Here is a 57,003-nt window from a genome sequence, read left to right on the forward strand (position 1 = left end):
TATAGTATCTCTTTATAGTTTCTACAGATACTCGCATATCTAGACATGAGTACATCCAGAGAGGCTACTTCCGGTCATATAATGTGTTTAGTAATACAGTCACAGTATGACTACAGCTTTGGCTTTCAGCATAACGGTTTTGGTACCGAAATACACATTGTGTAGTTCGCTTACATTGGAGCTACTTTTTTAGATCAAAGAGTAGATCAGCAAACGCTTCAGGCTTCTCCGAAAGTTTTGGGAACTTCCAAATATTCACCAATTCAATGGAATACCATTTACTACATCGTATTCCTTTCAGTAACCCAAGTGCAGTCAGTTCGTTCACAGACCTGCAAAAGCCTGTAGGCCAGGCAAATATCTGCATACGCCAGTTCCTAATGCTGGAGCAAGTGCCCTAATGTCCAAATACCTATTACGGTGATTTATTCAGTGCCTTTAGTACAAAAAGACAGTAATTTCACCAAAATATGCATGTCATATAGTGAAGCATAATGGTAAAACATCTATTCTCTTATAAGTGATGATAACCACTTTTTTGTAGTTGTCTGTGGCTGCATGAAGAACGTATAACCTACACGTCTGTCTGTCTCGCACTTTACAACCAAAACGTTTGTACGCCATTTACTTTGTGCCATTTCTTTTTATATGTTATGTGCATCATAGTTCCAGACCTAGCGTGACCACGCTCGACTTGCAATATGAGAGTGGCAGATTCCCATCCAACCAAACATGCTCGCCTCTTCAGCTATGGGGTGTTATAATGCGATAGTGACTTCCACTATTCATTGGTAAAAAGAATAGTAGTCCAAGTATTGTCGGTGGATCGTGATGGCTAGCTGCCTTCCTTCTGGTCTTTCAATGGTAAGTTAAAGAAGCTAGCTCAGATAGCCCTTGTGTGTGAAGTTTAAACCAAACCAGCCATCTTTGTTCTGTACATGGTTGTTTATCACTCATTTAATAAAAAACAAATGCGGCTCATGTAGACAACATGACCGAATAGAAACTTCTGGTGCGTCGTGTGGCTGCTCTTTGACCTTTTGAATGATAGTTATGACATTAGTCATGCATGTTATGGAATGAGAAATTACCACTGCTGCTTCAACACTTTTCTCTACCTCTTTCAATCAAGTTCTCTCTTCTTGGTCTTTCTATAGGCGCCTTCGTACGTTGTTAAGGGCAAAGAAAGTACCCTTAGTGAATGTTACAGCATCTCTTCCTACATTATATAATTACAGGTTCATTCATTTATTGGTATAACGTTTATCACCCTTAAACTTTTAAACGGTAACTTTCTGGAGATCTGAGAATACTTTGAGTAATTCTTTAGACTACTACGACATTCCCGAGTTCAGTTCCCCGAGGTTCTATACTCTCTAGATGTCTTGTGTGCCTGTTATCCTGTCGAGTAAGACTTCAACATCTGCTTTGTCAACCAGAGTTGTTCCCAGGTTCTAAATGTCAGAAATTTTGGTCTGTTGTCATGAAGAGTGATTGACATCCAAGGTTTCTAGTACTGGTCAAATCAAAATGATCAATTGCGTCCATAGTTTCACTGGTAATTTCTTTAAGTTACCAAATGAAGGCACTTTGGTAACTTGCAATCACATAACATCTATTCTGGTACTCGGTGCTTCTACAGTCCGTGTTTTCTTATTACTGGCTCTTTAATAGCCTGCTTCTTCAGAATCCATCCATGTGCATTCTAAGATCAAAACCACACTGAAAAACCACCTACTTTGCGTTGTGTATCTGATATTGGATAACTGCTTGGCAAGCTCAACAAATGCCATGAGAGAAATTGTGCAAAGCACCATAGTGTTATTTGACTGAATCAGCACAAGATGCAACGACCAAAGTTCTTTCCTTAAGAGGATATGAAGAAAAGTTAGCACAAGACATTCTCAAACAATGAGGTGCAACCAGTGTCACAGTAAAAATATTTCTAAGTATACGTCAAATACCCTTGTTCTGGTTCAGAGCTCACACTGTTCTTCAAATAAATGATAGAATTAATGATAATTTAATTGTCCACTTTCCACTTTGTAAATCTAGGTCACAAATCAACTTCTTAGTAGCTCCTTAAATAACAGTTTTTAAAGTCTTACTGATAGCCTCCAAGAAAGTCCCCCACGTAAATGGTCTCCAATATTTTTGACTACTGGGAGCAGCAGTGGGAGCCATAATCGGCGGTCATGGGGAGGCATTAGTGTCTCAATAACTTTGACACGTTAGTAAAGTACCCCTTTGAATAGGAAAGAGAAACGCGTGTATAAGTATCTTGCACAGTTGTTTCGGTTTTAAGGTATTAATCTACCCACCCAGTTAACTGTTATTACTCGTGATATCCTTAGCTTTTATGTTTCCTGCTCAAAGTAAAAAAACAACGGACTCGCTATCAATATGATCAAGGAGCCACTTCATATAACAACAATGATATGTGCACGTGCTAGTACCATATAACAATAATGGTATGTGTACATGTCAGTTCTATCTAAATAGAATATACGTGTATGTTATGTTTCTACATAGTGGTAATGACGTATGTTATGTTTCTACATAGTGGTAATGACGTATGCACCTATCATTTTCATAGCAATTATATCTTTTTTCTACTAGTTTTTAAAACATGGTGTTGATATACATGTATACGTGTTAGCTTCTATATCACGGTAATGTGTACGTACTATATATACATATATATATACATTTGTCGTGAACCTACCTCAGACTGAGTAATCATAACAAGAGCAATCTTAGCCTCTCCTAATTAAACTTGTGGTTACAACCTGTACTTTGATAGTGTTTCCACAGTAATTCGTCGCTTCTTAGTCATGTCCTGTAAAACAATAATCAAACTATACAAAGAATCAATGTATCTTAAATCATCTTTCTTCTAACGAACTGTTTTAAGCTTACGTTCTGTAGTTGTCTTAAAGTCGCTATTCGAATCCCCACCGAAGGATTTTCTTTCTTATAAGAAAAACAACTTTGTAATGCCATCAAGAGATTTAGGTTTTCTGTCGTGTCCTCTTCGGCAATTTTTACCATGGGTGCTAAAACATACGAAATATCAGCTTGGTAAATTATATAAAAACAATGCATCTGACAGCAACCAGAAACAGAGAAAAACCTTATACATTCATCCAGCCGGTTTATTTAGTTTATTCTTTGTCGTGAATTTAAACAGATAAGACAGACAGAGGTGCAATAACAAGTTTAACGTATCTAATAAACACACACTCCGATTAGTTTACAGACGTATGACACTAAAATATGTGATTAGACTTCCTCGCGGTGAACACGGCATTTGGATAGCTTTGAACAACAAAATTGAAAGGAAAAAATTGATCAAAGAAGGCGTTTATGATGTGAAATAGAATGAAAAGAGGCGTGTAAGCGACTTTCAAAAAGTAAAGTAAAAACACAACGTGAAACAAATTCGAAATGTCTGAAAGATGAAGGGAGAAATGAGTAATCTAGCAGTTTTAACAAATTCTTAAGATTCCATTTCTAGGCAGACCTGTCTGTTTAAATCAAGATGGTTTCTACCGTAAAGAGAGAAATTATGAAAAAAAAAAAACTTACTGGTCTTCTATCCGAAAACGCATCATCGAATCCAGGCCATTACCAACATTGCAATAGTCCTTCTTATGACTTATCAGAAAACTGAAAAAGATTAACAGATAAACCGACAATAAAAAAGATAGTAAAAATGAATTGCTAATTAATAGTTAGACTTAAATGATCCTATAGAGTAGTAACCATGACAACATTTGATATGTGATCACCTAAGCCTAATCTACCGAGAAACATGTTTATTTCGAATAACCGTCCTAATTTTGGTCCGATAAATTAGATTTGAAGAGAAGATATTCAACAGTACCCTACGCCAGTTATCGGGCTACTTTATTAAGGTCGAATAGAAGGATTCGACACTCACTTTCATAACGTGTCCATATAACAATGGACACTGGGATTTACAGTCAGGTATAGTAACGACTTGGCCACGCCCGCCCCAACACTAGAAGACACGTTTGTGACTGATGGCGTAAATTAAGTCAAATATCAAACTGTTTTTGAAATCTAAGTTTCTTCCTGCCTATAAGTTTGTATGTTTGAAATTAAGCACAAAGCTTCACAATGGGCCATCTGTGGTGGGTCCAGCACAGGTATCAAAACTCGGTTTCTAATGTTGTAAGTTCGCAGACATGCCGCTGTGCCACGAGGGGGCTCCTCGCATAAAAGTGAAAATATTTAGTATTTAAATTATATTTATTACACATTATAGAAAATGCATGTATGTGCGTGCGTGTGTTTTTTGTTTTCTTATAACAAAGCCACATCGGGCTACCTGCTGAGTCTACCGAGGGGAATATAGCAAATATCTGCCTAGTTATCAAGTTTATTTATTACGAGCTTCATTATTTTTTGGGAATGGGAGGTTCAAACATTTATTTATATAAAATTGTGATAGAATGTGTGTGCATGTTTATTATATCTTTTAAAGCAACGAAACAATAGCTATTTTAAAACTAGCTATAAATACGAAGCTGTACATGAGTTATTAATTTTCCACAAAACAAACTGCACGTGGTAAGTAACCTGATATAAACCTTTGCACCGGCTTTTTCTCTCTTAATCGTCCATCCATCGATTTGTTTGTCTATACGTTTAAAGCTTTGTAATGAAGAACTCGCAAACTCATTATCCGTCTTAGTTGAAGAAACAGTAATTTCCTGCGAAGTTCGTTCAAAACATACAAAAGAACGAAAGATAATTTACACTCTCACTTCTCATCTCCGGGATGATTATAGAACATTTCAAATGTTATTTGAAAATCACGCCAACAATTTCCTTTCGTCTGGATCTTCCACCAGAGTTCTAATTAGTCGGAAATAGATGAATATTATAAACAACATAAGTCTTTAGCAAGGCTATAATCTCGTAATGACCTCTTTTGAAGAGACCAAAAACACGAAACTAAACCAATAACAGTCCCAGAACGTGTCGACCGAACGTCACATCACGAGATAGCACATAGGATCCGGTGCTGAACTCCGGCTTAGTTGGTACAAAGAGACACGGATGGTGACACATCTCCTGTTGTCAACTGGTTGGAGAGAAGTAAGTTTAAGGACTAACAACACCGATATGCAGGATTCTATTCCACGCGTTGGATACAGCAAGTAATCGACCACATATTCATTCCCGGCTAAAAACTGGTACCTAGGATAATGTTCAACAACATATGGTAAATGGTTTGGCTCAAGTAAGAACATACAAAGATAATGTGTCTCACCTAATTACTTTATAACTCTAGAATGCCTTGAGAACATGAGTATCCTAACTAGTCAGGTCAAATTCAAAATTGTCGATGCTTAAATCTGTCTAAATCAACAACTTACTAAAAATTCAAAGCTTGATAACTACACCTATCAGTCTCCTCAGTTGCCTAGGTAACCTTTTCGAACGTATCGTTACAAAACAGGCTACTATTATTTTGCGAAAATAATAACCTAATAACCAATGCAGAACTCTTCTCGGAAAAAACAGACAAACAAGAGATCGCCTAACGAGATTAACATAATCTATCCACAGAGCTTTTAATAACAATCAAGCTACCGTCGCTGTATTACTAGATGCCAAGATAAGAATTCGATTCTGGGAGGCACAATCCCCTCAGATATTGTTTACACGAAATAAAAACCAGCAATGTAGTTCTTAAATGGATATCCAATTTCCTTACAGACAGAACAGCTGCCGTTAAAATTAACACACAATATCAAAAACTTTAAACATCTCTGCAAGTGTTCCACAAGGGTTCTACATCTCTCCACTATTATATATTCTCTTCGTCAGCAAGACATCCTTCCCTAACCCACATGTACATTCTTCTCACAGTATACAAATGATATTGCTGTTTGGAGTGCCTCGCGAAGCCCCTTTATAGCTGCCACTAGAGTTCAGAAGTCTTTGGATAACATTATCAGGTGGTGTAATGATTGGAGAGTAACTACATTATTTAACAAAATTTTTACTTTTTCTTGTTCCTGAGCAGAAAGTATTATTTCTCAATTGTTTATGCCTAAAGTAAATGGAAAAGACCTATTTTGCTCTTCAAACTTTGCTTTTATGACCTGTGAGCGTATAATGAAAACATGATGGGAGACAATATTTGGGGGCTGATACGTGAAAGTGATTTACATTGCAGTCGCAAATCTCGAAAAAAACTACTCACTTCTAAACATTTTTGTATAACTTCAGTTCAAATACATGTAAATCTTGAGTCATATGTTGTTTTATTCAGGCCTTATGTAAATGAAAATGTGCAAATTTGCCCGTTTTTACATAGAAAATAGGTTAATTTCTAAATTTCATTATCCAGGTCACGAAAGGAAAGTTTGAAGAGAAAAATGGCCATTTTATGTATTTTTACAACATAAACAATTAAGAAATAATACATACTGTCCAGGAACAAAATTTGTGTTACATAATGCTATAAATATACTTAAAACAGCAGATGTCATTTTTCGGTGTTGCCTAAACAAACATTAAGAATACTGTAAGTCAAATTAAATTCAATATTAAATAAATAAAAATATATGCCCCTGAGACAAGTTTCGTTGTATAATCTTTGACAGTCGCCTCACATGGGCTAAACACTTCAGAATCATAAAGCAAACGAATAGCCCATCTAAACATCATTGCAGGAAAGAAATAAAGGATGTAAACCTCAAATACTTATCAAACTTTACTCAGCATATATTCGCCCTCTAATAGAATACGGATGTCCAATAATATTTAACTGTTCAAACAGAATTTACAAATAAGACCCAGACACAAAAACAATAAAGCCCTAAGGCTGCTAGCTTAATGCTATTATGACTACCCAAATGCGTAACACTGAAACAGTTAGTGAAAGACTAACCACCTTAATGTTTAGCTACTACAAGAAAAAAAACAACACAAAACAATCAGACAATTGCACCATATAAAACAACATTACCTTACAACGGATATCTAGCCATTAAAACACACTAAACACTCAAGGGTTATTATTAGTATTACTAATACTAATATATTAATGTTTTTCTCTTACAGTTCTGCTCACAGTACAGGTAGAATATTCGGTGCCCGTCTTGTGAAAGTGGGTTTTCTCGGGTTCTCCCGTTTCTCCACATCTAATTCACCGGCTCATTTGGGTTTTACGATCCTGTGAAAGGTTCAGTTGGATTGATGGCTTGTCTGGGCACTTCTTCACATCATGAAAGTTGCCTCCACCACCCTCGACCTCCACCTTGCCAGCTCCGTCCGGACGTTTGCCAGGTCCTGTGACAGATACTTACCAGATTCTCCAATTAGCAAACATTAAAAAACCATAAACATTCTAATAATTAAATCTCTATAACAAATTCGCGAGCGGGACGTAGGGGATAATTCTATCCCTGAGCAGATATCTTTCTAGAAACAGAAATTGAAGATAATTCGTAAATTATTCAATAATTATTCAATTATTCAATCTCTGTTCAGTTTCTTAAATTAGTTTCTAATGGTATAGTTGCCCACTACTGTAAGTTTAAAGGTAAATCTGTAGGCCGAAGAAAAAAGATGTTAATTAAATATGGAATTAAATCTTCATCAGTGAATTTTTAACCACAGTTCAATATATCACTTCAAAATATTGTTCGTCTACTAGCAGTAGAAAAGGCCTGGCATGGCCAAGCGGGTGAGGCGTGCGACTCGTAATGCGAGGGTCGCGGGTTCGCGCCCGCGTCGCGCTAAACATGCTCGCCCTCCAGCCGTGGGGGTGTATAATGTAACTGTCAATCCCACTATTCGTTGGTAAAGGAGTAGTCCAAGAGTTGGCGGTTGGCGGTGGGTGGTGATGACTAGCTGCCTTCCCTCTAGTCTTACACTGCTAAATTAGGGATGGCTAGCACAGATAGCCCTCGAGTAGCATTGTGCGAAATTCCCAAACAAAAGCAGTAGAAAAACTGTTAGTAAGTTAATTTATGAAGATTTATTATATATTGTTACCTGCTATATTTAATCGTTCCACTATTACTGAAATTCAGTAAGATATTTCTGATATATAAAACTGTCATGTTTCAGAAAAATATCAATCTCAAAATTGAGAATATGGTCAGAGAAGAGACGTTTCACTGCTAATATATATAGATATCATAAATGTACTTCTGAAACGTTAGGAATGTTCATGTTCTCGATGAACATGTCAGCCATAGATGGAAATATTTGATAGATGGTTATTGTGGACATAGTGGATAAATCATACTTTAGATTATGAGCAGTAACGTATAACAATCAAGTTCTGATTACATGTGAGAAATATAGACTACTGGATTTACAAACAAACAGATAAACAGCACACATGTACACATGACGGGGACAAACATACATGTACTTACAGAGATATGATGAAGAAATAGACAAGTATACAACCACATAGATAATCGTTTTATATTGTTCACAAGTCAAAATCAGATGACATGTTCCGTTTTATACTGTTCATACGTTAAACATCACATATACCGAAAAATTTCTAAAATTAAACACGTTAAAACTTTCACTAGAGTCTGGTTTTTGTTGTTTTTATCTTCTATTATTACAAAGTATATTGACCTTTTGTGTTTCTAAGCATCTGGCTCGATTAGACATGCGCAATAAACCATATGTGCGAGGGATTTGAACTATAATTATTTTATGCGAGCAAAAACCAAGATGTGATTAAATAATCAAGTATACTTCCCCTCTTCCCATTCCCCTGTACGTGGCGTTTACTCATTTACGCACAGTAACAATTTCTCACGGCTTGTCTAACTAACAATATCTTTTTTTTTTTCATATTTTTTTCACTAAACGACCTTTTATTATAATCACTCAGGAAACCCTTAGATAGAAATGAATTGTCAAAACATTTAAAAAATACGAAATATTACGTACAAAATAAAATAAATTGGTTATATTAGAAAGAAATACCAATGGTTTGTTGTGTATTTCATGTAGCATTTCTTAGCGGACCGCACTCACTTCTCACCACGAAGTGATACTTACCAGGAAAAACGTACGCATATCGTTTATGGTTGGTTGACAGACCGGATGTTGTTACGTCAGTATATAAAACCACGCCAAAAGAAAGTCTTTCACGGATCCGGCTGACACTTCTCCAAGATGGATCCGTTAGGTGTCACTTTGGAAAACACGACAATCACAGACAGTCCGATATCGCCAGAGTATTCAACTTGTGGCGGTGAGTTTTTTTTGTTTTCGTCACGTACATGTATTGAAACGAGGATTATCACCACTTAGTACCATCAGAAAAGAGATGAGCAGCTAGTCAGTTGAAATCCTGTAATAAAAGATTGAATATCTGTATTAAAAACGTGTTTAATACAAACTGAAATGAAACACTGTTGTTATAGAAAAATTGATTCTAGTGCTGTCAAATTATTTCATGATTATTACAACAAAAAGGGAACTTTTACGGTAAAAAAAAAATCTTTCAAATTATCAGAAACAGTTTTTTCTTAATTTAACTCCTGTGGGTATTCAGTGTACAGATGTGTTATTTTGTTTTGTTTCTAGGGCCACTGAGTAACATTCAAGATTTTGTCGAAACTACAATTGTTCTAAAGAAAGACAAGCAGAAGGATTTAGGCATCAGTGTAGCTGGTGGTAATGATACGCATATAGTAAGTACGTTATTCGGTGTGGCTGTGTTAATTGAAGAAAACGACACTTTACCTTGTGAACGGATCTTGTCACTATGTAGTTAACACGTGAGCGTTGTTCCATCAAATAGTAATTCACGTTGTGTGTCAAATTATTTGTTTCGTTCATGATCTCTTTCCACAGTTTTGAAGCTAGCAGAACCAAACTTGATATGTGGACAACTTACACAGACTAAAAATTATCTAGATCATCTTTATTTTTTAAACTTACTAAAGCTTACAAATAGCTAGAGCAATTTCCTCCAACTTCATGTACAAGTACGCAGATATTGAAAGGGTAACAGACAGACCCTTACATACACTAAATTACTTAGCGAATAATTGAAGAAAAATAACTCAAGTGAACTTGACAAATACGGTATATTACATGATGATTACCCTAAGCACTTCGTGGTGCATATATAACAAACACAACAGGTCACTTAATTCTTAGACCGTTTTAACTTAGAATATGTGTATAATAACACTAAGAACGTTCTGGAAATATAGAACTCTATACAACCAAACAAAGTGATAGTGTATTTTTGCGTCAGTGTTACGACAATTACCTACATAGACAAGATCTTCAAAGAAGTCAGAGTAAAGTAGTTCTCATCCTTTTCTAGTAATTATATCACTCAAGAACCTATAACGAGGGCTGCAGGAGAGAATAGGTTAAACTCACGTTTAAAATTTCCAAGTCCCGACGACGATAGTGAAAGATTGACTAAGTAGGCTTTGGTCCCACGTGCACTATCTGATGTTATACAGCAAAATAGGCTTAGCTCTCACTTGCACTACCTAATGTTATACAGCAAAGTAGGCTTAACTCCCACGTGCACTACCTAATGTTATACAGCAAAGTAGGCTTAGCTCACATGTGCATTCTGATTCGTATAGCTAATTTGAAACACTAGGTTTCGGGATTCTGAAATGATCCTGACCCCTCTCTCCCTCCTCCCAAACTTGGCATGGTGGAACAGAGAGTCTAGGACTGCACGTGTTCAGACACGGTTTCCCCTCCTTGATGAAGTGTAGGAGTAATAAGGAACGTGACTGGTACATTGAGACGCCCGTAAATCACGAGAGCGATTTTAAAACCCTCAGCGGAACTTGGATTGGATTATCAGAGCAATTAACAACCACCTACAAGAAAAAAATATTTCATTACATCTTCATTTTAAAGAATGAATTTTTTATATAAATTAAAATTGTGCATAAAATGGGTTTAAAATAATACGTGTGAGTACGAGACATTTATACCCTCTCCAATAAGTTTACATCCCTCAGAGGGTTAGCGTTAAATACAGACTCAGAACGCTAAAATAATGAGTTTGATTTTCTGGGATGGACAGAGAGCTTTGCGCTTTAACACATATTAAGATGATTTTAACTATGGTAATAAAAAGGAAAATTTGTTTTTAATATGTTAAAAGTTTGATAGTTTTCCTGAAGCTTTCATTTATTTGTTCCACAATTTTCGCACACAGCTACGACACTAATTTTAAACTTTTAAACTAGAGGGAAGGAAGCTAATCGTCAACGTTCACCGTCAACTTTTGAGCTACTCTTGTCTGACTTCTCTTACAGTGTACTCACAGCCCAAAGTGCGCATGCGTGATTTGCGTCAAAGGGCTGCAAACTACAAATCTTTGGATTCACATTGCGAGTACGCTAATTACTAAGCAGTGCCAAATGTCCTTCAACATATACATAGAGCTTCATTATAGTAGCGTTTTAGATCTCTTTTCTCTTTCAAGAAAACAAGCCTGTGGGCTTACGACGTTAAAATGTGGGGTTCCATTCCCCACAATAGACAGAGAAGATAGACCAATAGAGGTTTGCTCTAACCAAACCTTAATCTCAAAAAATAAAAATAATTTGCGTTTGAAAATTGAAATATTTTGTTTAACTTTAATGAGGTATAAACGCTTTTGTTACCAAAGTTTGAAAAGTTTAGTTGAGTAACGATAATGAAAATGTTACATCTCTATAAGGAAGCGCAAAGTAGGCTTAACTCGTACCTGCACTAGCTCATATTATGCCGCAAAGTATTCTTAACTCGCACGTACATTCGCTAAAGTCACGCTTTTTGTGGTAAATACATTTGGTAGTAATTGTAACTCTGGAAGTGAAAGAATTATTTATTCTGATCTAAGTTTTACTCTGGTGCTGTTTCTACATATAATCAGCTAAACCAAGTTTTACGCTAGACTTGAGACAAGGTACAAACAGTTAAATCAAATTATAATAGTTGTGTTTATTTTTAAGCCTCACTATATTACTTTTAAATTCAATAAGAGAAGTCATACACAGCGTTCATTAAACTAAGGATGACGAGGTTTTGATTTATTAGGGTGACTTCTTCCATCGAGTCATATTGCGATGGTTTGCTATTTTCGAACTTGTTGTTTGCAAATAGAATATAAAGAAATGTTTCCACTGCGAGAGTAGTTAAGCTAGCTTGAATAAGAGAACAGTTAGCCTGACTTTAAGCGAACAGGAACGCTTGCTTTTAAAGCAGTCGAGAGTCGAGAATAAATAGCTGCAAATGAAAATGGGAATCTTTTTATCTAGGACCAAAAACACTCCTTTTCTCTCGCCGACTTCCCGTTGAGTGGATAAATGTTAAAGCTGATCATTGATTTATTACTATTTCTAATAAAGGCGCGAAGCGTGACAAATGCACGAAACAGAAAAAAAAAGTGACTATGGCAACGCCATTGTCAGATTCGTGCATCCCCTGAAATGTGACGTCATTCATACTGAAAACACTCAATTTATAGCCTCTTGAAAATGGAAGTGTCTTCTTCAATCTGTAAGCAGGAATAACCTACGTGGGAGACATTGAAGCAAAGTCCGGTAAAAGACTGGGTTCAAATCTTCGATACTACGCAGTTGACTTCAATAATAACTGGAGGCTTGAGAGTTGTTTTTTTTTTGTTTTTGAATTTCGCGCAAGGGCTATCCGCGCTAGCCGTCCCTAATTTAGCAATGTAAGACTAGACGAAAGGCAGCTAGTCATCACCACCCACCGCCAATTTACCAACGAATAGTGGGATTGACCGTCACATTATAACGACTTCACGGCTGAAAGGGCGAGCACGTTTGGTGCAGAAGGGATGCGAACTCGCGACCCTCAGATTACGAGTCGAATGCCTTAACACGCTTGGCCATGCCGGGCCAAAATGTTTTATAGCTGTCTCTGCAGATTTCAGGTCAAGTGCCCTAACCATCTGGCCATGCTAGGCTTAATGTAATGGTACCCATATTTGAAGCTGCCAGACAGAGGTCAATAGAAAATACTACGCTATATAATTATTTATAGCTAAATTTCGCACAAAGCTACTCTAGGGCTATCTCTGATAGCCGTCCCTAATTTAGTAGTGTAAGACTAGAGGGAAGGCAGCTAGTCATCATAAACCCACCGCCAACTCTTTGGCTACTCTTTTACAAACGAATAGTGGGATTGACCGCAAATTTATAACGCCCCCACGGCTGAAAGGGCGAGCATCTCTGGTGCGACCGGGATTCGAACCCGCGCACCTCGGATTACGAGTCGAACGCTTTAACACGCTTGACCATGCCGGGCCCAGGGTTGAGAGGATAAAATTCATAAATAGGCACTAACACTGTACAGCTTTCCCAATTAGTACGCACCAAATAAACGTCTGAGGATGCATACATTAATTCCCTAGATAGAGGCTGCTTACAATATTGGTCTCTCATTATAAACCTTAATTAGTAGAAAAATAAAGTCCCGAAGCTTGTTAAAGGGCAGCAGTTATATAATGGAACAAAACTACACATTTCTCCATATCTAGATTTATCACTGTCTTGTTTGTGGGGAGCAGTGAAAATGGTAACATCACTTAATGAACCTCCATCGTTAGCGAAATAACTGTTTTCCTGAATTTTTCCAAAGGCACACTCATTAACTTTAACATAAATACACATCTGTATAGTAATTATAACTTGCAGCCCTATAATCACCAACAACCCAGTAAACAAACCAAAAATTCCTGTAGCTATCTCTAATCATACTGCATACACTACACGTCCTCCTCTGGTACAGCAGTAAGTCTTCGGATTTACGATGCTAAGATCAGGGGTTCCATTTCTTTTGATGGACTCAGCAGATAGCCCATTGTGGCTTTGTTATAAAACACGCACACATAGACACTACAATATAAACATGGCCATTATTATCTGAGAAATTAAAATTCATTTCAAGCGTTCAAAAATATCAAATTTTGGTTTGTTTACTTGGTTTGTTTTGAATTTCTCGCAAAGGTACACGATGACTATCTGCGCTAGCCGTCCCTAATTTAGTCATGTAAGACTAAAGGGAAAGAAGCTAGTCGTAGCCACCCACTGCCAACTCTTTTACCAACGAATATGGATTGACTGTACATTATAACGCCCTCACGGTTGAAAGGACAAGCATGTTTGGTGGAATGGAGGTTCGAACTCGCGACCCTCAGATTGCGAGTCAAGTGCCTTCACCACGTGGTCATGTTGTGTTATCAGCCTGTTGTGTGGACTGAAATGGGGGGCTTTATTCTCCCCGGTGGACACAGCATATAATCCAACGTGGATTTGCTCTAAAATAAATAAATTCCCATTTTTTGGCTATTATCTGTCATAACGGAACTTTCTTCCATTCCAGACGACTTTCACCAAAACAGCTTATCCAACTGTACAGGAGAATGTTTGGGGAAAAAATGAGGTCGTTTCCATCAGGTTGCTATGGTATTTAAACACAATGACATGTAAACAGAGAAAAACATTAATGAAATTTAACCACAATGATTTTAATTGTAACGATGTCACAGTCGCTGTTCCCATCGATGTGGATTCCTGTACGTGGTTAGAAGACCTCCCAGGGAAGGTTCTGTTTTTCATTCACTTTCTCGAAGATCTAAACGTCCATTCTAATCTGGATGACATCAAAACAGTGATTGCTTCCCACCATCCTGTATATGTTTTTCCTTACAGGAAACATTTCTGAAGCCTGCTAATACAGTCACCTTTCGGCGATTTTCTTTGTACAGAAATGAAGGCTGTGTGATGGATGAGTGCATGGATGGGTAGCACTGCTGGTTGATCAGCATGTGCCCACCCTGTCTTTGCTACTCCACACACTCTTGGAGGCTATAGCCAGTCGTGTTTCCTTGAGTCATACCATCACTGTTTGTTCTCTCTACCTGTCGCCTGGAGAGACATATGATCAATCAGAACTTGATGCTCTCATTGAACAGTTACCGTCTCCCTTTTTAATCCTGGGGGACTTTAATGGACATCATCACCTCTGGGAAGTTCTGATATTGATAGGAGGGGTCGCTCCATAAGCGTATGCTCTCTGATCACAACCTTTCTCTTTTCAATACTTCTACTTATTTTCATGAACCTAGTCAGTCCTTTACTGCTATTGATCTCTCAGTTTGCTCCCCTTCACTATTCTCCCAGTTTTAATGGAGGGTTGACAATAATCCACGAGGCAGTGATCATGTTCCTATAATTTTGAGAGAAACTGGCTGTGGTCGATGCCACCCGACCCGCGTGTCCCGGAGAAAGCTGGATCATGCAAACTGGCCCTCTTTCACTGCTCTCGCATAACTTGATCCTGCCATCGTCTGTAAGCCATGAATAAACGGCTGTGTGGAAGCAGTAACTGATTGTATTATACAAGCAGCTGCTCAATGTATTCCTAAAACATCGACATCGTCGTCCGTGGTGGAATCCTGCCTGCCACATGGCACGGAAGTCTCAAAAACGGGCCTGGGATACTTTCCGTAGAAATCCCACACTCTCGAACCGTATCGCTTTCTAGCAGGCCCACGCACATGCTCGGTGGATAAGACGTCAAAGCCAGAAGGAATCTTGGATTAACTTCACAACCAGCATATCTTATACCACCAGTTCCAAAGTTATATGGGACAAGATTCGAGAGGTCAGTGGGCAATATAATTCTGTCCCCCTCTCGATCTCGCTCTCTGATGGCCAGGCAGTAGCTGATACCCGGAGCATCGCCGATACTCTAAGTGAAAGTTTTTGCCAGGTATCTAGCACTTCTGCTTCTTCCTCCACCTTCTTAGCCATCAAGACTTGGGCAGAGCAATCACCTCTTTTCTTTCGAGCTGATTGTCTTTATGACTATAATCATCCATTTACACTGATGGAACTCAAACTGGCCCTTTATCGGTCTGGCAGTACATCAGTTGGACATGATGATATACACTATGAAACGCTGCGCCATCTATCTCTTGCTTCTCATGCTATTCTTCTTATCGTTTTTAACCAGATCTAGCAGGAGAATATTTTTCCTGATGCCTAGTGTCAGGTTATTGTCGTAACTTTCTCTAAGCCTGGAAAGGATTCCAAGATTCCTTCAAACAACCGTCCAATTGCATTGACAAGTTGTCTCTGTAAGACCTTAGAAAGGATGGTTAATGCTCGTCTTGTTTGGTTCCTTGAATCAAACTACCTCCTCTCGACCACCCAGTGTGGTTCCGAAGACAGCACTCCACCGTGGACCACCTGGTTCGACTTGAAATATCAATCAGAGAAACCTTTCTCAAACTACAACATCTTGTATCAATATTCTTTGACATTAAAAAGGCTTATGATACAACATGGAGGTATGGCATTTTGCGAGACCTCCATATATATGGGTTATGTGGACATTTGTCCATTTTTATTAATTTTTTTTAATGGACAGGAGATTCCATGTTCATGTTGGTACGACACTTTTCCGTTCTTTTCTACAGAAACTTGGAGTTTCTCAGAGCTGTGTTTTGAGTGTCACTTTTTTCAGTATAAAGATTAATCCTAACACTGAACAACTTCCTCTCACTTACCAAAGCATCCCACCTAGGGTTGTGTTTTCCTTCCTCGGTGTGCCATGCTTTTTCAGACCAGACGGTCTACCATTGCTCCTTTTGGCCTTTGTATCCAGTCACAGTTGGACGAATTGGGTCTGTCCTTGGATAGCATTGCTGTAGCCACTGGTCAGCCCATTCCACCCTGGCTTCTTACAGTCCCCAAATCTGACATATCTTTAAACCATCTAAAAAAAGCAGATACTCCTTATTGGAAATACTGTCTGTGATTTGCTAAACATCTTTCGAACCATCCTTCCATTCCTATTTATACAGGTGGTTCGAAATCAGGTGATTGTGTGAGCTCTGCCATAGTTTGTTGTGGTTCGGTGGTTGCACGCAGAATCCTCTCTACAACTTCATTTCTCTTGTCCTGGATCACATAGAAGCTAAGCCGTACTCAAACTGCACCATTTATACTGACTCGCTCAGTTCTCTACTGCCCCCGGTATCGCTTCACGTCAGTTCTCACCATGTTCTTGCCGATATTCAAAACCGACTGGCCCATTTCTCTTTAACATCTACTTCAATCTAGTTTTTCTGGATATCGGGCCACCTTTGTATTCGCGAGAACGAGCTCGCCGACACTGCAGCTAAATTTGTCTGTTTTGGCACTATCACCACTGTGCCTGTTCCATACACGGACTATGATCCTGTGTTCAAGGCTCGGCTCCATGCCAGCTGGCAGTCGACTTGGAGTGAGCAACGCGAAAACAAGCTTTTCCAAATAAAACCCTATATTGGACTTTGTCTGTCTTGCTTCCGTAAGGATCGGAAAAAGAAAGTTGTTCTAACTAGATTACACATTTGTCAGTTTTTTAACTCATTGTTTTCTTTTATCTGGAACTGATGCACTAGTATGTAGTCTGTGTATCACCCAGGTCACAATAAGTCACATTTTACTGTCTTGCCGTCATTAAGACTCTCAACGACAGTACCATTTTAAACGTGTTCTATCCCAAGGTTTGTCCATAACGTCAGGTAGTGTTATTGGTGATGGTAACACTGTCCACCTTGGAAATGTTTTCAGTTTTTTAAAGACTATTAATCTTTTTAATGCTATTTAAGTTTTTTAATTTATACATTATACCTTTTTTAATGTGATTCCCTTTTAAGTATATCTAATTCGATTTGAAATTAGAAAATGATCGTAATGTCAAATAACTCGGAACCAGGACTGGAAAGTCCAACTTCAGGTGACTGACGGTGGTTTTTATACTTAACTGTTAGTCTTCTTGGTGAGTTATGATTATTACAGTTATACTACAGAAAGTCCTTTACACCTTGTATTACTTTAGTTTTTCTCTTAACGTTGCAGACTATATGTAAACATTGGTTTTATGCTGTTTATGTTTTTTTAACTTTGTTTTGTTTTACCTTAATTTCCTTTTATGAATTTTACTAAATTTACTTTAATTTTTAACTTTTTACGAGATGTTTGGCGTAGATAGCCTAGCTGCTTTGTGCCATAAAACACCAAATAAGCCGACCAACCAGTCGCTGTTTTCCTCGATGTAAAGAACAAACATTCATTCCATTTCAGGTAGTTGACATACATTCAACTCTTAACAATTGTTTATAAATTACCTTTCACTATAAAACAGAGTTCCATAAGGCTTAACATCAAGCTAATTGACTTGCATTCAACCGTTAACAGTTATTTTTAAAACGCCTTTCTCTTACAGAGTTCAATAAGGCTTAATATCAAGATGAGGTTTCAGCTTGATCACTAGTCGAATGGGATTTTTGGCGCTCCCTTTCTCTCGTGAAAATTAGGTTTTTCACGGGCAAAGTCCTGTTAGATTGTTTGGCTTGTATACAACGTTCTTTGCTGTCTACAGTTGGACTACACATTTCTTATTGGTAGTCTTTCTCCTGTACTCAGACAAACATTTATTGACATAGCTGCACATTTTTATTGGCGTGAATTTGAAAAGATATTCTATTTCTCTCTGTCACTTGCACACTGCGGGAACTGGAATGGACCTGACAGCTTAGTACATAGTTTATGTTCGTTTATTTATTGGATTTCGTACTAGCTACACGAGGCTTACCCGTGCCTGTCGCCAACTTCCGTCAGATCTTATACAGGGATCTAACTTTCACTCTTATAACTGGTCTGATACTTTGTTATAAAACATATTTATTTCTTTATATTTTGATTATTATAAAATATCTCGCTACATCTGTACAATTTGTGTGCATTAGATATATGCGATACCAGAAGTGTCCCTCTGGTATAGAGTGAATACCTCCACAACACTTCGTTGATCATATCTTGGTCTCACAAAATACGAAAATATGTTCTAACACATCTTCTATTTAAGACAAGACAATGAGAAATAGTATTCTACAAAGGTCTATCAAGTTTCACCAAAATCCGATCGTGTTCGACTGAGCAAAAATAGTGCGAAAAATCGGTCTCCATGGTAGCATGTAATGATTTTTTTATAAGATTTTCTTGAACTTGATCCTTCAAAAGTTTACCACTTCTAAGTTGGGGTCATAGTCCAACTGTATGTCAACTGTTGTCTAAATAAATTCAGCAGTTTTTCGTTGGTTTTTTTTAATGTAAATATTGCTTACAAATATACAGAGGTTTTTAAAAATAACCTCCGTCGTGTCCATCTGAATATACAGACTACAAAAACAGGGTTCAAGTCTTTGTATCTTAACAATGATAAATCTTTTGACACTGATTACTCATATTTATTATCGAACGAGAAACAAAAAAAACACAAGACTTTTATACAATAGAGTTTGAACCTATTCGGTTAGATTTAGTAATAGTTTGTTGTTGTTTTTTGTTTTTGTCAAATTAGGTTATAGGTGGAATAATTTTTGAAATTAAAGAATATACAGCTATAAGCCAAGAGAAGTAGGAATATAAGTTTTGGTTTGTTTTCATTTTAGCGTTCTCTCGTATCACTGTGCTCACATTTAGTTTGTTTAAGCCTAGTTGTAAAGTAAATACTCAATGGCTGATAAATTAGTATTAATGTTTTAGATTTAATTTTATTTATAGCTAAATTTGTTTTATCCTCACATTTTTCTTGTTAAAACTGTAGTCCTCTTCGCAGAAGATATGTAGGTGTTACCAGTCTCATGCTAAAACAAAAGATGTTTCATCTGTATTGCTACTTAGTTCGCGTTGTGATCCCGTATAATCTCATTCACAACGCGAATATATCCATACTGTAGGAGCGTTGAAGCTTATTAATTCCGACCTTTATTTTGAAAATGTTATCCATTATAAACACAGATTTTAAAGCTAAACACATCGAAAATGTAGAATATTATAATTGTAGCTCAGATATAACGGTAAACAATGTAAGTTTGATTTAAAAATATCTTTGAATTTATTTCTCAAAACCGTAGGCAGAGCGCGAGTCTCGTTCGGGTAAGCTGTTCTGCAAAATGTACTGTATAATATTTTTGAATTCGCGAAACCAACATTCTGCAAGGGACATTATTTGTGTAAGCTGTCTGTCAGTTTCTTTTTGACAGGTGTTACAAGGGTGGGAGCACCCTTAGGGTGATTAAATCTTTCTCCTCATCCATCTGGGAAAGCTAAGCCTTTCTTACGCGCCACCCCTCTTCAAAACATAAGCTGTTTTATCCATAAATTAGATTGACATTGGAGGGGTTTACATATCATTCATGAGGCATCTTTAAATGCCGTTGAGTATTAATAAACGAAAACCATTTCTTAACTAAAAATATTTTTTACATTTCTTATTTATTTATGGTAATAATGATACTTACTAATATAATAAGCTCTATCAAGAGGTGTTTTTAATTTACATTTAGTACGTATAAAACTATCGGCATAACCACACAGCGAACTTGCTTTACCTTTAGTAGATATAAAACTGTCGACATGACCATGCAGTGTTCCACATGCTGAGTGATGGACCGTTCCTGTTTTGATTAATATCAATATTTAATATCATTTAATTCCTCAGTTGTAAACTTTACATAAGAAAGTACAAACCTTTAGATCTGATATCTACTGACTAATTTGAGGTCTAATTACAGTGCTGAACACTGGAGGTCAAACCATTTCAATTGGTGAATTTGACAATGTCCAAGTTCTCGTAGAGTAATTTACCCTAATCCTACCTAAAAGAATTTCAAGTGTCGTGGCTATTGAAAGCACCCTCTTGTTGTAATTGGTCCTTTCATCTTTTTTCCCCATTGGGGGACAGAGGTCAAATTCAAATTTCCTTGATTTAGTTTCATTTGATAATATTTTAATTTCATTTTAAATAATTATCCACATAATTATACCATTCCCTTTATTTGTTACGTTGTTTCGAGTTAAATGATAAATAACTTAAGTGTCTTCCTCAGTTACTTTCAGTTTTCTTATGTGAATAAAACTGAGTTGAAGCCAACTCCTGATACTGCTGTTACAATTCTATCAAAAGCTTTTCTAACGAGTTGCTAAAAGTATTAAAATAATCAAATTTTCAAGAAATGTTGAAATTATAAATGTTTCCATAGATTTATATAGATTTAAATTGTGTAATTTTATAAGAATCATTAATAAATGTTTTAACACCGCCCTCTGTTCCTTTTAAAAATTCAATTTTTTAAATATTTCAAGTAATTTGTCATAATTCTTTATTATCCGTTTTTCTTCTACAAAGACTTACGTTGAGCAAAGATAATAAAATTCATGATTTTCTGTTACCCGAAACAACAGTTTTCTCAATTTTCCTTCTATCTAATTTTGCATTTATTTCATTGTTCAGAAGCCTCTGAGACATTTTATAATATCATTTACAACTTTTTATTTGCTATTATAAAAGTTTTGGCATAGGTTTTTTAAATCCATTCAAGACTCCAAATGAAACTTGTTTCTTGGTAGCTTAAAATTAACTTTTTCCAATTTCTAAAAGAATTTTAGTGCGCAGTTATAATTCGTTCTTTTGACATTCAAAATGTAAGATTATCTTTGTCGACTATTTACATGACTTAATTCTGCAATACACAAAACTGTTTTAATTTGTTTTATGTTTCTTCAAGTATTTACTTCCACTCTACTTTCACATTTTCATAATAACAACCGTATATACACTGTTGGCAAAAATCTTAAAGCTAATGAATATAAAGGAAAAAAATATGCATTTTACGTTGTTAGACTCAACCACTTATTTGAGCAGAACTTCGAAAGATGAAAATAAGAAAAGGGAAAATAAAAAACTTTTTTTAGCATTTAATAGGGAAAATGTGAACACTATGAAATTAGCCTAAATACTAGCTGGTCAAAAGTTTAAGACCATACCAAAAAGAAGCTCTAAACAGGGTAGAAAATGCCCAACAAGAAGTCTCAGTAGTGAGTTGCACGGCCGCCATTGCGAATAACTTCAAACATTCCCTTCAGCATGGTTGATATAAGCGTTTGCAGAAGGCTGGCTGGAATGTTATTCCAAGTGGTGAAGATGGCTTCACGAAGATCACGCACTGTTTGGAATTTACGTCCATTTCTATAGACTTCCCTTGTCATCTGCCCCCAAACATTTTCAATGGGGCTCACTTCGAGCGAACACGCTGGATGGTCCAAAAGAATCACGTTATTCGCCATGAAAAAACTCCTTTGTCCTGCGGGCATTGTGGATTGCAGCGTTATCCTGCTGAAAGATCAAGTCATTTCCACAAAAGCGAGGGCCTTCAGTCAATAAGGATGCTCTCTCCAACATGCCAATGTAGCCAGCTGCTGTTTGACGCCCCTGTATAACCTGAAGCTCCATTGTTCCATGGAAGGTGAAAGCACCCAGATCATGATGGAACCTCCTCCACTGTGTCGTACAAAAAAAGTCTCCAGTGGGATATCCTTATCGTGCCAGTAACGTTGGAAGCCATCTGGACCATCCATCAAACAACAAAACCTTCTTCCACTTTTCTACGTTCCATGTTTGGTGCTTCTCAGCAAAGTTTAACCGAGCTGTTTCGTGGTGTGAAAGGAGACGTAGCCTTTGAAGACGTTTACTGTTTTTAAAGCTTTTTTTGGTAGATATCGTCTTCTTGTTTTGAGCTGCATTCTGCGTCCGTAAGGGCCTTAATCTGGTTCGACGATCGGCTGGTGTCTTGCCGGACAACCCGTCGAATCCTCCTGCTCAAAGCCAGCGAAATTTTCTTGGGCCGACCACTTGAAATTCCCATTCCGTATCCCTCAGGGTCTTTTAAGACATTTGCAATAGCAGTTTTACTGCACCCAATCTCACCAGCGATGGCACGTTAAGAGAGACCTAGCTTTTGCAGCTCCACAATTCTGCCACGTTCAAACTCTGTCAACTTTTTAGCCTTTACCATGTTTTTACCCAATGTAACACAGGAGATGTCAGTGGGAGATGTTGATAACGCTAATGCTTGAACACAAATGACTAAATTTCGCTAAGTGTTTACCGATTAACGTTTCGTTTCAGTATGGTCTTAAACTTTTAACCAGCTAGTATTTAGGCTAAGTTCGTAGTGTTCACATATTCCCTATTAAATGCTAAAAAAGTTTTATTCTTATTTTACCTTTTCTTATTTTCATCTTTCTAAGCTCTACTCAAATAAATGGTTGAGTCTAACAACGCAAAATGCATATTTTTTTCTTTACGTTCACTGGCTTTAAGATTTTGGCCAGCAGTGTATTTGCGAAATGACGTGCATTTAATCGTTAAACGGGAAAGCTAATTTGAATTTCATTATTTGTTTATGAAATTTTTGACATCATAAATTATAATCACTATATTCACATTTTAGACCAGTCTTACAATCTGATTAATTTTTTCTTAAATCATTTCAAAAGTATGAATAGTTGGTAAACAAAAATGGGAATTTAAAAGTCTGAAAATAGGAATCGTAAAGTGTAAATAAACATGTAATCTGAAGATCTCAAGCTCGAATTCCTTACGGACTAAACATTTTCACCCTTTCAGCCATGGTGGCGTTATATGTGCGATCAATCCCACTATTCGTTGATAGAAGGGTACCCAAAGAGTTGGCTGTGGTTAGTAATGATTAACTGCCTTCACCCTACAGGATGGCCCGCAAGTCCCTACCCATCCATATATCTTATGTATCCAGTGTATCTGTGTGCTGTCCCTCATTCTCTATGCATAATATTATGCGACGCCATGTTCTTCAAGTGTAAATGGGCTTATATCGGCCATATTTCTCTGAAAAAAAGAAACAAATTTATAACACATGCATAATTGAATATAACATGATGACATATGGATGGGTAGGGAATTACGGGCCTCCCTGTTGTGTCACACTGCTTAATTAGGAACGGCTAGCGCAGATAGTCCTCGTAAAGCTTTGCGTGAAATTAAGAAAACAAAAACACACTTTCTCCACTAATATGAAACACTGTATACCTACACACATTACCGTCTGGTGGTCTACATTTTCTGGGAAATCTTTTTTTTTTTTCAGTCCTTACTACAAAATGTAAATATGTTATTAGGAACGACTTTGGGATCTCTAACTGTGCATGTGACATGATGAACGATTTCCTGCACAAGTTTTTATATTGAGTTTCTCTGCATTAATATTACCTTCCTAGAAGTAATTTTCTCTTTTCAGGTAATAAAAATGTACTTAAGTTTGCAAAATCGATTTTAGTAGAGTTATTAAATTAAAAAGTAGTCCTAGTCCAGCGAGCATGTGTGTGTGTTATTATGAACAGCTATGACCGAGAAGCTATCCACAAGTTTTCACACTTAATAGGTATCACGGGTGTGTTAACGTCAGCTTTGATAGCTTCAAAAATGAAATGACAAGTAAATTTGTCTTTAGAATATTTGAACAAATAAAATCTATGAAAATCACGATTGAAAGATAAAATAACACAAGTTTGAATTTTTATATTTTTGTATCTAGCAATTCTGATGGTCATTTGTAAATAACAAGGTATCATAAAACAACCAATACACGATTGTTTAATAATGTTAATAGTTTTATACCTGTTAAATACAAGATCGGGTAGATAAGTGTGCTAATATATAGATCCAGTGAGATTATTATCAGAACACTTAGAACAATGATAAGAAACGTTTTCAAAACGTATACTTAGCATTTAAAAATGTTAATTATATGATGTGCGCACCGTAAAAATGTTATTACATTCCGAAACTGTCATTCTACGGCATCTGCCTATTTACGAGCAAAGTTACGTGTCGAGAGATGAAATCTAAACTATTCTGATATCAAACTATCCACAAATTTCAGTGTGTGTAACTGTAAAATATGGAAATAGAAAATATTTTAAAGCAAGGGACAAAGTTGTGTTTCAACGAACATAAGCTGTTTACCGTTATATTCTCGAGGTTGAGGAGTTACCCATATTAGGCTTCGCTGCTACTCTATCTGCTGCCATAGTGATATAATCTCATCACTACATATTATTTCAATGTTCTTTTCACATATAATTCCATCACATTTCTTGGCTGGAATTTAGTTGAAACAAGATTCGAAGACCAAACAAACAAATGTTAATTGCACACTTATTTTCACTTCGTTTGGTATATTTTCATGTTCTGTTCAACTTTATTTGAATATTTTACAAACGACAAAACGTTGAGTTTTTAATACGTCCAGCGCTCTAGTGTTGACTAGATGAATATATACATTTAAAATAATAACCAAAAGAGAAAAATAATAAGTTCATATCCGAGTAGATTAGAAACAGGAAAGCAAAAAACGAGTAACCTTAAATAAAACTCGGGGATTAGTGGCAGCATGTTAATTGAAAGCAGACGAGCTCATGATTAACAAAAAATATTATTTCATCATGTTTTTTCATAACGTAATTTATTTTTAACTTCCAAGGAAGCATTGTAACGTGAAACAACTGAATATTCTTGCAAAAAGAATAAAACTTCATTAATAACTGATTTTCTTGTGATCTTTACAACAAACTTCAAAGTTAACCCTCGCGAACTGTAATAAATCAGATGGTCCTTATTCTCGTCTGTTCCCATCCGACACCATAAAATTACTGATTCACAAAATAAAAAATGTTTAATGTTTATGTTCATTAAAATGGTACGTTTAAATTCTAATGTAATTTAGGGAATGGGTGAGGCTTTGAATATTATGATATTTTTGCGGTTTTAAAACACTGTAGAAACTATTTCTAAGTTTTGTAGACACAAATTAGTTTTGGCTCATTTAATATTTTCTAACCTTGAATGTACAAGTTATTTAGAAATAATACTACATTATTGGCTTGGTCCAATGGTTGGTGTGCCGGAACGAGGGTCAGTGGTCCGCGCCCTGTTACCACCAAGAATCAAATCTCACTCTGTAATTAATGTTTGTTTGTTTTCTGAATTTTGCGCAAAGCTACACAAAGGCTATCTGCGCTAGTCGTTCCTAATTTAGCAGTGTAAGACTAGAGGGAAGGCAGCTAGTCATCACCACCCACCGCAAACTCTTGAGCTACTCTTTTACCATTGACTGTAATATTATAACATCCCCATGGCTGAGAGGGGCGAGTATGTTTGGTGCGATAGGGATTCGAATCCACGACCCTCAGATTACGAGTCGAACGTCTTAACCCACCTGGCCATGTTGGGCCATGCACTTAATGACTGTAAGCATATGATAAAAGTGACTGTCAAATCCTAGTATTTGGTTAGAGTAGCTCAAGAGTTAATGGTGGGTGGTGTTGACTTCCAAGTTGGGACGACTAATGCAGACATTTCTCGAGTTGTTCTGCGCGAAATTCAATAAACACTCTTTAAACTCTGGCAAGATATTTTACAAGCATTTATTTCGCCAACGTTTGTTACGTATTTTACTACTGTTGTCTTATACTTTACGAGAACCTTGTTAATCTATATAAAACTTATAAATTTCATTTTGTGATAAGATAAATTTGTGTATCAAACATTTGACTGTCAAATTTTCATTACAAGTGGTGGTTTGGTTGTGTCACGATTATCTGAATTTTGTTTGTTTGTATACCGTGAAGAATCTTTGAATTATTAATGAACGTAGCTCCCGCAAGATGGCGAGGTTTTATGATAACTAATCAGATACCTATGGTAAAACAATAGATAAATATAACTTTTTCTTAGCATTTACCAATAGGCCTATTTACTATTGATATCATATATATTAGACTTGTATTAAATTTTTTCTTTGCTTTTATGTTTTCTTAGTGTACTTTTATCTCCCAAAGTTTTTAACTAAAATGATTGAATTTCTTTAAATAGTCAGTTTGAGACATTATTTTGCCAATCTGATTATTTCAGAATCTTTGTAAAGAAGAATGAGAGTCAGTTAACTAAATATCTGAGACCGGGCCTAAATCAACTAACAAATGTTTTAATTGTGTACTGATAAAATTACCATTTTTGTTTTACTCAATTGATTTCAAATACTTTATTTTAAAAATGTTTAATATATATTTGTACAAGTATAAAATGTACGTATACTGCATTACTTCAATAACAATTAAATTAGGATTAGCATCTTTTCCATGAAAATTTATCTGTGAGAAACAGAATACTAATTATAATATAAATTTCGATTTCAGCAATCTATATGTGTAACAGAAGTACATAAAGATGGCGCTGCTTATAAGGATGGCCGTTTGAAGGAAGGTGACGTTTTACTTGTTGTAGGTAGTCTATTTGTATTATATTAAAACATCTCTATGGAACAAAGCATGAAAATAAGTTGTTCTATGTGAACTTGCTGTATTTTAGTAACCATAAATAAATGTTTAATTTATGCTCGCTAGACGGCAGCACAATTTCTTATACGATGATCCAATGTGACTTTTTATTTCTCAAATTTGATATCAACGAAAATGCACCCCGCTAGTACAGCGGTAACTCTACGGATTTACAACGATAAAATCAAGGTTTCAATTCTCCTCGGTGGACTCAGCAGATAGCCTGATGTAGCTTTGCTATAAGAAAAACACACACCCAGCCAAAACAGTTTTAATAAAAATAATTTAAATTAATGTTCAAGGTATCGATGAGATGAAGTATTTATACAACTGGTAGATGTATGAAGTTGTTACTGATGTGCACGCTTAAAAAACATTGATTCCCCAGTTATTAAAACAATACATTATGTATCAGTCTACTTTTTCTTTTCAAATCTTCAATGAAGTCGAGTCTAGCAGCTGTGTGTGAATCACACTTCATTATCTGGGATTTATATTAACAACACAATAGCGTTTGGTGAAGTCAATTATATGCATATAGGGGGGTTTTGGGTGGGTTGGAAAGCAGGGTTTTTTACATCGGTTCATTGTTCAAGGGTACTTGTACCATTCTGGAGGAACCATTCCAGCTTCACCCTCCCACAGTGCAATCCAGAATTAGAGAAACTAAGAAAACCGATATGATATTAACAGTATATATAACAACTGAATTATAAATGTAAATGTTTACTTATCAACCTACTACAGTTAACTTTTTTTTAATAAAGAGGGGAAATGAAGTAACAGAAAAAAAAACAATGTAAAACTTAAGTAAGTATGGCAATACTAAAAAGTACATAAAGAAGGTATGAATGGATACAAAAAACATACAAATATCACTACACAACTAGTCAGTAAGTACAAAGTCAGTCTTACAAGTTCGTAATATTTACTTTAAATGCTTAATTCGAATCTGAATTTGTGCAACTGACAGGAATTCACATTTAGTTGTAGATAAGTTATTATTAGAAATATTTGGATTTGGCTACTGATATACTATATTCATCTCTACCCTGTTCTGTACTTTTTTGCATTGTCATTCCTATATCATATTTAAATTCTCCTAAACTTTATGTTATTACTTATTTGAGACAAAAGTAGCGGTCCCTGGTGACGGGAAAGTTTAAGTTCATCTATCAGTTTAAATTATTTCATGGACTTTTAAAAAGTTAATCTTTTTGCACTCTTGGTTTCACTCAAAGCTCTGAGCGACATATATTTTGCACCATTAAAAGTAATTGTTGAGTATTTCATTCATGTTAGGAACCACTCAACAATAACATACGATAAATCTACGTTTAAGTTACGTCACATTTTGAAATGTGAATGATGGTGTTATTAAGTCCTAACAGTTTAGTATAAAAGATCCTGATTGTGAAATAACATTTGACATCAACATTAGTCATGCCTCTTGATGACGATAAACCCATTTGAAATAAAAAAAATATCTCAGAACGGCTGGTATGGGTACTAACACTTTTATTGATAAGGAGAGAACAACGTTTCGACCTTCCTAGGTCATCTTCAGGTTAAGCTAAAGAGAGTTTGCAACTGACCGTTGCCGAACACGTCTTAGGGACGAGAGTATAAAAGAGTACGGGATTGTAGGGGGCGTTGCAGTTGGATGTTAGGTTATTAATCAGTATAGCTATAAAGGTGTTCTTTTATATTGGTTTAATTTTGGTTTTAGTTACTGTGTAAGTAAGGCTTCTTTGATTTTGCGTTTGTTTATATCTATTTCCCTACTTAGTATCTGGGTGTTTCCTATGGTTACATTGTGTTTATTTAATTTACAGTGTTCTAAAACGTGTGAAGCTGTTTTTTTGCGTTCTTTGAATCTAGCTTCCATTTTTCTGTTTGTTTCTCCAAATATAGAAGTCGTGGTAGTTGTTGCATTGTATTTTATAAATTATGTCGGTGTTATGTTTGTCAGTGTAGTTGTTACATAGTATGGACTTTAGTTTTGTACTTGGTTTTTGAATAAATTTGGCGTTTACTGGAATGTATAATGTTTAAATTAAAGTGTACAAATAGTTGTGAATGGATTTATATTGAACTGGTTGATAGGCTAAGAATAATTGTATTATCTATGAAATTTTATATATGTTTGTAGTTAAGCACAAAGTTACACCACGGGTCTAGAAACTCAATTTCTAGCTTTATGAGACAGTAGACTCTCCACTGTGTTATTGGGAGAGAGAACTTTCTTCCATATACACATTCTTGTGCAGGAATAATTCGGATACTTCTATAAATCCTGGTCACAGTAACAAAAACAGTTAGGTAACATGTCACTAGGACAAAAATTATCTAAAGACTACACCATGAACTTAACACCTACTAAATATATCAAATAGTTATTAAACAGTTTTAATTCACATTTTATGTGATACAAGAAAATGTTTTGATTCGTGCCTTCCTCAGGTTAATGAAGTATCTCTACAAGATGTCCCATTTTCTGAAGCGGTTAAAGCTCTCCGAGAGGCAGTGTCCCCAGTAAAACTAGTGGTCCTCCGTGAAAATCCCCAGAATTTATTTACAACGAACGAAAGTAAGTTTATTCCAAATTATAACGTATGAAAGTGTATACATGTATGGACAGATGGGTAATACCCATAAAACAAACTCTATAGCGTATTTGTGACATAACAGTTCGTAACTGGTGTATTCTCGGATCTATTGTTGGGGAACGGCACCCATTAGTCTACACCCTGCTCCACAAGTAAATATTTTCACCTTTTGTTTAAGAAGTTAGTGTATAATGAAGTATTTTTAAAATGTCTAAAAAGAAGAACGTAAAATGAAGTTGAATACATGTCTGTAATAGGCTTAGTGGTTAGCAAGTAGGGCTGGGATAATGGGCTAACTACTGACAGTTACACTGATGTAGAATTATAAAACCTACAGCCATTACCACTTAAAGCTAATTTTAATCCTTTTCCGAGGCACTTGTTTTTTGTTTTGTTTAAGTGAGATAGTGAACTCGTTCACGCGTCTAGTGTAATGACCATTATACAGGGTGGCCCGTAAGTCCCTACCCATCCATATGTTAAAGGACATTGTGTCTAAACAACGTTATAATACTAATGATGAGTTGAAGGCCGCTGTTACCACGGCATTTGGAACAATAACCCCTACTATGTTGAGAAAAATGTCTCACAGGACATGGCGTCGCATAATATTATGCAGCGAGAATGAGGGACAGCACACAGATACACTGGATACATAAGATATATGGATGGGTAGGGACTTACGGGCCACCCTGTACTTGCTTAAGTCTAACAACAGATGGTTTGGATTTTGCGCCAAACTACTCGAGAGATATCTGCGTTAACCATTTCTAGTTTAGCAACAAAAGACTAAAAGGGAGGAAGCTAGTCATCACCACCCATCCCCAACGTTTGGATTACATTTTACCAAAGAATATTAGAATTGACCGACAGATTATAACGCCCCTACGGGAATTTGAACACATCACCCTCAAATTGCGAGTCGAGCACTAACAGTCTGATCATTCAGGTGGAAAACATGTGTTTAGTATAATGTTAAAATATAAAGATGTTCATTGTTATTTGTTTGAATATTTAACATGATTGTTTTCTGTTATATCTTCTAAAAACTGACAGTTCCTACAAAATTCGTCACGGTTGAGTTGCGGAAAACCAGCATAAAGGAACATCTTGGACTCAGCTTTATACAGAAAATGTACGTTGAAGATTTCTAAACCATAATATACATTGACGAAAATGGAATAGATAAGTTTCATTGGTTTTTCATTATTATAACTATCACTTTAAGAATGTTGGAACTTAATACTTAAGAAACCTTGATTGAATTATAAGGCAAAGAAGTAATATTCATAAATTATAATTTCTGTATTTAGAGTAAATACGTATCCGATTACCATTATATTATTTTTCATGGGGCCTGCTTGTCTACATTATATAGTTCGTTGACGTCACTTCCAGACATCTCTACCCTAAACACAGACTACATTATATAGTTAGTTGACGTCACTTTACTTCCAAATATCTATTTCACAAAAGATATAACAAAAATATGTTCGTTTACCAAATGACATTTGTTTGTACATATTGAGATGTTAAACTATTTTCGTCTGTTAGACTTCGAACATAACACGATGGAACATAAATTTTGTTCCTGGATACTATGTGTTATTTCTTAATTGCTTATGTTGTAAAAGTACAGAAAATGGCCATCATTCCCTTCAAACTTTGCTTTTGTGACCTGGATAATGAAATTTAGAAATTAACCTATTTTCTATGTAAAAACGGGCAAATTTGCGCATTTTAATTTACATAAGGTCTGAATAAAACAACATATGAATCAAGATTTACATGTATTTATACAAAAATGTTTAGAAGTGAGTAGTTTTTTCGAGATTTGGGACTGCAATGTAAATCACTTTCACGTATCAGCCCCCAGATATAGTTCCCCATCATGTTTTCGTTATACGCTCCCAGGCCACAAAAGCAAAGTTTGAAGAAAAAAATAGGCCTTTTCCATTTACTTTCTTGCCCAGGAACAAGAAAAAGTAAAAATTTTGTTACATAGTGTAATTAAAGTATCAGATTTTGATTTTGATGTAACTTCTGACAGAAACGTCATATAATTATGTTGATTAGAGAATACACAAAGTTACTATTATTTTCACAATCCATTGTAGGCCTGGCATGGCCTAGCGCGTTAAGGCGTGCACTTCGTAATCTGAGGGTCGCGGGTTCGCGCCCGAGTCGCGCCAAACATGCTCGCCCTCCCAGCCGTGGGGGCGTTATAATGTGACGGTCAATCCCACTATTCGTTGGTAAAAGAGTAGCCTAAGAGTTGGCGGTGGGTGGTGATGACTAGCTGCCTTCCCTCTGGTCTTACACTGCTAAATTAGGGACGGCTAGCACAGATAGCCCTCGAGTAGCTTTGTGCGAAATTCCAAAACAAACAAACAATCCATTGTGTTTTATTTTGTATTCAAGGATACGCCCATATTTGTAAACTACTTACCAGAGGAAATGAAGCCAACATGCAACACATTAGCACCCTAAGGGGCTGACTGCTATTCTTACAATGCACACACATCTCGAAGCCAGCTGTATCATGTCCGAAATAAACTTAAAACTCTTGACGACGAGAAACCTACTTGAAGTAAAATGGTATCTCAGAACAGCTGGTATGAGTATTAACAGTCATATTGATAGAGAGAACAACGTTTAGACCTTCCTTGGTCATACACATATCTTAGGGACAAGAGTATAAACTGGTACGGGTTTGTAGGGGACGCTGCAGGTGAATGTTATGTTATTAATTAGTATAAGTATAAAGGAACATCCACCTGCAACGCCCCCTACAAACCCGTACCCGTTTATACTATAGTCCCAAAGATATGTGTCCAGCAACGAACAGTTGCAAACTCTGTTAACCTGAAGATGACCCAGGAAGATCGATACGTTGTTCCCTTCTTATCAATAAAAGTGTTAATATCTTTTTGAGATACATTAATTTAAAAACTGTGCTTCCAAGTGTTTTCGCAAAAGGTTGTTAATGACATATGTTGTAGCTCTGAACTAGATCAGATCGAATAAGCCTTTGGAATATTATTAACTGACAAATATTATTTTCCACGAGTTTCTGACAAGTAGAATGTTACAATTAAAATGTGTGGGTTTCTAAATGTTCGAGACATTTTACACTTGTTTAGGAAGATGTCAGTTGTGACGCTTCTTAATGTTTCAATATCTCAGGTAGATTGTACATATTAGTTTTAGTTGTGTAACCCAAAGGTTAAATCAACATTAAACTGTTTCATTATTTAAATTTCCTGTTATAACCACATCCTGATTTTCTCTGACTAACAAGTGTTTTTGTTTTTCAGCAATGGACGTGGTGTGTTTATCACATACGTGGTAAGCATTTTTTTTCCGCTTCATTATGCACTTCGAAACGCACGAGAGTACGAGCATTGAAGTTAATTCGTGGTTAAATCTTCGCTCCTGAAATCAGTTGTGAATCCATTGCTATCCGTAAAAGCGTCCCCCGCCTCAAGGAAGGAATGTTAACTAAAATAATTTAGTTATTCATTTTCAAATAAACAAATTTAAATGTTACTTTTGTCGATGTTTTTTTCAACCTCAAACGTTTCTCTACTTTCCTCAAATCGAATGATACTGAGTGTTAAACTAGATCGATTATCGTGCTAGATTTGTGGTTCGACGAGTGTTTTATAATTAAAATAAACTATGGAATTATGAAAATAAAACAGAATACAAGACGAAGCTCTTAAAAATCAATTATTGAAATCTTATTACCAGGGTATGAGACGTAACTATCGCGACCAATAGCACCTGGCAAGAGGAATGCTATAAAAGGTGGGGTAGACCGTTCCCTTTCGCTCTTTTGAGCCATATTACACAAACCCTTTGTCTCTGGATAAAGGTGCTCTTGGTGCATGCACATGAAAATATATTTACTGTTTGACATCAGTTCACATCTTTGGTTACCAACCTATTAAATTAACTGAGCCCTCATTTTCGCCATCTAGTGAAACAAATCTAAACATCTCCCAGGTTTAAATTTTTCGTTATTACCTACCTATCTTAGTTAGTTATTAAAACATACATTTTCGCGAGTCCTTGTATCAAGACAAAACGAATGTTCACACACAAAAAGGGGTGATTTTCACCGAAATAAAATCAATAATAGCTCATAAAAATTATACATAAAACAACTTAAACCAGTTGTTTGAAAGGATTGTGTCCTCCATTTATGTCAACATTAACTGAAAATTTTAATATCGAAATATTTCAAACCCCGCACTCTGTGTTAAATTTATTAAGACAGTCAAATCTATAAACTAAAATATTTTATGTAATTCAATTTATTAAAAGACAAAAACACCAAATTAATCATTTCCTTTAAATAAAAATTGCGTGTGTAAATAATGGCGAACAACAGTTAGTAAGATAGGATTAATTAGATGAAATATTTGAAACTAAACTAAGCTATTGATTAATCACTAAAGGAGGAAACGCAAGAAGTTCACATCGTAACTATTCGGCACCTAGTGGTAGATTCCAGATAAAGAAAATGATATATTTAAAAACTGGGGTAATTAAAGCGAGAAAACAACTGTTTTGCAGTTAACTATTAACTATTAGAACTTTTATAAATAAATGGGTGGATAGAATTACTTTCAGATTTGTTTTGCTCGTTTATTTCTAAACTACCTATCTTACCTCAGGAACCAGGAAGTAAAGCGGCCGGCCAAAGTCGTAAAATTTTACAAGGAGATCAGATTCTTGAGATTAATGGACACAATGTAAGGGAATACAATCAAAAAGATGTAGCAAAAATGTTACTGGTAAGTAACACTAATGTTTGTTTTGTACAAAAACACAGACGAATATAGGGGCCACTCATCTCATTAAATCCTAATAAAAATAACTCGTAAATATTTGGCATAATATCTGAAAATTTTGTATATAGACACACACAGACACTACTGCGGAAGTATGACTCGCATCACGATGGGAATACACCATCAATCAGTGTTAACCTCAAATTCCCTGGACTTGCATAAGAAAATTAGGAGAGCGAGATGTGGGTGCTCAAGTCCACAACTTCCCACATCTATATCATCCGTCACTGCTTGCTGACAGTTGTGGGAAGGTGACCACAACTTCCCACATCTATATCATCCGTCACTGCTTGCTGACAGTTGTGGGAAGGTGACTACTCTCTCAAGTTAAAGTAAGAAAAACATAAAAATAAAAAAATAAGGTGCTATCATTTGGGGGTAAGTACGATAAAACGTACCTCTTGAAATTAGCATTCACTCCCCCAGTATAGTAGAAGCACTAATTAACACATCAGTAAGGTGATAGTTTACTGTGACTGTCGTGTTTTACATGGGGTTCAAGGTGTACATCTGCATATAGTGCCAAGTTCTTAGATTACCTTATTTTTATTAAATCCATCAACTATTAATTGTTGTATCAGATATCAACATTATTAATAAAACATTGCAATTTATTACAAAGTTTACAATATCTGAATAACTGTGAAGTTATAATGTTTATAATACAGGGTGACCCGTAACTCCCTACGCATCCATATGTTACCATGTTATATTTAATTACGCAAGTATTATAATTTTTTTTCTTTTTTGTCAGAGAAATATGGCCGATTTAAGCCCATTTACACTTGAAAATGTCTCACAGAACATGGCGTCGCATAATATTATGAAGCGAGAATGAGGGACAGCACACAGATACACTGGATACATAAGATATATGGATGGATAGAGACTTACGGGCCACCCTGTATTATAAACATTATATGGCACATTACTATCTAAGGAGGGCAAACCATAAACTGGAAAATCAAAATATTAATATTGATATGCTTTTTATCAATTACTTTAACTTCTAAATCTAAGTAATGTGTATCTGTATTAGAAATTGAAGTATTTTCTAATTCTGTTGGATAAATGGTGACAATAACATCATATATTTCAGAATTATTTATGCTAATTAAATCATCAGTATATCCACAAGTTAAATTAAAAATACCTGGATTTGTACAGTTGTCAATAAATATTTTTTCATAGTAATATAAATATAAATTTGTTACACAAGTTGAATAGTTAGCTCCCATTGGAACTCCTATTACTTGTTTGAAAACCTGATAATTGAAAAATATAAAATTATTATAAATACAGAAACTTAATATATCTTTTATGTTTTTATAAATATATTTTCTTTTCTCCAGTTCTATAAAAGGATAACAATATTGTTCTATTGATGAATTTAAAACAAAGATTAAATTTATTAATTGTGTTGTGGTGTATAATGTTGTAAAATCAAATGTTTAAACAAATTAAATCACATCCATCACATAAAGGAAAAGGAAAGTCTTTTTCCGACTTAATGAAAGTGTCATGTTTTAGACGCAGGGATGGTGGTTGGGATTTCTGGTTCAAATTCCTTCGTCTAATGTGCCTTCTCTTTCAACCGGACCTGGCACGACCAGGTGGTTAAGGCATATCGATTCGTAATCCGAGGGTCGCGGGCTTGAATCCCCGTCACACTAAACATGCCCGCCCTTTCAGCCGTGGGGGCGTTATAATGTTACGGTTAATTCCACTGTTGGTTGGTAAAAGAGTAGCCCAAGAGTTGGCGGTGGGTGATGACTAGCTGCCCTCCCTCTAGTCTTACATTTCTAAATTAAGGACGGCTAGCGCAGATATACCTCGTGTAACTTTGTGCAAAATTAAAAAAAAAACTAAATCAAACCCTTTCGACCGTGAGGGCTTTATTATGTGACAATCAATTCGTCAGTAAAAGAGTATCTCAGTAGTTGGCAGCGGGCAGTGTTGACAAGTTGTTTCTCCTTTCGTGTATCACTAGTAACTTAGAAACAACTATAACAGATAGTACTTGAATAGTTTTGCTATAATGGGCATGACGTGTATGTTATTATCTATGTATGTGACAAAACTCCTGTGCACATCTATTGAAAAGAACTACAGACAAAAATTCTTGACATTTCATACTTCGAATATTTAAGATTCAGACAATTTGAAAAATAATTGTGATATGTTCAATAACCATTTTATAATACAACACAATTTTAAATAAAATTACTCTACTTACAACAATAGCACGATTTTCACTAGAACTGTATGTGAAGGTTTGATTATATCTTTACTGATGTAATTTTATATACAGTAATGAGAAAATGTTTCTTCAATAAACAGTACAGTACCACTTTTAATTCTCTCTTTCTCTAAATTTTTCAATTATGTGTGAATGATACTATTAGAGAAACAACTGCCTCTAGGACGATATTTCTATAAGTACAGTTGCATAGTGTATTATATCCAGGAGTATAGTTGTAGACTATAGTACAGTACATCTACTAGTATAGTTGTATACTATAGTACAGTAAGTCTACTAGTATAGTTTATATTAGTTTTTTTTGTGGTTACATATTGTGCGAATGGCCAATTGGGACGAGCGAATTGGTTCTTTATTTAGTTTATTGGCTAAGCTGATATCAAAAGTCAGTATGGAGGACAGTAGAATATTTACTTTGATTTTTCAAAAAAACGCATCATCCAGTTAATAGTTGAATACCCTTAAGGGAAACATATTTAAATTATAGTAGTAGTTGGACCAAGTGTCCAACTGGTGACACAAGGAGTGTTATACGTAGGTTAAGAACCAGGTGTCCAACTGGTGGCATAAGGAGTGTTATACGTAGTTTAAGAACCAGGTGTCCAACTGGTGACGCAATGAGTCTTATACGTAGGCTAGAACCAGGTATCCAACTAGTGGCACAACGAGTGTTATAAGTAGGTAAGAACCAGGTGTCCAACTGGTGGTACATGTGTTATATGTAAATGAAGGTTTCACAGTTAAATGTTTACTTCAGAATTAAGTGCTAGATATGAAATAAGTTTTTTCTACATATCTCATCACAGAATATCGACGGTGCGATCGTTTTTCTTCTTGGTCGGATTCCATCACTGACGTCAGCCATCCAGGAATGGACCAGAGCCAAGCTACGATCCAGGACATCCACATGGTCATCGTATTCTGCGGCAGCTAGGGAAAAATTACAGAACCAGAGACCTAGGTAAACGTACTTCTTACACAGTTACCCGAACCAGAGACCTAGGTAAAAGCACTTCTTACACAGTTACCAGAACCAGAGCCCTAGATAAGCGTAATTCTCTCTATAGTTGCCGGAGGCCTAGGCAAACGTCTGTCTCTATACAGTTACCAGACACCTAAGTAAATGTATTCCTTACACAGTTATCAGAACCGGAGACCTAACTAAACGTAATTCTCTATAGAGTTACCAAAGACCTAGATAAATGTCTTTGTCTATACAGTTGCCTAGATATTTCATGTTAATTTAAAAAAAAATGTTTATAGAGATAAAATAACCTCTAGCTTTTAGAAGAACTTATAGACATCTGCGCCCTCTATATAAGTATTTCACTACTGGTGGGAAGTAGTGCAGTAATGATAGTGAACTACTGCACATGTTCATTCGTTCATTTGAACCATTATTAATCGACCAATAAAAAGCATCATTTTTTGGAGTTCAAACTAAACATTCACAGCCAGTAGAATGGTTTAAATTATCTTTGCTACATATTTGCTTATACTTGCATGAGACAGTTTATTTTGTTATTGTCTGCAAACTCCAGAAGAGAATAGAGAAAAAGCAGCTATTAAACACCGCTAACCGCCAACTCTTTATCGACAAATAATGAGGTTGATCGTTACACAATAACGACTTCACGGCTGAAAAGACACACGCATTTTGTGGCTGAATTTTAATCCGCGATCTTTGGGTTTTAAGTCGAGCACCCTCACCACCAAGCCTGGTCAAGACCATGAAGTAAAAAATGGTGAACATTAGTTGATAGTAAACTCCAGTAGGGAGTAGTACCCATTAACCATCATTCATTATATGGGGGCTGGGAGTCAGTGGATACTGGATTTTCTTCATTCTTTATGGATTCCTCACCAAATGACCAAAAACATCTATAGTAAAATCATATTGATTGAAATGGCCATGTTTAAAAGACTCTGATCAGCATTATCCCCCCCCCAAGTCTGTTCTTCTACCTCATTTATAATCTTACATTCTACATTTAACAGATCATCATGATTTATATCTCCTTTTATTATTCAGAAAGGAATAGGGTGAATTGCTGAATCTTTGAAATTATTTAAGAAGCTACCTTCTGAGAACAATTACATCAAAACACAGCGAACTCTTCCTGAGACCAAAGGCCATTGGGTATATACCTATTGAGGTTATTCTCCATGCTACTTCAAACTGCTCACGAGGAGATACTATTGAGATGGATTTAAGAAACATGGCTGAGGTGGAGATCCTCGCTTGTTTCTTCAGCTAAGAAGATTCTGTTGTGTGCTGTATCATAAAAAAGTAATACTGCTGCCTACTATTGTTCTTATCCTGATGTATACAACACCACATCCACCGGCCATTGTTACGTTAACCTGCAACTGTTAGGGCAGGTTATCTGAACTGAAAGGTAAGGCCTTATATATTACCAATTCTCTTAGATGTTTATAACTTCAGCAATTTGAACATTCTAAGCCATTTTCTTTGACGTGTGATCACTGTGGTGACAAAGACCATGACGCTTGTGAATGTCAAATGAACCCTCAACATGTCAATTGTGACTATTTCCTCTTCTCTTGCTTTCGATATGGTTCTAACTGGGTAGAGGAGAAAGATACATGACATATATGTTCTGTAAACAACATTTCTTATCCTGAGGCCTGGAAGTTGTTGTCCCTTGCTCCATCTTGGACATAATATGTTGATCTCTATTCCACTGCTAAAGTGGAAATGCAGACAGGTATTTCTGTGCTTCCATTGTAAAATTTCCCACACCAATGAAAGTCTTTTGCCCTCTGTGGATTCAAGAATTAACAAGACTGTGCATACTTCTGTCTATGTTGTAAGTATCACATCAAGTGACTACTTTGGTCCAAAATCTTCGGCCCCGAGGTGCACAGCCATTATTTGGCCACGCTCTCAGTTTCTGGAGCCTTCATTCTCTAGCAGAGATCTGCCCGATCATACCTAGGCAGGTTTCATGGAGATTGATAGACCTCTTTCTTCAAATGAACAACACTGTGGTTGCAAGCAGGAGGATTATCCACCCAGTATTCCTCCACTTAAATAAAATTGACCACTTTCATACAATGGAACTGTCGAGGTTTTCATTTTAATTTAGATTACATTAAAGACTTGGTCGACTTCTATCATCCTATGTGTCTTTCCTTATAGTAAACATTCCCAAGACCTTTCGGAAGTTTTCTTTATACTGGAATCACAGGTTGTGGGATATATGTGTTCATGGAGATGTGGCACTCCATACAATCTTAGAGACTGTAGCCCTAAGTATCTTCATAGGTAGAACCATCATGTTTGTTCTCTTTACCTGTCTCCAGGAGAAACTTACGATGAAGCAGTTCTCGATGCTCTCATAGAACAGTTGTCACCTCCTTTTCTCATCTTAGGAGACTTTAATGAACACGATTCCCTTTGGGATAGTACTAATATTGATATTGGAGTACATGCTGTCGGATAACAACCCTTCTCTTTTCAGTACTGGTTCATTTAGATATTATCATGTACCTAGATGGACTTTTACCTTTGATATATCTGTCTGTTCGTCTTTACTTTTCTAATTTATGGAAAGGTTAACAGTCATTCACGGGTCACTGGTTACTTTCCTATTATTTTGAGGGAACTTGCCACCTGGCCCGAGTTCTATGGTGGACGTTGGACGAGACTGACTGTTTCTTCTTCACTACATCATCCTGCTCTTGTTAGTATTCTATCTATTAATAACTCCACGGAAATAGAAACTGCTTGTATAATTCAACCAGCTGTTCATTCTATCTCCATAACGTCACATGTTTTTCCTGGTCGTATAATTCAACCAGCTGTTTATTCTATCTCCGTAACCTCACATGTTTTCCTCGTTGTATAATTCAACCAACTGCTCATTCTATTTCCGTAACTTCATGTTTTTCCTCGTTGCATAATTCAAACAGCTGTTCATTCTATCTCCATAACTTCACATGTTTTTCCTGGTATCCTCGTCACTGGTGATCCTCTACCTGTTATCAGGCACAGAATACTCAGAAATGGGCTTAAGATACCTTTTGTAGGTTCACACTCTTTCCAACCACATTGCTTTCTAGCGTGCCCATGTCCATACTTGACATGTCAAACATCAAAGCCAAAGGGAATCCTGAATTAAGTTTACCGTCAGCATTTCTTTTATTACCAGTTCCAAAGTTGTTTGGGACAAGATTTGGAACATGAATGGAAAGTATGCTTCCACCCCCTTTCCTTCTCGATCATGAATGCCTAATAATATATGGTACACCAGTACTCTCTAAGGCACAGCTTTGTTTTTCCAGCACTTCTTTTTTACTACTCCCACCATCAAGTCTCGGGCCGAGCAATCACATCTTTTCTTTTGAGCAGATAATTTCTATGATTACAATCGCCCATTTACACTGGTTGAAGTTAAGCTTCCTTTTTATTTGTCTGGCAGCACATCAGCTGAACCTTATAAGATTCACTACGAAATGCTGTGCCAGATATTTTGTGCATCTCTTCTCTTCTTCTGGTTGTTTTTAACCAGATGTGACAGAAGAATGTGTTTCTTAATGCTTACTGCAAAGCTGTTGTACTTTCTTAGAGTCTAAGAGGGATACCTTCCTTCTAATAATGGTCCAATTGATTTTACTAACTACCTTTGTAAAGTATTGGAAAGGATAGTTAATGAGCGTTTTATTTGGTTCCTTGAATAAAACAACCTCTTCTCACCCGCCCAATGTGGTTCTCGTTGACATTGTTCTACTGGGTGCCAAATGATTCATCTTGACACCTCGATTAGTGAAGCCTTCCTCAAGAGAGAGCGTCTTGTTTCTGTTTTATTTGATCTTGGAGGTTTGGCATATCATGGTACCTTCATTCATATGAGTTGTATGATCAATTACTCATTTTTATTTGTAGCTTTTCATTTAACAGGCGACTCCAAATCCTTGCAAGTTCAATCATTTTCCGATTATTCACACAGGAACGTGGAGTCCCTCAGGGCTATGTCTTAAGTATTAAAATTAATGCTATTACTTAACAACTTCTACTGTTGCAAACGGCCTCTTTGTCGACGACTTCCACATTTCTTGTCAATTGTCAAACATGAGGTTTATTGAGTCACAGCTTCAGTCTTCTTCCACTTGCTTGTTGGGGTGGACCACAACAATGGCTCACTTTCTCTTTTTTGAAAATTCGTTGTGTTCATTTTTGCTATCAGCTGGGCTTACACCTTGGCCTTAAGCTTCGTCTCGATGGTGATATTCTTCCTATGGTGCCTGAGTGTACAAGGGCACCAGACATCCTCTGTGTCTTCTCTTCCACCTCTCGGAAAGTAGATCGATGTTTTGTGATGAATATCTTTTGTGACTTGATACAATCGAAACTGGACTATGGGTATATAGCTTATGGATTTCCCAGAAATTGTGTCTTGAAGATATTGGACCCTGTTCATCATCTGGAGCTTTGACTTTGCATGGGTTATTCTACACTTCACCAGTCATTTAATTTTTGCAACTTTCTTTAAAATATTCCACCAAACTTCAGGCCTTACCAAAGCATTACATCTGGAGTTGTGTCTTTCTCTTTTGGCATAGATGGTCTATCATGTCTCCTTTTGACCTACGTATCCAAGTACAACTGACTGAATTGGACCAATCATACGAAGGCAAATACTCCCTATTGGAAGTACTATTTTCTGTTTGCCAAAATTTTTTCTAACTATTATATGGTTAGAAATCAGCTGCCTCTGTTGGTTCTGCCCTGGCTTGTTGTGGCTTAGTGATTGGATCTCCCTCTACAGTTTCCGTGTTCACTGTTGATTTGTATGCCATTTCAGTGTGAATATCACAATCTGACTCCCTTAGCTCTCTAGTGGCCGTGGAATCGCTTAACATTAGTTCTTACCCTGTTCACGTCGATAGTCAACAACTGGCCCATTTGTCCTCATCTTCCATTTCTGTCCAGTTTTTTAGATACCATTCCATACCAGTATTCGTGGAACGAGTTCGCTGACATCACAGCTAATCTATATGCTCTGGTACTATCACTGCCGTGACTTTCCCATATTGAAGGCTCAGTTTCGCACCAGTTGGCAGTCAACTTGGAATGAGCAACGTTATATCAAACTTTTCCACATCAAACTTTCCGTTGTTATTTAACCGTATTTGAAAACAAACCTACCTTTCTCTAGAATCCGGGTCTTTATACCCGTGCTGATCAGAGCACAGATAGCCCATTATGTAGCTTTGTGTTTAATTACAAACAAACAAACCCACCTCTTCTGGAATGTCCAGATTTGTGGAACTTTGTGACCTGGAAAGGTAGAAAACAACTTTATATCTTCAAAATAAGCATTTTTACATAAGTTTTTAGCTTCTTTATCAACGTTGATTATGTAAATTAAATAAAAGAGGTACCAGTGGCTCGACTACAAACTTGTGTATGTGTGTATAATATGTAACGAATGATTATTGTCATTCTTATTGAAAGCCATTTATCTACAGGCCGGGTGGCTAAAGTGCTTGACTCACAATCTTAGGGTCGCAGGTTCGAATCCCGTTTCCGCAAAACAATCACATCCTTTCAGCCATAGAGGGGTTATAATGTGAGGGTCATTACCAATATTCGTTGGTAAAAGAGTAACCATTTTGTTGGCGGTGGGTGGTTATGACTAACTACCTTTCTCTTGTCTTTCACTGCTAAGTTAGGGACGACTAGCGCAGAGAGCCCTCGTGTAGATTTTGGCGAAATTCAAAACAAACAAACCAAATAATTTATCCACTTGACTTGAACACAAATATTGTTAGATTTATTTAAAGTCGTTCTACAAAAGCCATTTTCTATTATCCTATTCGTATCTTTCGTTAACCCTTGAATGTAAAAACGCTAAGACCAATGTCAGTTCGTTTGTTTTTGAATTTCTCACAAAGCAATACGAGGGGTATCTGCGTTAACCGTCCCTAACTTTATCAGTCTGAGACTAGAGGGAAGGCCACCACCCACCGCCAACTTTTGTGCTACTCTTTTACCAACGAATAGTGGGATTGACCGTAATATTATAACACCCCCACGGTTGAAATGGCGAGCATGTTTGGTGCGAAAAGGATTCGAACCCGCAACACTCGGATTACGAGTCGAACGCCTTGACTATCTGGCTATGCCGGGCCTGAATAACCTTTCATTATAAATATATAACAATTTAGGGTTTAGGGACTTAAAATGAAATTATTAATTTTATTATTATTATGGATTTTTTTTATCAGTTGGATGTGTGGGTTTAGTCTAAATTTATAAAATAGCCTCCTTGTTGGCTCAGCTTCATATACGAAGATTTACAATGCTACAAATCGGGTTTTGATACCTGCGGTGGACAAAACACAGTTAGTGCTTTGAATATCTTTGTACTGGACAACAAACAAACTAACTTATTATATAGCTCAGTATATCGAATAAGCAGTCTTGAGTGTTTTCCTCAAGGACATAGTGTTATGGTGTAGTCAAGTCTCGAACCTCCAACTTTCCGACGACCAAAGCTTTAAGCAGTAACCCGTCCAATCTCCTCTTTCAGGCTATTATGGGAGTTAAAACAGTTTTAAATTGACCATTTGTTTGTTTTGGACTTCTTTGAAAGATTCTAAATTTAACTTGCTGGTTGGCTAGCTGGCTCAGATTACCGTTTGTGAAAATATCACGAAACTAACTAGATGTTTATTTCACCGTGAGATAAAAATATTTTAAATTGTTTGATTGGTCGTACAGAGGATGAACGGGTCTTCGTAATCAGAAGGCCATATTAAAGGGACATGCGTGAAAATCAAATCACAAATATAAACATATTAACCTAACCTGAACGTTATTAAACTGATATCCTGACAATCGATGTTAGCAAGGAAACACCCAAATCTGTTCTCCTTTGCCTTATTGGCTCTTTATCTTATTTCAGTTTGCCCATTGGTCATCAAGGAACCAACCTAGGATTTCCTAGCAGTGCCATTTGTTTAGACCGAACCTGCTCTTCACATGAAAACAGTCCAAATCCTAGTCTTCGTAAATCTCGACTCAGTGTAGTGACAGAAGACGCTAAAGGTCTCATGGTAACGGAAAACACCGAAGACGAAGAAGAAATCGAATGTCATCATTTGGAAAGTTGTAACAACAATGGATCAGAAAACCCACTTTTACCTAGCATCAGAGTTACCAGTTTTTAACCACTTACCCGATGATCAGACGGTATTAACATCAAGAAAGTATGTAACTTTATTTCTAGTACCTTCCTAGAAACGGCTGAATCTGTACACCGATAACTTTGTAAACTGTCACAGTCCAAATAAAGCTATTGAAATCTGGGAAGCATAGACCACGGGCTATGTAAAAGCAATCCAAAATATTGACAGTTGTAGATAATTACCCCTATCGAACTCCATCCCTCAAAAAATTATTCTTCCTTGCTCAATAACCATAAAACCAGAAACTCGTTGTCAGAAACAATATTTTGGTGGATAGTAAAATCGTTGTCCTTGTTATGGTTGCTCCTAGGTCATTTCTCTACAGTGGACGACCCAAATCACGTGGCTCGTGAAAATTCCGTTGACGTCACAACTGGTTGTAACAAGCCTTAATAACTTTCACTGAATTTTTATAAATTTTTTTTATTAAGTAATTTTTATGACTCTCTGACCTCTGACAGGTACTCGATATGTTAAGAAACTGAGCAATATAAAAAAGTCAAATATTAAATGTTCATAAGTGTATCATCTGTGATGAAGCTTTTAATTAACATTGAACTGGTATTTCTTTTACTGTTCTCTTTCTGCTCGTTTTAGAAATCTGAATGCTATCTTGGAAGACACGAAATCAGAGTTTGTACTATTGCGTGTGTGTTTTTAAAGATAGTTATGTATTTGTGAGCGTACCAAGATAAACTGCATTTAAAGGGAATAAATTGGTTACCATTATGTCATTAAGTTTGTATAAAAAGATTTGTTATACAGAGTACCACAAAGGTCCGCATTCATAACAAGTTTAACTATCAAACTTTAACAACTCTTCGACTTTTAATGCTCTCTTCTGTAATAAACACTTTTTCTGATATTCACCTATTTTGATATATATTTTCATTTATTTGAAGAATAGGTAAATAAGTATTAACTAAAACAAATAGAATGGTTGTACATGCGGACTTTTGGGACACCTGTAACTTTATTCCTCTTTTAGGTGTTTCATGTAAAAATAATGTTCTTATATCTGCCTCTCGCTGGCGTTTGTAAAGAAGTAAACAGATAAAAATCACTTTTTAAGACCATATAAATTTGAAAAAGTCCCTCGTCAACTTGTTTGTTGTTATTTATCAGTTTTACTCGATTGCCATCTGTGTAAAATATTTAAAACCAAAATCTTTTGTATAACATACTCATATTTGTAGTTTTGGTAACTGATGGCTTAATCGTGTTTGTAGTTTTGCTAGTTTACAGAAGAGGAAACTGGTGTTGGTATTTTTGTAGCTGTCCATCATATTTCGTAGTTTTACTGAAGTTAACTGAAAAGCACAAGTAATGGTAAACCGAATACATCGTAAGACTTTTTGTCGATTAGATTGGTTTGAGATAACTTTAGATCTGCTGTACTTCCAAAGGGTTAGTAATAAACTGTGATTAAAAAATGGATCTTTTAACCAAAACAACATCATTTTGTTGAACCAAGGCCTGAGGTTAGTGTAAATAATGATGAACGTTAGGCTGTATTAACTGCTCATTAAATTTTACCAGTTTCGAGCCCCGTCTCACGAACTAGAAGGTTTAAATATTTATCATTTATTACACTGGGTGTGAACAGTGTTGAATAACTTGTGAAATAAAGCTTTTCTCCACTGTTGTATTATATTTTCACACGTCAAAAAAAACACAAAAAAACTTCACTATAGTTCATTCTTAACACAGATGGTAGTGGCGCTGTTTCAGCAGTAAGGCGTTATATGCTAGTTAAAGCACGTGATATAAGAGATACACATGAACCAGCCCATAGTTTTTTTATAATATTACACACCGCCTACATAACTTCGTTGTCCGTCGTTTCTCATGGTATTATTATTACGTTCTACGGCCGGGCATGGCCAGGTGATTAAGGCACTCGACTCGTAATCCGATGATCGAGGAGCCGTGGGGGAGTTATAATGTTATGGCCATTACCACTGTTTATTGGTGAAAGAGTGGCCCAAGAGTTAGAGGTGGGTGGTAATGATTAGCTGCCTTTCCTTTAGTCTTACACTATTAAATTAGGGACAACCAGCGCAGATAGCCATCGTGCAGAGTTGCGCGAAATTCAAAACAAACCAATTACGTTTTAAATCATAAAACCAAACTCCAACCATATTTTAACTACTTCTGTTCAGTTTTCACGAAAAATTCTTTTTAAATATTCGTTTCCTGTTGGCAGAGTAGTGAGTTTATGGACATATAACGCTAAAATCCTAGTTTCGACTCTTTGCTGTGGACGCAGCAGACAGCCTAATGCTTGAACTTATCTGATGTGGTTTTGCTCTAAAAAACAACAACAAACGTTTTTAGATATTTACCATCGGAGCTGCTGTTGTTGAGATGGCGCTTAAAGCTAAAAACAACAACAAAACATCAACATGGCGAAGCGTCATGGAAAGCCAGTTATCATTCAGTTTAACATTAACTCATATTTCCAGGTAATTTATATTCATGACTTATTTACCTTACCAACAGTTATAATTATATCATTAAAATTATATAAATTACGAAACATTTCCTCTCACGTGTAGTGAAATATTTTTACTTTCAGGACCGGGCATCATTTTCTGGTTAGTGTGCCAGGTTTTACATCTAGTGACTTATTGCAATTAGCTCGTGCTCCACACATTGAGACCGTCAGACTTGAGTAGCTGAAAAGTTGGTGGAGGGTGCTATTTAATTAGTTGCCTTACCTGTTATTTAATAGTTCTCAATCTGTGGTCCTCCAGGTAAAATAAATCTTCTATAAGCTCAATATTAGGGCATGGCCAAGCGTGTTAAGGCGTTCGACTCGTAATCCGAGGGTCGCGGGTTCGAATCCTTTTCGCACCAAACATGCTCGCCATTTCAACCGTGGGGGTGTTATAATATTACGGTCAATCCCACTATTCTTGAGTAAAAGAGTAGTCCAAGAGTTGGCGGTGGGTGGTGATGACTAGCTGCCTTCCCTCTAGTCTTACACTGCTAAATTAGGGACGGCTAGCACAGATAGCACTGGAGCAGCTTTGTACGAAATTCAAAACAAACAAACAAACAAACAAACAAACTCGTACTCTGTGGTTCGCGGGTTCGAATCCCCGTCGCACCAAACATGCTTGCCCTTTCAGCCGTTGGGGCGTTATAATATGATGGTCAATCCCACTAGAAATAACCAAACCACTCTAAATAAAAAATTTATGAGAATTAAATTAATGGGTTTTATCTGAAAAGTATAATCGGATATAACCGTATCAAAGTATATACTGGAAATAGATTTTAAAAATCTAGGAACGTAGCTTGAAATTATGAGCGAATATATAAAACATTAGTGTAAAAATTATTCTAACTGTTGTCTTTCAGCTTTTTTCTACAAAAAGATTTCCTCTTAATTGACCAGATAGAATCGTGCGTCGATTTGCAAGTAAAACTGACGAGAAGGCTTACCTGTTGTAGAAATCGTGCTGTCTGACAGAAACACCTGTTTAAGACCATACAAAAATTATCATCGGCTTAAACAGGGTTTGGAATGTGGTGAACGGATATTAAAAGTAGACTGAATAATACAAGATTTTTAATAAGTGTTGGAAGCACGAGAACGCTACAGTAGGAACGTCAGTAGGTAAAATTCGACGTGACTAAGTAACATATTATATATTCTACTGTGTCGTGGTAATCCAGCGTAGCTGTAAGGTATTAATGTTAGACGAGAAAGTAGAGAGAACTGAGACATTGTTTGTATTTCGTTACAGCCCGTCAGTTATATTGAATACGATTTTTTACTGAAAATATGAAGACATTTCACGTCTATATTTACAAACATATATCTGCATTAAACGTGTTTTTTTTTATGAAACGTACACCTTTTGTTCACAAACACCTGCGTTCAAGGATATACAGGACGTCTTTAGTATTTCTGTGTTTCGTACATTTAACCTGAATAACATCACATGGTATGGGCTAGTAATCCCTAGTCAAGAACTGCTCAGCAGGAGGGGAAACAGTCAGCAACACCCTCCGCGTCCATGGCTAATAATACGAACATAGTGATTGAGTGACACAATTTTAACACCCCTCTTCCCTCCCTCCCTCAGCTGAAAATGAAAAAGTGTTCTGCGATGAATCGCATATTTTACGACAGTAAAGGTTATAGCACAGCAATAAAATGATAGTGGTATATGGTTATGTTTATACCTTGGGTACAACTAGTTGTTGCTGCTTTTGTTCGTTTTCTTTTTATTTGCGTAACACGCTTTCTTCCACATGCAAAATATGTAGGTAATACACTTATAAAATACTTTTAAAAAAGACGTCAGTATAATAAAAATTAGATTGTGTAGTTGCACAGAGTAAGAAAAAAGTTGCTAAACAGTCAGTTGGTACAGTTGGTTTTACAGGGTTGATGCTGAAAAATACTAGGAAGGTAATTAATTATATAATTATTGTTTGTTTCAAAGAATCACGTTAGAAATTTCACTAAATTCTAAATGAAAGAGCCATGTACCCTTCAAATAACGTTAATATTGTGGGGGTGGAAGGAGTAAGAGACAGAAACCAGTAAGCAATGAAGCAAGAGAGAATTAAAATAACATGATTTATGGCATATCGTTTGTAGTGTTGTATCATATTCTATGTCTTCTGTTGTTCGGAATGTTGTTTAATTACTGTGTGAAAATAATGAAAGGCCTAGGCCGTAACAGTGATGCATCAGTTTATTTCTTCCCTAACGTTTGTTACAGAATATTATCATTCATAGGCCTAATTTCACGAATTATGTTTTCATTTATAACAGAAACGCAATCTGAGGGTCGCGGGTTCGAATTCCCATCACACTAAACATGTTCGCCCTTTCAGCCGTGGGGGCGTTATAGTTAACCCCACTATTCGTTGGTAAAAGAGTAGCCCAAGAGTTGGCGGTGGGTGGTGATGACTAGCTGCCTTCCCTGTAGTCTTAAACTGCTAAATTAGGGACGGCTAGTGCAGATAACCCTCGTGTAGCTTTGCGCGAAATTCAAAACAAACGAACAATTAGAAATTTACTCGTTAACAACCCCTCCCTGCTGGACTCATGCTTCGGGTGAAAAGGACCCCGAGTGGGCCCCATTTACATTTACTTTACACATTCTGTTTTCCAGGAAGTTGGACAGCCAGCGAATAGTTTCCTGGGGTAATGCCATTTCAAGTAATCTATGACGTAAACCATTATGCCACACTGTGTCAAAAGCTTTCTCAATGTCGAGAAAGCAAGCTACAGTGCATTCGTTTTTGTTGAAGCTGTCGGTAATTGATTCTGTAAGTCGAATCAGGTGGTCTGTAGTTTGGCGGTTTTTTCGAAATCCGTTTTGAATTTCTGGTAATTTTGAATTTTCTTCTAAGTAAACTGACAGACGATTACTAATTATCCTCTCTAATACTTTGCCAATACACTGGTTAAGCTAATCGGGCGGTAGTTGTTTGGTTTATTCGCTAGCTTTCCTTCTTTCTGGAACATTAATATTATTGCCTCCTTCCAAAAAACGGGGATATATCCTGCTGTTAGTGAGAGATTAAATAACGCTGTTAGGTGTTCATATAATCTCTGAGTGCCTTGTTTTAGGAGGATAGCTTGAATACCATCTTCTCCAGAGGCTTTGTTTTTTGTGTTGTTAATAGCAGTTACGACTTCTGTTACAGTGATATGTTTTATCAGTTGATGAGTGCTCCAGTCTTTTGTTTTTTCTTGGTGTGTAATAGTGTTGACTGGAAATTTAGGTGTAAAAATGCTTCTGTTTTGATCAATAAAGTTTGTAACTGTATTACAAAAGTATCTGTTCATGTCTGGTTCATGATGTGTCTTGAACGTGTTTTCTAGGTGTTTTTTAAATATCTCGGCTTTTTCTGTGTTAGTGTATGCTGTTTCTCCATCCAGTTCCAGTGGTGGATATACTGTGTTTGTTGTTCCTCTATTTGTAAATCTTTTCAAGTGTGTCCAGAATTGTTTAGGATCAGTTTTGTGATTTAGATCGGAACAGAAGGTATCCCAGTTTTCTTGTTTTTGTTGTCTGATTAAGTTTCGTATTTTATTCCTTATTGTGTTTATCTGTGTTTTAAGTGTGGGGTTGCGATTTTGAATGTACTGTCTGCGGAGTATACGTCTGTCTTTAATTAAGTGTATTATGTCTTTATGTGGTTGCCATGAATGAGTTGTTGTGAAGTGTTTTTGTTTCGGTATCGAACTGTTGGCTGCATGTTTTAGACACTCAGAGATGATATGACAGTATGCACCTATATCTGATGCATCCGCGGCAATATGTAGTACTTCGGGAGGTAAGGTTTCATTTAATATGGTTTGGAAAACTGGCCAATTGGCTTTGTTGTAATTCAGTTGGTCTTTAACTATGATTTTATTTAAGTGGGGGGGTGAGATTGAAGATACACCAAATTGGGAGGTGGTCACTATCTATATCGTGATCAACATGAAAATTTACGAATTTGCTCTTCATATTTGACGAACACAGGCATAGGTCCAGTATTTCACTGGTGCCGTGTGCGTACGAGATATGTGTCGGTGTCGCATCGTTTAATAAAGTCATGTTTGATTCATCTAAAAATTGAAAAAGTATATTGCCATTTGCGTTTGTACTTCGACAGTTGAATGCTATATGTTTACTGTTTAGGTCGCCGATAATAATAAGATTAGAATTGCTATTATACAATATATTCAATAGATTTACATCTAACACTGTACTAGGCGAGCAGTAGATGCCCGCCACAGTAACGTCTGTATGATTTTGCGTTTTTACATTAATAATTATAGATTCATTGCTGGAAGGGATACTAAGTTCCTGAACTATAAGTTCAGTCTTATACAATAATAAAATACCTCTGTTTGGATCTCTATTATCCTTCCTGTCATGTCTAATAATGGAGTAGCCATTTAATTTAAATCGATGGTAGTTATATAGGAGAGTTTCACTAATTACACTGGTTTACAAAGAAATTGAGGCAAGCACAAAAATAGCTGTTTTAACCTAATTTGGGGGTGCTGAATTCAGATTTGAAATCCGTTTTTACTCATCACCTCTAGTTTTTTAGATATGCATACTGTACATTTTGTACACATACTGTACATAAAGGCGTATATGCATTCAGGGTTAATTTCTAATATTGTGTGACTTATGTCTTCTTTTTTTAGTTATTATGCAATAAATGTAAGTGATAGCATTACATTATATATATATATATATATAGCTATATATCAAGACGGATTTTGGCAGTTAAGCGTAGCCAACACGTCTCAATCAACAGCCAGTAGTGCACTGGCAGTCAGCGCAGTAGGTTGGTGTCCCTCGACAATTGTGTTACACAATCTTTTGGGTATATATTTGTATTACAATTTCCAACGACGCACATAATTATTATTGCCTTACATATGATTTAATTTTACCAAGTACTGTTGCTTTCTCTGTCTCTGGGATAGTCGAGCTGTATCCCAGCATTACAAGCAGAAAGACTGGGGGTCTAGAAGCACTTTCGTTCCTGGCGAACACAGCGTCAAAGAGAATCCTCTGGTTGACATGAAGAAGGTGCTTCTTCCTCCTCTTCACATCAAGCTTGGTTTGATGAAGAATTTCGTGAAGGCCATGGACAAAAATGGTGCTGCCTTCCAACACTTGTCTACTGTGTTCCCAGGTCTCAGTGCTGCTAAGCTCAAAGAGGGCATCTTTGTCGGACCTCAAATCCGAGAAGTGCTGAAGGATACTGATTTTGAGGAGCTTCTTACCTTAAAGGAGCTGAGAGCATGGAAAGCATTTAAGTCAGTCTGTAGTGGCTTCCTTGGTAACACACGCGTACCAAATTACCAAGCCTGTATTGAGAAGTTGCTAAAGACTTATAAGGATATGGGATGCCGAATGTCACTCAAAATTCATTTTCTCCATTCCCACCTCAACTTCTTCCCTCCAAACCTTGGAGCAGTGAGTGATGAGCACGGAGAAAGATTCCACCAAGACATTACAAAGATGGAGAGCAACTACCAAGGCAAGTGGAACCCCAACATGATGGGAGACTTCTGCTGGATGCTCTTACGTGACATCCCGGAGGCAAAATACACCAGATCATCTAAGAAAACACACTTCTAACTGTCTGCGGTACTATGAATTGTGTACATTGTGTCATCCAAGTATAATTATTCCGTCAATGTTCTTTATCTATCCTGTTTTATCTGTAATAAGCTGTTGCAACTGTTGAAATAAGTACGTATATACTCTGTATATACTAAAATGAGACTATTTAAAAGCCAGAAAACTAGAGGTGATAGAGCAAAACTGTTTATAAATTTGAATTCAGCACACCCAAATTAGTAAAAAACACCTATTCACATTCTTGCCTCAGACAAAAAATTTTTTTTGTAAACCAGTGTTATAATTACATCAGGTTTTATGGAGCTTGTTGTATCTTCAATTAATTAGAGGTCAAATGTACCTGACCCTCCTGGGTATTTAACATCAATACCCTAATACCGACACAGTAAAACTTACTCGTTAACGGTACGAACAACTAACATTAAAAATAAACTTACTTATACAAGTTCACGACTAATTGATCAAGTAACAATATACACGATAACTGTCACTGATCTAAACACTTTACAAACATCTCAATCATTGACGCAATTATTCACTGATTTTCGTATTTACAATATGTTATTATTTCTAGATATTTCGTTAAGTGTCTTGATTATTAACATTCGCGAACATTCTAGATATTTTACAATTGCTTTTGTAAACTTTCTAAGCTTAAAGTCATCATCGTATTGGCACCATTCTCTAGCAAACAAGTGCACTAAAACATTGAAAATCAAACCAACATTTTTAATGTTTAAATTGTTTGTGTGTTACATCCTAGATATTAAAGTTTGTTCTTATTGTGACGTAATACATTATGTCACGCTGTTGTCACCAGGTACATTGACAAATTAAAAACAAAATACATCAATATAATGTCCCGTTTTCTAGGTTACTGTTAGCCCAGAAATATGCATTTATCTGAGGACGACAATTCCTTCTGACTTTTAAAATGCTAAATTTATCAAAGTTTATTCTTATTTACAACGACTGCCGATCCACTTTTCTCTACAAACCTAAGCTTTGAGTTTTATTTTATAGGTGAAAACAACGATGAAGCATGAAACACCTGATAACCGAGGACCGACAACGGTCTGGCTGATAACTTGTTAACCTGTGTGTCTCAGGTTCCCTGGTTCGCGTCTGGTTACGCCCTAAAAAAACCGCCCTCCTGTCTCTAAGTTAGACCAGTTTCTAGAAAATTCAATCCTCACCGTTAAGCCTGACAAGAGCAAATCAAAGATCTAGTCCTACGCTTGTAACAAAACATAAAATTAGTGTTGTAAGCTATATTTTTCGAAGTTCTAAATTAGACGTCAACTAAAGAACGCGTGACGTTAAGATTGAAAGGTTTGTAAAAAGTAGGCCTAGAATGTTCTAACTAACGTCACAAACATCTAGTAACTTCGCCGAATATCTGGAAGAGAGACGTTAAATATACGAGGGCTGTTTCACTGTGTGGGTATTTGGGTATTGATGTTGTTAAATACCCAGGAGAGTCAGGTGCATTTGACCTCTTCCTCCCTCCCGAACGATTATAGCGTCTGTCTTTAGGGGTTTTTTTTTTGTTTGTTTTTTTAAAGCTTTGGGCCAGAGTAAAAGTATAACATCATACTCAGGTCCATTTCAGGGCTCAGTCCATGCATGGACGAACAAGAAGTTTTTTTGGTTTTTTTTCTTCATTTAATTTTTTTTTCTATATATATATATATTTTGTATTTTCATATATATATATTTTTTTTTGTATTTTTCTCCTTTTTCTCGATTGAGAGAATGCTACTACTACTTGTAGTAACGCACACAAAAAGAAAGTAATAATAATTATTATTATTCAATTCTTGAATAATAATTCAAAAAAGAGAAAAAATAAAATAAAAAATAAAAATAATAATGATTAAAAAGAAAATAATAATTATAATAATAAAAAGAAACAAGGACTAAGTGTCTAGTGCATAGTGGCCAGCTTGTGTTACATTTCTTAAATATATGTTAAAAGGGGAGAGGTGTTTAGGACCATTTACATCATGTACGTGATATCTGTCGAGATCACACATTAAGTCATTTTTATGCCAATTCTTATTGAAGTATTTTAGAGAATTATGCAAGAGTCTTTCAGATATAGTGTCTATGTTTGCATACTTGTGCATGAATGTGGTTGAGGTGCTACGTGGTACTTTATATGCTGAAGTTAGTACTGAATTTTGTATACGTTGAAGTTTCTGTACATGTGTGGATGCAGTGTTAATTCAGGCAGGTGATGCATATTCTATTGTTGGTCTAATGTACGTTTTGTAAATTTTAAGTATGTTGTCTGGTGCTGTTCCTTGGATTTTACCTGAAAGACTTCTTGCATAGTTTGCTCTTTTCCAGATTCGTATCAGTACATTTTTAATATGTGGTAACCACGTTAATTTTGAATCATAGGTTAGACCTAGAAATTTAGCAGAAGTAGCAGTCAGTAAAAGTGATCTATTCATATAGAGTTTTGGTGGATCTTTTTTCAGCTTATTCAGTCTGGTGAATACTATGACTTGAGTTTTCGGAACATTGATTTTGATTCTGTATTTCTGGCAGTATTCTTCGATGTTATTTGGAACTGGTTGTAGGTTCGTTGCTGCTATTGACGGAGTGGGGGCGCTTTTCCAGACTGCTACATCGTCAGCGAACTGTGATGCATAACCTAAATTTAGGTCCGACAGAGGCATATTACTCACGTACATGATAAATAATATAGGGCTAACAACCCCTCCCTGCAAGACTCCTGCTTCGGGTGAAAAGGACCCTGAGTGGGCCCCATTTACATTTACTTTACACATTCTGTTATCCAGGAAGTTGGACAGCCAGCGAATAGTTTCCTGGGGTAATGCCATTTCAAGCAATCTATGTTGTAAGCCGTTATGCCACACTGTGTCAAATGCTTTCTCAATGTCGAGAAAGCAAGCTACAGTGCATTCTTTTTTGTTGAAGCTGTCGGTAATTGATTCTGTAAGTCGAATCAGGTGGTCTGTAGTTTGGATACGAGGGCTGTTCAAAAAATACGTGGACTGTTTGAATTGCGCGGCTCCAGTTGGTTCTAGGGGAATCCGCTTGGTGTCGCTAGGTTTGCACAGATCAGCTGATTACGACGCCATTTCCCGATTGCAGATATCTTCATTTGTGTATTAGCTACGCGGTTTTAAGTGAAGTGCGATTTTTTCGTTTGGCGGATTTCAGAATGAATTACCTGAAGGAGCAACGACTTGCTGAGAAATTTTGTGTTAAACTTGGAAAATCTGCGACTGCAACTTTTGCTATGCTTAACACGGTTTATGGTGATGTTGCTATGAAGCGTATGGCATGTTCCAAGTGGCATAAACGTTTTAAGGATGGTCGACAGTCCATTGAAGATGATGAGCGTCCTGGACGTCCCTCCACGTCAACTGACGACCCACACGTCGACAAAATCAACACCCTGGTGCGGGCAAATCGACGTCTGACTGTCAGGGAGCTTGCTGAAGAGTGTGGGATATCAGTTGGATCTTGTTACGAGATTTTGACCGAAAAATTGAAGATGCACCGCGTTGCTGCGAAATTCGGCCCTCAGAACTCGTGAGTTTTTGGCCAAACACTCGATCACTGTTCTTCCCCACCCCCCCCACCACTACTCACCTGACCTTG

At 36.5% G+C, this 57,003-nt stretch overlaps 1 protein-coding gene across 1 annotated transcript; it reads left to right on the forward strand.

Annotated features, from left to right (window-relative positions):
* The first annotated feature begins 9,132 nt into the window (after positions 1-9,132).
* On the forward strand, positions 9,133-46,093 carry LOC143239294 (inaD-like protein). The gene is made up of 9 exons (XM_076480223.1): positions 9,133-9,271; positions 9,607-9,713; positions 27,153-27,236; positions 29,757-29,883; positions 30,959-31,037; positions 33,220-33,250; positions 34,585-34,704; positions 37,828-37,982; positions 44,956-46,093. The coding sequence occupies exons 1-9, from the start codon at positions 9,193-9,195 to the stop codon at positions 45,218-45,220; spliced, it is 1,047 nt and encodes a 348-aa protein (XP_076336338.1). The 5' UTR covers positions 9,133-9,192; the 3' UTR covers positions 45,221-46,093.
* Positions 46,094-57,003: the final 10,910 nt, after the last annotated feature.

The sequence above is a fragment of the Tachypleus tridentatus genome, chromosome 13, assembly GCF_004210375.1.
Source record: "Tachypleus tridentatus isolate NWPU-2018 chromosome 13, ASM421037v1, whole genome shotgun sequence".
Classification (NCBI taxonomy): domain Eukaryota; kingdom Metazoa; phylum Arthropoda; class Merostomata; order Xiphosura; family Limulidae; genus Tachypleus; species Tachypleus tridentatus.

Coding starts and splice junctions, on each gene's coding strand:
- LOC143239294 (XM_076480223.1), top strand. CDS start 9,193: ATGGATCCGTTAGGTGTCACTTTGGAAAACACGACAATCACAGACAGT. Junction 27,237..29,756: donor AAGGTGACGTTTTACTTGTT/GTAGGTAGTCTA, acceptor TGCCTTCCTCAG/GTTAATGAAGTATCTCTACA. Junction 34,705..37,827: donor ATGTAGCAAAAATGTTACTG/GTAAGTAACACT, acceptor ATCTCATCACAG/AATATCGACGGTGCGATCGT.